Source organism: Ixodes scapularis, unplaced genomic scaffold (genome assembly GCF_016920785.2).
Source record: "Ixodes scapularis isolate PalLabHiFi unplaced genomic scaffold, ASM1692078v2 PGA_scaffold3__209_contigs__length_174095766, whole genome shotgun sequence".
Classification (NCBI taxonomy): Eukaryota; Metazoa; Arthropoda; class Arachnida; order Ixodida; family Ixodidae; genus Ixodes; species Ixodes scapularis.
The window spans coordinates 166,560,759-166,624,972 of NW_024609868.1; the positions used below are offsets into that span (position 1 = coordinate 166,560,759).

At 45.4% G+C, this 64,214-nt stretch overlaps 1 protein-coding gene across 1 annotated transcript; it reads right to left on the bottom strand.

Annotated features, from left to right (window-relative positions):
* Nucleotides 1-16,736: 16,736 nt before the first annotated feature.
* Nucleotides 16,737-60,470, bottom strand: LOC8037449 (peptidase M20 domain-containing protein 2-like). Its single transcript, XM_042292960.1, has 7 exons — nucleotides 60,462-60,470; nucleotides 59,990-60,204; nucleotides 33,741-33,885; nucleotides 29,105-29,254; nucleotides 26,994-27,135; nucleotides 25,047-25,292; nucleotides 16,737-16,879 (listed from the first exon to the last, which is right to left on the bottom strand). The coding sequence occupies exons 1-7, from the start codon at nucleotides 60,468-60,470 to the stop codon at nucleotides 16,737-16,739; spliced, it is 1,050 nt and encodes a 349-aa protein (XP_042148894.1).
* Between the last annotated feature and the right edge of the window lie 3,744 nt (nucleotides 60,471-64,214).

The window sequence follows — 64,214 nt, forward strand, 5'->3', positions numbered from 1 at the left end:
GCTCTAATGACCAATTTAGCTTTGATTAGCCAAGAACAATATTAGGGTAACTGGTTTGGGGTGTTAGGTTTAGAGAGTATGTACTGAACCTGTTTCAGCTAGTCTATCATCAGTTTCCTGCATCTGCTTATCATCAGTTACTTGTATCTTCTCTAAGGGAAGGCCTCTCTTTTTGTTAGAAATCCTTCGATCTTATGATTTGTTTTAATTCCCAACCTTTGTTTCAGACGTGCCCCGCAGTCTATTCCATTGCAGTGTGTCCCAGGACCTGATAGAGCGCTGCAGTGTGTTTTTTGTAAATCAGGCTTATAAGACAGAGGGCCCTCTGGAACCTGTGGCACTTTGTTTCTGCCGGGCATGGGTTTTGGACCTTCAGTACTTCGTTAAATATTGTCGCACATTTGTTTGTTTTGAGAGACTTGTAGGTCTCAAACATTCAAAGCTGGGCTGCATGGGCACAAGGCTGCTGACCAGCCTAAATTTTTAAAAAAAGTTTTTTTCCACGCATGTTGTTAAAAGAATGTTGTTCTGGGCTTGTGTAATGCATTGAAGGAATGTATTCGCATTTAAGTGAACATTATTTTTACTTTCTTGAGCACAGGTATTCCTGAAGGTCTAAACCCCATGCCAAATTTTTTATTCTGTTTTTCTTTTTAAATTTATAAATATAGGGTGACCCAAGTCACTGGCTCGAACAAAAATGGACCGTAAAAATCGTCGCCTTCACGTCGTAGACTGTGGCAAGTTTATTCGCCCTATTATTTACAGAAAAAGAGCTACGCTTTGTAATTAAAAGAACCGACCTGTGAAATAAACCTTTGACGAAAAATTTAGATCGCTACGTACAGGCGTCAATTTTTACGGTCCATTTTAAGTAGAGTCTGGTGACTTGAGTCATCTTATATACTAGTAATTTCTTGAGCAGATCCTGTAAAACCCTTAATGTTCGCGAGCCCTCAATTTTCGCGAATTTCACGAATTGAAGAATTCGCAAAATTTAAGGGCGAGCGAAAATTTTGGTTCTTAAGATTTTCAATGCAAACGTCTGGAATTCGCTAAATTTAGTGGTCGCGATTATGTCATCTGTGACCGATTCGCGAAATATAGGGGGCCGCGAAAATAAAGGGTTTTACAATATGTTCCTACAGGCCAAAAACCCTTCCCATGTTTTTTTCTTTTTTTTTTAAATTTATAAATATACTAGTAATTTTACTGCCTCACATCTTATGATTGGGAGCTCTTTTACGAAAGTGTTTGTTTTTTTATAGTCACTTTCATTAAAGAAGGGAACAAACGACATTGAAAAGAGCTGTCTCTTGGTAGCTTTTTTTTCTCTACAAGTTTCCTTATTCTTGAATTGATATTAGGGTGTCTACAATATGTTTAATGCTGTGAAACGAGCCAGAACAATTAGATCCTGCATGTAAAAAGCTCAATTAAGATTTAACGAAATGTGAACTTTTCCTGCAGAAATTTCAAAGCTTAGCTCCTTTCACATGAAAAATAAGACCAAAAACTGGCCAGTGTCAATAGCAGTCATGTCTGCAGATGATGGAATTAGCGATGGCGGTAACTCCCGGTAGGCACAACGAGCAGATCAGATCGCCTTCTGCTTCCTGTGCTTAGAACAAAATGACGTCGCAGGTTACAAGCATTGCGAACGCTGCAAGCATGTCCACAGTAGGCCCTGGCAAGTTGGTCTGATTTTTCACAGGAAGGATGCGAAGTTCCTTACAATTTCAACAGGTAACATGCACATTCAGTGAATGCTTTAACTTTTAATGTGCAGGCATCAATTTTCCGGGCTCGTTCCGCAGCACTAAGAACCGCTTTAGATTCCTATGTATTTGCTAGTCATGTGAAATTTCGGCAAGTTCTTCAGTACCAAGATGGCAGTATTTTCTTGTATACTTTCTTGTGATTTGCAATTGTTTTCATTTAGAGTGTTTTGTAGTTATATAATAAGTATATTTACACAATGAAAGTGTTAGTTTTTTTTTCTACAGATAACTGGTGCAACGTGTTTCGTAAAATGGTGCTGTTAGCTGTTAAAGCCTGTCTGAAAGTTCTACGAGTGTTGTCCGCATATCCAGTCTTCGTAGCTTCTTTAACGACAAAGGCTTGCTTTTTCCAAATAAAGGTGTGCGACTTTTCATATGTGCTGCAATATTTAACTGTGAAAGCTCTTCGGTATTGAATACCTCCCTGCTCTGAAAAGACACTTTGTGCAACTTTTCAGTTCAGAAGATATACCTTTTCGAACAAGTTGCACAATCTGCCTTTTCTGAATAGGAAGCTGTTCAATGCCGCAAACCTTTCACTCCTACTCACAACTGAAGGGTCTCATTACCAGTAATTCCGGCTCTAAAAGTGTCAAAATTCGTCCACAAAAGGACGAAAATTACTTTCATTACTATGAAATTAATCCCTAAAAGGTCAAAATTGATTTTTAAAGGGACGAAATTTACTGCCTGAGTACCTTAAAATTAATCCCTAAAAGGGTCAAAATTGATCCTCAAAGGGACGAAAGTTACTCCCCCGTCACTATAAATATCCATTTAAGTGGCAAAATTAATCCCCAAAGGGATGAAATTGTCCCCAATCAAAAAAAAGTTAGTTCCCCAATCACCACTGTTGATCCCCAAAGGGATCAAAGTTACTCCCTCAATTATAAACACGACGGCGCTCAAGGGACCATAATTAATCCTCTGAAGAGCTAAACGTAGTCCCTCATGCCCTGCTGTAGGGATCAAAAGCACTCCTTTTAACGGTTCAAAACTTTGACCTCAAGGAATCAATGGAAAGGAACTAAAAGAAAAGGGAGGGACTCAACCGGGGCTTTACCGTTTTTAGGGGATCGCTCTCAGTGACATCGATTTAGTCCCCAAAAAGGACGAAGTACAACTCCTTTTTTTTAAGAGTGCAGGCGGCTTGCGCACTCCGACGAAGTCGCCTTGCTTGAACTTGGCAGCTTTTGCACCACGGTTTTCGTCAGTGTAGGCCTTGCTCTTGCACTGCAGGTCCTCGACTCCCTTCCGAAGAGATTTCATCTCTACCTCTGGTCGTTGAAAGAAGTCCTTGGATGGCAAACCTATTATATCTAACCTTGTCCATGGTTGCCGACCATGGAGTAAAAACGGCAGGAGAGATTCCGGTCGCGCCGTGTGGGGTGCATCTGTAAACGCGCAGACAGTCGGTAGCAGCGGACTGCAGAGCGCGACTCTCGAGAATAGCAAGCTAGATGAAATCCTTTAATACCCGATTGAACCTCTCAATCGATACATTTGCTGGAGGTTAGTATACTGAAGACAGGCAGTGCCGGTTTCCCTTTTCTTGAAGAAAATCTTCGAACTCCTTGGATTTAGATTGCGTCTTATTATCTGTTACAATTTCCTCGGGGTACCCTTCCCTACTGAACACCGAGCGCAGAAACTCGATGACCGTTTTGGAGGTAACATGGCTTGTAAAAGAGAGCTCAGGCCATTTCGAGTGATAGTCTATCAGTGTTGTTACAAACTTTTTTTCTGGTGGTGCTCGAGCCAGTGGTCCGACAATACCATGGCCAACTCCGGCCATGGCCGATCCGGTAAAGCCAACGGCTGCAGCGGAGCGGGTACGGGCTTTGCAGACTTGTTTGCTTCCTTGCAAATGTGGCAGCTTCTGAGTTCTAACTCCACCTGACGGTCCATGCGAGGCCACCAGAACCGGTCCCTGAGCCTTTGCTATGTCCGCACATTACCAGGGTGGGCCTCATGTGCATAGCGTACCATCAACGGCGTCAGACTGCCAGAGCTTCAAGTATGATCACCTCTTCCTCTTGCAGCACAAGCAATTGTCAACCACCAACAGTTCTTCCTGAACGTGATAAAATGGAATCAGTTTAGTGTCTAGCGACTTCTTTGAGGGCCATCCCTCGTGGACGAAACGCACAACGTTCCGCAGAGTAGAATCTGCAGCGGTTTCTTCTTGCAGCTGTTCCTTGGTTACACGTGATGTAATAATAGAAAATATCTTCTCTTCTTTTTCTTGACTTGTAAGACTTTCCGCTGGTAACCCTGACAAGGCATCAGCCACGCAATTGTCTTTAGCGAGTCCGAGCTTTTTAGAAAAAAGCTGTCCAAACTCCTCCCGTAGACTCGGTGGTAGCAACGTACACGCCGGTGAAGTACCAGCCTGACAGCAACTGAGCGTTTCTCCTTCAATGTTGATACAAAGGTTACGAATCGCGTCAAGTCCCAATTACGAAATTCCTCTCTTGGTCAGGTAGAACATGACGCAGACGTCCTTGTTTCTGTAGGTTACCTCGGCCAGAAAACATCCAACGCTTGGGATTTTGTCACGAAGGGGGGAGGAATAAAAGAATAATAATAATCCACTCCGAGGTTAACAAAAATTACTTTAAAAGAACAGACGATTTAGGTTGGACCGGTGACACGCGATAGGTCCACGCTTAGTGTAGAGGCCGGTGGAGGGGGGACGGCATGTAGGGTTATAAAACGAAACAAACAAATTGAATATTATAAAACACGCATCATTTGGCCGGACACGGCCATGAAGAAAAAAATGTAAAAGTAACAAACCATTATTTAGCAGTCTAGCAAAAATCTCGGGGCACAGGCACTAACATTCCGGCTAGCAATACCACAGGTTTTTTCAAAGACTAAACAAAAGATAAGGAACTCGAATCCGTTGGAAACAGGCAAACACAATATAAAAGTCTTGTCTGCGCGGAATCCAAATCCGGATGCTGCCGAAGGTTCACCTGGGTTTCCGGAGGATGAAGGCGAAGTACCATGAGCGTTTTGTGAACCATAAGTTGGCGAATCAGTGTGGAGCTTCTTAGAGACAATCAGCGCTCTCAGTTTTGGCCAAGCAAAGAAAAACAACACCTAAGCACATCCCCAGAGACATCGACCGTGGAACGACCCCCTACGTCTGCGTGGGAGCCACCGCTCGCCGAGGCGTTGGAAACAAAACATCAAGGTATAACAACAACATTCTTTCAGGTCGCTTCGCTTTTCCGCGGATGTCGGAGCCTTCCTGGGGTCCCCACGCTTCCCTCTCCACCCGACCGACAGTCACCGCTAACAATCCGACAAAGCAATAATTGTTCCCAGAGTGCTCGACAAACGCGCCGGCCAAGCGACCTTGAGCTCCCGGTTCCACAGGCGATTCCCCCGAATACGGCGGCTTTCGGACGCCGCCACGAAGACGATAAACAGACCTATTGTCGGAGAGCAAAAAAAACAAAAAAAAAAACAAATAATAATAAAAACAGGGAAAGCTAGAATTCGTGACAGGTCCTTCGCGTAGTTTTTCAACACGACTGACGTCGCACTCAGAGGATACCTTCAGATGAGAAATATATACAGCGCCTTGTCTTGTATGTATTCCTCATCTTTGTGTTCTTGTGTTTCGCGCCGTTCTTCATCATGTGTAGGCAAGTTGGTTCATAGAAATCGGAAATAAAGAGCACACAAAAATACAAAGAAGAACAAGAGGGAAGATGCGAACGACAGAAGCGCTGAACTCACAACTAAACATTTATTAAAAAACACCAACGAAGTAAACCGCACTATCACTTCAGCACGTGTCAAGAAAAGCAATCTCTTCTTTGTGAAAAAAACTCGATCTTTGGCTGACGCATGCATCCGCCCCTTTTTTTATTGCATAGGCTTCCAGTAAATCTCTGGTGGTCTTATCTGTGCCCCTACCGATGATGGTGATGTTGTTGAATTTGGGCTGACATTTACAGGCAGCACAATGCAGACGCAAGTGAACCCCAGTGGTCGACTGGAGTGACCGGCCTTGTTCACGTACCCTGTCATTAATACATCGGCCAGTTTGGCCGATGTACACTCTTTCGCAGCTTATTGTGATCTTGTATACCACACCAACCACAAAATCAGCATATTTGTTCCCGTGCTTTACGGCACATTGGCTCTTGCCCCCAGCCTTTTCCTCAATTCTAGGGCAGAGTTGAGTCAACATTCGAGGTGCTCAGAAAACAAAGACGTCAAACAGCGTAGCTACCCCTTTAAAATTGAGCGAATTTTTATGCATGTAAGGGAGCACCTGGGGTCTCGTTGTGGGTCTCTTTTTTTTTTTTCTTACTGAACCCTCCCTTATTATATTCTAACAACGTCTGCGCCACTGCCAGAATAACTGGCGTTGAGAGCCAGCATCTGTCAGCCGCTGTACCTGCATCCAAAAACTTACTCACAGTGAATGCGTGCAGCACTTTTCTAGGGCGGTCTGGAGGCAAGAGGACACGATGCTCCTTTTCAGGAGTTAAGAGTGGGCAAAATCACAAGGGAGTAGTCCCTTCTTAGTGCATGGTTGGTAAAGCAAACACACGTAACGTTTTCCAGCTTCTAGTCTAAGGTATAAAAATTGGAAGTGCGCCCCATCCTGTAGCCTATCGGTAAACCTTAGTCCCTCAGAATGCCGAGTGAACGAAATTCGCATGCGCTAGTGGAATATCTTAGGTCAAGCGAGGGGCAGGTTCACCAGGTCCGCAATGAACCGGACAGCTGCTGGCGTCGTTTTGGATTTCTCCGGAGGTAGGACAGCTTTAGCAGCGTTAACCTGTTCGCTGCAAGGTCAGTGACAGCGCCGTATTCGCATAAAAAAAGTCCATCCTTAGGTAACGTCCGTCGCGCAGTCCTGCAGAACGACGAATTTCTCAGGGCAGGTCTCGCCGTGAATTTCGACGCGAGCGGTGCACCTTATTACACCGACGGAGCGGTGTAATAAGGTGACCTCTGACTGTTCGTATTCGAGGTCCGTCCTATGGCTTCATCCCCTTCCGGAGGCGTCAAGAGCCGTCTCCAACTAAAAACGGAGTAGTCTGCTCCGTTTTCTGTGCTCTCGGACCAGGAGTGCCCACGCTTCATGACTTCCGATGACAACGTTGAGGTTATTGGGCACTCTTGCGGAAACGTCGTTTCGATTCGTGGCGTCGCAAGAATGGGAGCTCTCCGGCGTTCATGGAAGATGGTTCTGACAGTCGTCTTCGGCAATTCCATCTCCAGGGGTGGCCGCACTTAGTTTCCCCGACGAGGGGCGACAGGCTTCCACGGCGGGGCCTATGCATTGGCGAAGCTGGACGTCATGGTGAGGGCGACCGGGACCAACGTCGAGATGCAGGCATCGGAGATGACGGACGTCGTAGGCAGTCGTCAATCTCCCGAGGTCGCTCACCGTAGCGTGGCCTCGAGTCGTCGGGGTGGAAGCCGCGTAGCTCTAGCTGCCGGTACGGACAACGGCGGTGTACGCGGGCGGCTTCCCTGCAGTGGTAGCACAGCGGGCGTCGGTCAACCGTGCGCCACACATTCGTCTTCCTTGGAGCCGGGGGTTCGGCTCGGACGTACAGAGCTTGTTCCTCAGTGCGCCAAGCGGAATGCGGCGTTGAGACATCCCGTCGAGGGGGCGCCGGGTGCTGGTGCCGGCGGGTTGCTGGCGGCGGTCGTAGGCCATTGCGGCGTAGGACAGCGTCGGTTTCTCGTGGGCTGGTACGTCGACGAGAGTTTCAGGCCACAAGGCCCGCTGTACCTCATCGCGTACTATCTCGGTGACTGACAGCGGCGCCGGGCGCTCAGCAGCGGGGAACAGCTTTCAGAGCTCCTCTCGGACGATGTCCCGGATGATCTCGCGTAAGTCCGATGTAGTGGAGCCCGGGGCAGCAGCTTGCGACGATGATGCAATGACGCTAGGCAGTTGCCGGTAGCGGGAGGCTCGTGCCGGGAGAGCACGTTCGATATTAGTGGCCTGTGTCACAAATTGTTCGATGGTCGATGGTGGGTTGCGTACAAGGCCTCCTAAAATCGTTCTTTGAAGCCACGCATAAGAACCTTCAGTTTCTTTTCTTCACTGGCCTGGGGATTCGCGCGGTTAAATAGCCGAAGAGCGTCCTCTACAAAGCTTGAACGCTTTCGCTTGGTCCTTGAGCTCTCAACTGTAGTTGCTCTTCGGCACATTCCCGTCGTTGCCGGTTAGCGAAGCTTCGACGCAGCTCTTCTTTGAGGAGCCTCCAGTTGGTAAGCGACGCTTCGAAATTTTCAAAGCAGTGCCGCGCGGTTCCCTCGAGAGAAAAATAGACGTTCCGAAAACGCTGTTCGGGAGTCTATTGGTTATGAAGCACCACCCGTTCGTATTGCTGCAACCAGTCGTCTTCGTCGTCGTAAATTTAGCCCTGGAAGATCGTCGGAGTTCGAGGGGCGACGGGCAGATAAACGACGGGGGAGGCGGCAGGTGTCTGCGACGATTGGTTCATCGTCGGCTTCGTCGATTGGTGGGTCTTCTCCGGCAGTAGAACGAATTCCGGGGGCAAACATGGAACACGGTGGCTTACTCGGGCCTCGGTCGTATCCACGGGCGGTCTCCTTGAGCCGGGGACTAGGCTTGCGCTGCGAGGCCTCGGAGGGGTGCGTTTCATGGCTGCGGTACCCCTCGCCTCCACCAGAAATGTCAAGAACGGCAGACGATGAGGCAAAAAAAAAAACAAAAAAAAAAACAACTGAATAAACTAAAGATTTAATGAGAGGAAAGGGGGGGGGGGCGAACTTGTGCCAGAAGCAGAAAAGAAAAGAACACACCTGTTGTGCTCTAGTTTGTGTAGCCGGGACAGCCTGCAATTCCGTGGGAGCAGCGCAAGCGGGTGTTCCTGAATTTTCTGGAAGCTGCCCGTGGCGACGAATGGCAGCCGAATCGTCGCAAAGCAATTCCGTTCAATGCCCTGGGCGTTGAAGAACTACGCGTGCTCTACAGCATCGCTGGGGCACGGACCGGTCAGTCACCTTCTACCTAGAAGCCTCTCGGGGGTAGCGACAAAGCATTTGAAAGGATGGCAAGACGGAGGGAACGCCATCAGCTGAAGATGCGTTCCAATGTGCAATAATGGTACTGGATGCTCATTTAGTCACGACTACAAATGTGCTCGCGGACCGTCACCAGTTCTGACAAGGACGTCAGGCGCCTAATGAGGCGTTCGAGGCCTACGCAGCCAGTCTGTGGGAACTTGTTTTTTCTTCTGACTACGGTGACGGCGTCGACAACGCCATACGAGTCCACCTCCTTGAATGCACTACTTCTTGTCAAATCCAAGCACGCCTGCTCCGCGAAGGCTCTACCCTCACACTCCAGCACGCACTCCAGAGAGCGATTGATATTGGTATTAATATTGGATATTGAACAAATTCAACGGGAGATCCACGTGTTTGGTCGTGACGCTTCTCTGCAGCGCGTGGCACCGAAGAAAAATGAGAGATCTAGTTCGGCAAAATCATGCAGCTACTGCTGTGGGTCGAAAGCTTACAAGGCAAACTACGACAAACGCCCGGCGAAGAACAAGCGTTGTCGCCGCTGCAACAAAATTGGCCACTTTAAAGCAGTGCGCAAGTCGAGCGAGAAGTCCAATGTTCAAGCCGTCAAGGATCCGAAGTCGGCGGAAGCTAACGTTGTCACCGTTTTGCACATCGGCGACGACTACAGACGTGCACGGGAAGTATCTACGGAGGTGCTCATCGGCAACGTGCCCCTTCGCTTTCTTGTGGATACAGGGGCCACGGTTTTCCTGTTGAGCGAAGAAGACTACCGCAAGAAATTCGCTTGTGTGCTTGTGTTTGGCGCTGTTTTTCATCATGAATGCTTACCAACTAGCCCAACTGTCCATTCTTGTTCGCATACATCACGACTCTAATCCATTATATACATTCGAATAGCTATTTTAGAAGTGAAAAGTGCGCGTACACAGCTTTGGTGAGCGCTCAAGATGAGAAAGCGCACGTGCGCCAAAGCTTAGTCTGCACCGCAACAGAAAGTTGTACAAGAGTATGATATGACATTGCGATGACATTGCGATGGCTTAATGACATTGCGAATCTTGATAACATCTTATCTTGATAACATTCTCGTGGGTTGTATACTTGAATGATGACACTAACTATTAGTAAGTGTAAGGTAATCAGCAAAAGGTTGACTCACCAGCCCCACCCAGGTATTTATTTCCCTGTTTCCTTTTTTCTTTCGCGTCTGTCGTGTCGTAGTTTCGGTTTCTGTATCACGTTTTAAGCGTCCTTTCCGTCACTGGTTCTGCTCGTACTGGCATTTTTATCGACGTTATTTTTGAGGACAAGACGTTGACGTTCCTTCTCGACCCTGGTTCGTCGGTCTCGATTTTGACGGACAGCAATTTCAAAAAGCCCCTCGCTGCGGAATCGCTGCTTTCTGCTCCACGAGTCAAGCTGTTTGACTACTCCAAGCAGCCTATCCCAGGACGCAATTGCTTTTCCGCTCACGTCATGTTCAAGGTACGTGCTGCGCGCCTCCAGTTCTGTTGTGTTGCAAGGCACATTTGCAGTGCAACACAAAGCTTTATGCTTTAGACCTTCACATCGAAGGCTCTACCCTTTGTTGCTTAGAGACAACGTCGGTGCCAGCTTCCGAAGGCTCTCGCCAGCGAGTTAGGACCCCTCTTTGCTCTAGCACTTGGACTTTCCAAGGGTTATAACCATAAGGTCAAAGTCCGAGCAACGGTAGCACCTGTCGCATCGAAGCTTCGGTGTCTTCCGATGTCCATCCGGCCTCAGGTGTCTGCAGAGCTTCGTCGCCTGGAAGGCTTGAATGTGATAGAGCGCGTCAGGGACTCCGAGTGGGTGTCTCCCATTGTTATCGTAAAAAAGAAGGACGGCGGTATTCAACTTTGTGTTGACCTTCGTAAGCCCAACAAAGCCGTCTACACAGACAGTTTTCCTCTTCCACATGCAGAAGAGTTGTTGAACAGTTTAGCCGGCGCCACCCACTTCTCGGAACTGGATCTCGAGTCGGCCTACCACGTGCAGGTGCTACTTCATCCAGACAGCCGCGACCTCACTGCTTTCGTCACGCACGATGGACTTTTTCGTTTTAAGCGCGTATGCTTTAGCCTGGCATCGGCTTCAGTCGCTTTCCAACAGATGATGTCACGAATAATTCAGGGATGCCCCGGCGTTATTTTCCACGTCGACGACATCATAGTGTTCGCCAAATGTGAGCAAGAGCACCCGGCCAACCTGACCACTCTTCTTCGCCGTACCAAAGCTGCGGGTCTCAAGCGCAACGCTAAGTGTGTGTCCTGCGTCAAAGAACTCTTCTTTTTAGGACATAAAGTGACTGCAGAAAGCATCTCGCCATTGCCAGAAAAAATTAATTCCATTCTGAACACACCTGCCCTAGACGAAGCTACTGAGTTCTGCTCGTTCCGCGGTCTGGTCGAGAACTATACCAAGTTCGACCCCTGCCTTGCTGACGTGTTAGGGCCAATGCGAGTCCTGCTTCGAAAGAACCAGCCCTTCATCTGGAGCGACGCTGTGGACGCCAGTCTTCGCAAGATCAAGTTTGTGTTGTCCTCCAGCAAGGTGCTTCAAATGTTCGACGCCAGTCTTCCCGTGATCGTCTCCACGGATGCTTCCGAAGTCGGACTTGGCACTGTTCTTCAGCAGCTGGATGGTCACAGGCTGCGCACAATCGCTTTTGCGTTCCGCACGCTTTCGCCAGCGGAGAGGAGCAGTCAAGGGATGTGAAGCACCCGCATGCGTCTGGGCCTGCGAGCATTGGCACACCTACTTCTGGGGTCGTCCTTTTACACTGCGTACGGACCGCTAACCCCTGGTTTGCCTTCTGTCGTTCGAAGGCTCTGGAAGACGCGCCTTTCGCATCGCAAGGTGGTCTAAGTGACTTCTTCGCTACAACTACACAGTAGAGTATCGCAAGGGCTCGGAGAAGCAGGTGGCGGACGTCCTCTCCCGCCTTCCAGTGTCTGCTCTTCAGGAAGACGTCTCGTTCGACGAAGGAGTCGTGGCCCTCGTTGAACCGCTCTGCTTGACCAAGGAGCAATTTGAGCAGTCTGTGTGCGAAGACCTTACCTTGGAGCAAGTAAAGGGTCACTTTACGTCATCCTGGCCTTCCCAGAAGTCGACTATTTGCTTCTGCGGGGGGAACGACTCGTTGTTTCTCGGTCCCTCACTCCGCGGGTCATTGCCACAGCACACGAGGCCCACCCTGGATAGCTCGGACCAAGGCGTGTCTCATGGAACGCTTTTGGTGGCCAGGGATAAACAAGCAAGTAGAAGTAGCCATCCACAACTGCAGCATCTGCCAGTCTGCAGACAAGACCGCCAAGACTGCTGCTACTCCGTTGCTACCAGTTCCTCTACGAGAACGGCCATGACAGAAAATTGCCATCAACATCGTTGGGTCTATGGAAAAGGCCCCACAAGACTACAACTATGCCATCACCTTAGTCGACTATTTCTCCAGTGGCCTGAAGTGGAGTTCTGCGGAGAAACTTCCAGAAGCACGGTTACCAGTTTCCTGCATTCTGTCTTCGCTCACGAGGGTTACCCGGACGAAGTCGTTCGCGACAACGGGGCCCCACTTTTCGTCTCAAGAATTCATACAGCTTTTAAAGGACCGCGCCATTCGCCTTGCCCATTCTGCGGTCTCCTACTCTCAAGCGAATAGGCTCGTAGAACGGATCTACCGCGTCTTCAAAATAATTTTGTTCAAGTTGCTATGCTGGAGCATCGACCGCTTCGGCAAGCGGTGCTCGACTACCTAAGCGTCTACCGCTGCACGCCGCACGCTGCGACGGGAGTTGCCCCGGCTCTGGCGCTTCATGGAAGGTTGCCCAGAACGCGCCTGGACGTCGCAGGAGACCCGTCACAATCCTTCTTCAAGGATCTGGCTGGGGAACTCCGCCGCCTCCGCCAGCGCGTGAGCGCAAGCAAGACAGTAGCCGAAGCTACACAGACAGTCGCCGTGCTGCCCGCAAGACCAAGGTCTCAGTCGGCGACTTTGTTGGAGTAAAGAAACCTTCCATTGCCTGGACGGGGATCTCTCGTTCAGCCGTCCCCGGAGAGTGGTGGGGCAGTGAGGACAATCATCCTTCAGCCTAGATGACGGAAGAACATGGAACGCTTTGAAGCTGTCTAAGGTTCCTGCGCATTCAAGCTCTGAACCGCCAGGTGGAACCTGGGACCCGTCAGCAAGGAGTTATGGGCCCTCAGTTGCTCATTGGGCACTTGAACTGCTTCCAGCTTCGACTGCTTCTCCGCCTGCTCCCCTAGATCACCGTACCGTCGAGCACCCGGTTTCTGACACTGAGACTCCCCCTCCTAAGGACCCAGCTACCGTCCACCCGGCGCCTGACGCCGAGCCTCCTTCTCGGGAGGATGAAGGCGTACAGACTCCGATTCCGAGCCTGCCCCATTGGTGGTTTCGACTTCCCGGCAGCCGAGCAGCAAGAGGTTCCTGTTCGACGTGTTCAGCCACCAAGAGAGAGGCGGGCTCCAGACCGCTACGGCGAACACGTTTATGATCTTTCGAAAATTTACGTTCCCACATACGGAACTGTATAAACTATTGACTTGAAATGTGTTTCCAAATATGTGAAATATTGTTCCTTTTTCGCTTCAGTTCTTTTGATGTTGTACATAGTCAAATTACAGCACTAATATACTAACCATTTACTAACCTACTTAATTAATGTTGTTCTTAAAGGGGTACTCCGCCGATTTCTTCATGGTCCCAGATTTGCTTGAAATTTTGCTAAACTCGCCAAACGACATCGCCAATATAGTATCCAAAATATTAGGTCAAAATAATTTTTTTTTTCACGGAGTTATTGGATATACAATTTTGGTCCTCACCGCGTTTTTCAAACTGAAAGTCTCTACTGGCAGCAACGAAAAAGTGACGTCAGTGGAAGTGCAGGGGTTCACTCTTTGGACTGTAGAATTTGTTCCCAACTGATTCGAAGCAGTTTCATGGTGTCAAATGAATGCTTTGGAAGCTCGCTCCAGTCCCCGCGCTCCAGCAAGGAACAAATGATTGGCATATTCTATTTTTTAGACTGCTCACCCGACTGGCAAGCTTACCTTCCACTGACGTCACGGCACTGAAAAGTGCGCGTATATTTGAATGTTGGTTTTTGCATAATTTTCATTTGCCGATTTCGCAATGACTATTATGAATTTCACGATTCTGAATAGCATACCAAAAAGGGTAAAAGGCAGGGGCGTCAGAATATATAGTTAGTTGAGGTAGCTGAAAAATCGCCGGAGTACCCCTTTAAGGAGGGGAATATGTTGTGTCGTAGTTTCGGTTTCTGCATTACGTCAGTCAACCTTGTATTGTGTGTGTCGCTAGTGTTGTCATCTATATAAATATGTCTTGGTATATTAAAAAGGTTGTTCGACTTCTCGTCACTTCGGCCTGTTCACTTCGGCCTCGGTCGCTACACCAAGGTGTCATACACGCATCTTGAATTTAACATCACGCATAACCTTTCCTGGAAAACACACATTGAATATATTGCTAATAATGGAAACCGCATCCTTGACTTCCTTCGCCGTAACTTTGCACTTGTTTCGACAGAATAACAACTGCTATTGTATAATAGCAATTTTAAGGCTAAGCGTGCCTCAGCCGTATGGGATCCTCATGCTAACTCGCTCATCCTTTGTCTTGAATGGATTCAAGACCACTCTGCTCGTTTTATCTTGACTAACTATTCTCGCTTAGCCAGTGTATCGCAGATGAATGAAACGTTTCACCTACCCGACCGAAAACTACGGCGTCATATCTTTAGATTTTTCATTTTTCATAAAATATATTACACTAGCGACAATCTAAACCTGTTGATATTTACAACTCCCACATGTGTACATGTCATCCAGTACCGACACGAAATTGAAAGACGTTGTGCCAAATTCTAGAACCAACTCGCACTTTCATTCCTTTGTCCTTAAAACAAGCCCATGGACTAAAACCACGTTCCCACCACAGTCGCCCTCATAACGAATCCCTTTGCCTTCAAACGTGGAGTGTCCCATCATCTGCCTTTAACGGGTTTGCGCACATGTTGCTTAAACTTTGTTTCACCCACTTTTTTTTTGAGCGCCTAACGGCACTGAGAGTGAAATAAAAAAAAATAAAAAGCATGATTAGAGTATCAAGAATTTGCTTTATTACACATTCTCTTATGCGTAATTGTCTTCTTCAGAGGCTGTTCACATAAACAAAAAGAAGTATTAGCAAAGACTAAATATTAAACAAAAGAAATATTTAAGTTCAACTTTACCAGCCAAAATTCATCCTACGAGTTGCCTGGGTGTGGCACACAGCAAATACTGTTCTTATTTGGTACGAGAAGTGATGCACGAGGTGCTAACGTATTCATCTGCCTGTTCTTCGATGATCAGTGCCTGGAGCATCTTACGTTCTAAAGGATTCTTGCTCGTTGGAATAACTCACCTTTTCCAAAAAAGCTGCTGCGCATACGCGAAAAAAGCTAGCGCACCCATCCAGGCTGAAAGAAAATAACCGTGCGGCCTTTCTGGCATCTAAAAAACAAGGCGACTCAGGACCTGCGTCGTGAGTCGCCTTGTTTCTCATAATTCCAGCAGACTGCATCGCCAGAGGCCACATGAATTCTTCTTACGGGGAAGAGAGCGCCTAGAATTTTAGATTCCAACGGGGAATGCTCTTTCCCATGTAGAGAGAAGCTTGGATAGCCGGCGTGAAGAGAAGGAAGCCAGACTGCACACCATAACAGCCGAAAGGGCGCTACCAGATAAGCAGTGCATCCTATAATGGCTTCGTCGACTTTCTAAGCATCGGATGAGTCTTTTCATGCACCATTAATTCTCATTTTGCAACCTTTGTGTAGTTTCGAACCCAAAATTTTGAAGTTTTTTGCGGTGTACAACAGGTTGCGGGCTGAAGTTCGCAAATCTTAAGCACCTTATGCTTTGTTTGGCACTGAGCAAAGAACTTGAATGTTTCGTCTTCCAGCGATCATTTTACGTTGTGAATAATTCAGTGGATGTATGGAAGAACGGAGATATTTTTCTAGTATCTTCCTTTTTTTTTTTTAGTCTCCCCTTGTTTGTTTCGAATGCTTGCAAATGTCCTCACAAACGTCTCCGAGGAGAGTTGTCGGATGTTCTGCATCGCGTAGTCTGGAAATCTGTTTTTCAAAACTTGGACCACGTTGGTGTTTACAAGATTTGCTGAGGGCAGAGACTATAGAACAGTGCTGGAAACGCTTTTTTATTTATTATTTCAAAGTTTCTGTAACTTTCAATGCGAAGGCAACAGACCGCAAAATATGAAACGCAGAAAAAATTATGTTGAGTGTTTACTCGGCGGGACAGCAAAGAACATGTCAGCAACATCATAAGAACTTGTTTTTGGGCGAGTTGGTTCATAGTGGACTAAAAGGCTAAAAGCGCGAACAAAATGGATAGCTGCTTGTAATTGTGGTGATTGGTTATGATGCAAGTCGGGCAAATAAGTGTGGGTATATAAGTGGTGATGGTTTCTAATAAAATAAGTTGAGAGTCTCTCCTGTAGTTTATTTGTCTTCATTGTCCTCCTTTTGTTCGCGCTTTCACTCTTCGAATTCAGACACCCCAGTTTCAGGTTTTTGAGCAGTGCCTGCATTCCAAAGTTCTTGAAAAAGAGAAGCTGAACGTTTTACATATGTGGTGCGAAAATATTTTATTTATCGTGCAGCTGCATTCACAAGCGAATTGAGCTCATGAATACATTATGATTCTTCCAGCAAATAGTTAAAAATGTGCAGTTAGGTTATCATGATAGTTCTCGCTCACTATGGATTATTAGGAAGTCCTGACAGGTGGGGTTTTTTCGAAAATTATTGCTCACGAAAGTAGCAGTGCATCTTGCCGCCTTCATTTCTGAGTTTGATTTTCCTGAAATTCGTCTTTCACCTTTTTCAAAAGTTTGGGGTCTCTGATTACTTCCAAAGCTGTCAGCGAGAGCGCTTGGGCCGCCGTCAGTGTCAGTTCGTACGAGGTTTGAACTCTGGCAGCGTCTGCGAATTCAGCCGTGTGATTGATTGCTTTCGTGTTCAATCTGAAGGTAGGATGAATCAAGGGAAGGATGTGTGACACGTTTCCAGCGTCCGTAGAGGCTCCTATCATTGCCGGAAACCTGCTTGTGTCGGGAAACCGCATGCCTGAAATAAAATTGCCAATAACGCCATTCGTATTTGCGGTGGATTGTTTCATTAATTAATCTTATAATTTGAAAGTTTCGCGTGCAACATCATACATATTAATAACACTTACTTCACTTAAATAATGTTTCTCTATCTCGTAACATACGTATAGTCTAATCTATCGTGAGAACTCGCGGTCTATCAGTTTTGTTAAGTCAATTTCATTTGAGACGGAAGAGACGGCACTATGACTCCTTCAGGGCTTCATAGACGCTTTGCAGTAGCTGTGCATGGGCGCCGCAATAGCAGACCTTCAGATGTTTTTGTTTTCTATTATTTTGTTTACATCATTTCATCACTACCATAGCAGTTCAGGTTATTGCCATATTAGATTGTATTGTGTCCTCCCCAGCACTGATCTTCGTGGATGGTCTTCAACGCCCGTTCCAGTGGGGCGATATCTCGCTAAGAAGAGAGAAGGTCAGCAATGGCGGCTGTCATCTGCCGCGCGCGTAAAGCGTCTATATTGTAAGCCCAAAGGAGAAAGGTTAGGGCAGTGTTTTCCGAACCCTGTGTTTTCACCCGGCGGGGTATCGCGAAGCGGCTTGGAAACTTAAAATGAAGCAGCAAACAAAACGGATTTGAATTCTCTAGGGTAACGTCGATGAAAATGAAGTACAGGTCGCAGCTCGACATCTAGCTGGAACTGAGAGTTGTGGAGCTCAATATCTGCCCTTTTCTTGAGAAATCACTCTAGCAAAGGAGCTCGATTTAGTTATTAGATGCAGTCATTGGATTTCGTCCGCTTGCTTCTTTATATGCTCTTGTTTATTTTCCGGCTAAGTCAAAGTTACTACATTAATGAGAAATAGCTTTGAGCGTCAATCTTTGCATTACAGTTCAGGCACACAAATAACCAAAACAAAAATATCTGTGGCATAGCGAAAGGCCGTGGGGCGGGGGGCGGGAAGGTGTAAGTTGTAAGTTGCAAGGGTGTGAGAAGCACAGAATTACAAGGTTTTTAAAGCAGAAAAAATACAATAAAAAATACGCAAAAGAAATGAGGTCAACAATGTGGTGGCCTACTTGTCTGCCAGTCATTTTCTTGCCCTCGTTTTTTTGCCGTATATTCCCATTATAAATAAAAATGAGAGGCACAACTCGTCGTCTTAATAAAGAAGAAAAAAGGCCCGCGCGACAAGTTTCCCACTGGACCTTCGTTAGACCGAGGACTGCAATATTTGAAGATAACTTTGCAAATTACGAATACAAAAACGTTTCTGCTAAAAAATAAACGAAAAGCTCTCCATCCTGAAACTGAAAATATTATCCGTTTTCGAACATCAACTCAGTGTCCTGTCGCCAGTACATTTTTTTTTCGAATGATTTTTGTTCGTCTTATAATGTTTTTGCGCATTTCGTCATTGCAGGAACTGACATTTCAGGGCCTCTGCGGAACCTGGCATGGACATTTCTTAGAGTGTCATTCGTTGTCCAGCACTCCTAAACAGTTGGACATTTTTTGTAAGACATTTGGAATAATGGAAACGCTTTGTTTCATTGAGTCACTATGGTCATGGCTGTGGCGAAATACTTTTTCCGTAATTTCGTGTCATTAACCAGTGAGGTTATTTTTTCTAATTTTTTCTAAAAGCCAGAACTCGCTGAAAATTTTAAACATTTCTACGTAAAAAACAAAACAAAAAGAAAGTTAAGTTTTTTTTATTGTTTAAAGTATTTTAATTAATATTAATTTCAGGTGCAATAAACGAAAAACGTACCAAAAGGCGCGGAGTAGGTATACCTAGAAAGTGTTTCACGGAGCCCAGGACAACATTCGTTGTGAAAACTACGCACCGCATTTTCAGGATGAAAGAGACGTACAACCTGCCGACAGGTGCTGGTCTGGAGAGCGTTATTTTAACACAATGTATTTAGACATATCCGAGTCAAGGTTCTTGTTTCTCACCAAGTTATGCAGAGAAAGTCAGTGTCTGCTGAGATCAGTAAGTAGTGGGTGTTGGCAGTGCGAGAAAGTGGAGCATGTAAGACATAGCGTGGAGAAATTGTTGTTCTCCGAAGTGGAACAGAAATGTTTGTATTGTTTCGAATGAACATCCCAGAGACAGCCTGTCACTTGTTTCTATCAAAACAAGTGTAAATAATGCTGAAGAGGGGGTAAAAAGTTGGAGATTGTGAATGTGGTGCTGATATAGGTGGGTAAGTCTTATGAAAGACAGTATACAGAACGAAGCAGGAAATAACAAATTCATGCAAACAACCAACACTAAAGGACAGGAAATCCGACCGAAATTACCCAAGAAGAGGAACAACAATAAAAAAAAAAAGAGCTGAGTGTGATTTAAGGGTAGCTGAGGGCCATCTTGCCTAACCAATGCCCTTGATTCTGCGAATCATTCTGAAATTCCGAAGAAACGAAACTAATGAGAGACTTCAAAAATCTAATTGAGTCTGTACCGATTTTATTTGGAGATATAAGTACTCCTCATTTTCAAACAAGTTATGCATCAGGCACATTCCTCGCGGCTCGACACGAACGCAGAATGAGATGCGATATTCATTCTAGTTGTGCTCCATTACTCAATCATCCCCTTTGCTCATTTTATCGTTTTGCGTTACAGAGAAGAACATAAAAAAGAGAAAGAGACAAAGAGGATGATTTGGAAAGAGAACATGCTAAAGATGGGACAGATGGCTAGAGGCAAGACAACTTTTAGGCATTGTATAACGGATTCTTTGTTATCTTTCATAATAAAGGCAATAGTGAAACTACAGTCTAATGAACAGTCAGCATGCAAAGTTTTTTTTCTTCAATTGGCTTTATTGCAGTGGAGCCGAAACAACTGATATATATATATATATAATGGGCATGGTGACGGGAGGCCGAAAAGGCGGGGGTATAAAACTGAGAAGACAAAAAACCCTTAGTGAAAACAGCAACAACGGACGATTTAATCTTCGACGTTTCGGCCGGAGTCCGGCCGAAACGTCGAAGATTAAATCGTCCGTTGTTACTGTTTTCACTAAGGTTTTTTTTCTTCTCAGTTTTATACACACACACACACACATATATATATATATATATATACACTCTAAAAAAAAAGGGTATCACCTTACACCCTTTTGTCCCATATAATACACCCCAAAACTTCATTTCGACGTACAGCGCCCTATAGTCGAACAGACGGCACAAAATTTTACGAGGGGCTTGATAACGGTGCGATATAACTTATTAAATTACTAAAGTGCGTATCAAACACCAAAGAAAGAAAACACGGAGCTTTTGCAGTACGGCCAAGAAAACTCCGATAATCTTTTTTGTAGTCAATAATGCGTACATCAGCTATCTTAATAAGTTGTACCACACGGCTATCAAGCCCCTCGTCAACTTTGGGGCCGTCTGTTCGATTATGGGGCGCTGTACGCCGAATTGAAGTTTTGGGGTGTATTATATGGGACAAGGGGTGTAGTAGTACACCTTTTTTTCTGAGAGTGTATATATATATAATGCTTGTAGCGCCTGCATATTACCTGCCGGGACGTTTGGGTCTAAAGACTGTTTTACTGAGTATCACATGATATTTTTCATTGTTTCAAAGAGTTACTTCTTGAAACGATGGTGCTAAAGGAACCAAGCAATGCTATGCTTGGCTGCTACAGGAACTCACAGTCGCATCTCGGCTGAAATTCGGTATACCCCAGTTAAACGCCGCTGCCTGTGCGCATTGATGTTTAATTTATCAGGCACGAATGAATGCGAGACATGCAAACATGCGAAGGGCAACGTGGCCCCCCTCCCCTCCCCCCCCCCCCCCTCCCCCGCCCCGCCCCGTTGGTAACCACAAAAAAACATATTTTTCAACAATATTTTTACTAAAAAAATAAGCTATACTTATCGCGGAATGCTCATTCCTTGCCGAAATGTAGGGCTAGTGGTCCGAGCCAGATGCCAATGTTTCAGAACTAACCCTTATCTTAATCAAAAGTTATACGACTTTCTGAAAATAGAAATGAGAAAATGGGGCTCGTGAACAAAAGGTAAGGGCGCAAACGAGCTGGTGGTGGTTAAACATTTCGACAAAAACCCCGAGACTGGGACAAAAAGGGACGGACAAACACAAAGTCTCAAACACAGCTGAATTTTATTTGACAAGGAAGGGTGCTTATATAGGCGTCAAATCCTACACAAATCAAGAGACGAAGGAAAGAGAGGGAGAAACCTTCACAAACAAAAGAGACGAAAAAAAGAAGAAAAAAGAAAAAAGAAAACCCGTGCCACAAGCAGTACAACAAAAAACAAGCATTACAATAGAACTGAAAAGTTTATACAAAAACAAAAGCTAAGTAGAAGGACTAAAGTGCATTAGTCCCCAAGAGACCCCAACACTACGACCTGTTGTAGTGTTGGGGTCTCTTGGGGACTAATGCACTTTAGTCCTTCTACTTAGCTTTTGTTTTTGTATAAACTTTTCAGTTCTATTGTAATGCTTGTTTTTTGTTGTACTGCTTGTGGCACGGGTTTTCTTTTTTCTTTTTTCTTCTTTTTTTCGTCTCTTTTGTTTGTGAAGGTTTCTCCCTCTCTTTCCTTCGTCTCTTGATTTGTGTAGGATTTGACGCCTATATAAGCACCCTTCCTTGTCAAATAAAATTCAGCTGTGTTTGAGACTTTGTGTTTGTCCGTCCCTTTTTGTCCCAGTCTCGGGGTTTTTGTCGAAATGGGGCTCGTTTTCGGCAGCTGACGCCATTCAGCTCCATGTCAAGAGCTTTGTCGTCCGCCGTCTTCTTAATGCTACTTTCAGAGAATCGCTTAAAACGTTTGCATAAGATAACGGTTACTTCTGAAACTTTGGCATCTGGTTCAGACGGCTAGCGCTAGATCTGGGCATAGAATGAGTGTTCGGCATGTGTACTTTAGTTTGGCGGTGAAAGAACCTCTGTGATATGTTTTTGGTAGATTGTGTATTGCAACTACTGCTGTCGATGCCTTCAAGGCATCAAGAAAGAGAGGGCTCCAGACCAGAAAATTACATCGGGCATGGAAAAAGTATTTTAGTGTTGAAAGTAATAAATTACTTGCAATATGTTTTAACGACAACTCCAGCGAAACCTTTCGCCGCTCTCTTTACAAGGGCTGATTCCTTGAACAGAGTGGTGCCGTAAAGAGTTTATAGGATAGCGATTCAACAGCATCAACTACATTCACAGCATCAACTACATTCACAGCTCCAACTATCAAATACTGTTGCCATAGTTGTGTTACATGTCACAAAAAGCTGAAGCAATGTACAGCTAGATGTGCGTGATTTAGATTAACATTCGCGGTATCTTCTTGCAAAACTGTGAAGCTCTTGGAAGGGGGGGGGGGGGGGAGGGATCAGATAAAAAATGCCACTCCAATAAGCAGCCAGCATGGGTGCTTGTGTGTAGGGGTGCTTGCACTTAGATATTTTCCTCTCAGTAGTTGTCTGACCAGCGGATAGAGGGAACTGAAGCCTTCACCGCCATTAGGTGGCTTCAAGTTGGTTGATTTATGTTTCAGCGTGCTCCCGGATGTGCTGTTGTTTCATGTGGATTTTGCTTACTTTTGCGGTACAAATGTGTCCGCAGTAGCACACAAGCAAATAATGAGTGGTATTGAGCCGCTGTCAAGGCCACAAAGTAGTTCCGAGTATAAATTTTGAAGCTTTTTACAAACACCCTATAATTCCTCTGGTAAGTTTTGTCGTTAACTTCGACCAGGTTCGACGGCGAAATGACTAAACAGATGGACAGAGAGGATTACCATCGTCTACGGCCTTACCCATTGTCCCTGGATTTCAATATATAAACAAATCAGGGGAATAATGCGGAAATGGACAGTGAAATCAGGCCGATAACATAGTTAACAATGTGTTGAACCGCGAAGAATAGATGAACTCTCACATTTACTGCTCGACGTTTGGTTTTCGCGGACATGAACTTTTTGTGGACTTCAGAAACTGGAGAGGTCTTGTATTAAAATGCAAAAAATAAAAAAAAGTAATTTAATTTCGGGCTGTTTTATTTAATGAAATTGAGTATTGGAGAAATAATTTGACAGTACATCTTATGCCAGGTAAAAAACTTACTTAACTATCAGTCGTGTTAAAGTTCTCATTAAGAGGATTTCACAATGCTTGCCTTACGAAAATACTACTTGTTATAAAGACTTTTGAGTCCGACGCATAAAGAACATAAGATAAGTGACAGGTCGGCCAATTGAAATCTGGCATTCGTGTTCTGTAAAGTTTGACATGAATTAAATCATGAGGCGCCAGAAAACGTTCGATTAAAATCGAATGGAAAGCACCGCCTCATGAACCTGTGTAGAAAGGCCTTTATTCGACGGAACAAATTCGCTGTCTATATTTTGTCATAGCAAGCCACTTAAAGTAAATTATTTACCCAGCATTGACAACGCTGCACTCGGGGAAATTTTATGCAGACGGCTGCCTTTGGGCTTCACATATTGCGGGCCTCAGGCACTCTCAAGCTCACTGGGATACATTATTTTTTTTTATCCGGGGAGTCAAACCCTTTGTAGTTGAACAACTAAGATACATTCATTGAATTTTATATCTGAAGATCTTTAAATCACTTGAATGGCTCCAGACATGGGACCGAGCACGGTGTAAAGTCTTTAAATTTATAAATAAATCGAGCAAGCGAATGTTTTAATCGCAGATATGAATAAAGATGCCTGACACATTTAGGTGCATCACGAACAAACAAATAACAAACAAATTGCTTGGTGTTCTCAATACCATCATTCTTAGGATTATATAAAATACAAACTCAGCGTTCGTTACCCATCTGCACGAGTAACCCCTAATTAAGAGAAACTATTTTGTATTTCTTACAAAGGCGGAGCACGATGCCTTGAGGAAACACACATGGTGCCTCGTTAAGTTAACTATTTTTCACCTTTCTTAGATCCTAGATGCGCGAACATAAATATGTCTTGCGCGAATTGTTTAAAATATCTCGCTACTATTGCGAAGAATACCTGAGCTGTCGTACGCAATCGGCCCCTCAACGCCAGCATAAATAATGTGCGTCACGATAACGCTGATTTTTGTGTCTCTTCTAGCTTTCTCACGCGTATGTGTTAGGTCAAGGATAAAAATAGTGAAATCGCGTTGCAGAGTAAAATGCAGAAGTTGGGAACACTATCATGGCGTGAAATTGGAGAGTAAATATGAGCACCGCACAATATCTTAAGATGGAGGCTTGGCCGACTTGGCCTACCCCTTAAAGGTAACAACTCTTTAAGTCATCGTACAACACTTTACAGAGTAAGGAAAAAACGCTGTGAAACGAGATGAAAGGCACGAATAGAATGTGTCCACCAAGGTGCTTAAGAAAGAGAGGAGCGACGAGTTGGAAGTCACCTTATGGCGGCCGTGTCACGTGATTCCATGATGGAAGTGGCCATGCGACGGAGAAGGAAAAGGTCTATATGCACCAGAGAGATATTGGCTAGGAAGAAATAATGTCTTACTTGCTACAGGGTGATTACTTTACTGATATACTCAACTATATTACGTACGAAGACTGTGATAACGCCACTAGAACAAAACATGACAGATAGTCTCATCGTTTTAACACGGACTGTTTTAACTCTTATATGTGTTAAGTGCATCCAAAAATGGAACAGTGCGTGTCCATTGACTAATGCTGGCCGTGTTCCAAAATTTACTCGAACTTACTCCAGGGTAAGGGTTTTGTACCTTGGCGTTCCAAAACCTACCCTCGACCAGCGTTTTTCTATCTGTGTTCTCACGTGACACTACCCGCCGGAGTAACTCGGATTCATTTAGTAAGATTTGGAACACAGCCGCTGTAAATAGTAGAAATCTGTTTACTTTTTTAAATAATATTTTCAAAATTTGAGATTACCCTTACTTTCAACGTACCACCTGCTCTGGCCTAATGGCCAAAAGTATGATAAAAAATTGAATTATTATCAGAACCCACGAAAATAATGAAGATTCGTGCTCACCAAGCTTTTCTGCGTTTTTTTGGTATACTTTAACCAGAGCAGTGTTTGTGACGACATCTTGTGCGATTGGGTCTTTCAATGTGACATCCACTCCACAACCCGTTGCTGTAGCCGCGCTGTTCAGACACGCCTCCACTTTACTTTTAAGTTCAGCCAGTTCGTGAGATTTCGGTGCTCTTATGGTTACCTCCATAGAGTACACTGACGGCGTCACGTTGGCCCTCGAGTCCTTGTCGCTGATAGTAGCTGAAAGGAAACTGGGCTTCAATCAATGTGACGCTATTAATATCACACTCTCAAACGACTTAAGTAGAACTATGTGTTTATAGATATGTTTCTCAATCATGTAGGCTTGTTCGAAGTAATGTTTCTGCACAAGAACTCAGCCTCGATTTAGGGTACCAGCGAGATGGTATTTACTGCAGAGTGAGAAAAGACGAGATGCAGGTTTAGTTTAATGCAGTCGTATGCTCAATCCCGTAAGTATAGATTAAGTTTGCAGTGAAAGTATAACACAACGGGGAATTCACCAGAAAAAAGAAACCGCCGTTTTGAATTCACACATACATACAAAAAAAAAAGCGGATTGCCGGTACCCTATAATTTGACGACATGCCGCAGTGTTTGGGATAAATGTCATTTTGAATGCTTAGCGTTATGCTATTAAACATTTTGAAACTAAGTTTCGAAACTTGCAATGAGAAAAAAATGGTCCAGTGGAACTCACGAATACACGAAAGCAAATTGAGACTGTTGTGAGAAAAGCAGATTTTTCAATGGAATACAAAAACGCTAACTTCATGCACTTCGGCATCCCATGCTGATGCCAGCATCGCATCAGGCGAGCTGTAGCATTTTAGCAACGACTGGTAGTTGTTATGCTGTGCCAATATATTGTTCGATTTCTCGACCGATGTCTTAGATAGTCCTAAATAATTTATACCGAGTACCTGTAGGATATTCGATGCAAATTGAGCGGTTTTTTCTTTTTTGCAACCTGTTGAGGAAGTCTAATAATTGAATGTTATCTTAATGACTTTAAATTGGTCTTACACTGCCCTTTAAAAATTTTGTACAATGTCTAGATGGAAATCATTTGCTTTATGGAAGGGTTATTTTGAATCAAAAGAAAACAAAACGAAAATACTCAAGTGCGGTTTTGCCACCATCCTTATTCTCCTTCGATATAATATGATGTTAGTTAAATCAGCCATCATGCACATCAGCAGTCGGAGCAAATACCGACAAAAAGCTTATGAAGAATGGGCCGACAAAAAAACAACCGCGAAACACTCGATAGACTGCCAGCGTATTGTCAGGATCACAAGTATTTTGCTTTTCATTCTGAAGAGTAGTTTTCTTTCAATTGTTTTGGATTTCACTTCCGAGGTTCTGTATGCCTGTGTACGGTCTGCTTACGGTCGGTACAGGCCATGTGTGTTAGCCGCGTGTGTTAGCGCAACGCAGCTCGGAGCACGTGAAGCGAAAGCTCCCGCTGCAGAACCCAGGAATCCTGGATTCAATCCCCACCCCTTCACGTTTCGATCTGGATGAGCATCGTACCGGCGTACAGTCGTGTATCACTACTGCATGATGCGCGTTAGCAAGGTCGGCTCTATCGTGATACAAATGCATTTTATATTTGTATCACAAATTTATTTTATCGTGGTACAGTATTTTAAATATACATATGTATATATGTTTCTGTATCGGGATAAAAAATTTTTAATTGTATTTCGTATTCCTCGAGAAAGCCGACTTCTTATATTTATTTAGATATCTTTTGATTTCCTACTTAACCTTTTTGCATATCGTCGCTGTCTCTTATGAGTGATATTTTTCTCCCACTTATTAAAAAAAAATCTGCCGGGTGTTTTACTAATAAACCCATCCTGCTGCAACAAACTTTGGCTTAAAAAATCCCGGGCCATCTTGCGTCACTCTTACCTCCGAGTTTCCAAGAAGGCTTCATTTGCTGTCTGAGCATCGAGAGATTAACGTAGGCTCCAACGGCGGCGTCCAGGGCGTTGATTCCTTCCCAGGGAGTTGCACCGGAGTGAGATTCTTTGCCTCTGTATTCCACTCTCAACTGAAAATTAACGAGCAGCAGATGGACGCATCCTTGGACAGCACACGACACACAGCAAAAACGGCAGGTTCGGATTGCAGAAATGTGCGTCTGGAAAACTCCGACTGGTTCCGAGCTACTTGTCGTACAATGTTGCCAAGCGTCTCTCGCGAAAAAAAAACCATATATTTTATTGAATGCAAGAATAAAAAAAAAAAGAAAAAAAGAAAGACGTTTACAAATCTTTGTAACGCGAAATTAGAGCGCAGCTTTTGAGCAGGAGGAGGGGGTGGTGCGGAGGGGAGGGTATGGCCCTCTTCCTCCTCACTTCCTCCTCCTCCTCCTTTCATCCTCCTCTCCTCCTGCCGCTGAATTTGTTCATGGGTGATGAAACTCGAAGTCGTGATGTCTTTTTCCCCACTAAATTTAGCGGGGAAACGTAATTGGTGTTGAGGTCACGTGACATCTATTTCCCCACCAAATTTCGCAAGGAAATTTTCCTGCTAAAGTTAGCGTGGAAATTTTCCCGCTAACTTTAGCGGGCAAACGACCCTTAATGCAACGCGCGCGGTTGCATTATGGGACGTTTCCATAGTGCAACCGGTGACGGCGACGCCGACGCCGCTCAACCTGGACTTTTCTTCTCTTGGGGAAACGTTTTAGCACGTGCTACGCGACAATTTTTATCCCAGTTAAAGCCAAAATGAAAATATAAACGTTTCCAAAAGAATGCAAACGTGAAGGAAAGTCAGAAGCCGCGTGGCCATTGCATCAACAATAGCTGCGGCCTGGTTGCGCTCGCGGCAGCGCTGGCTTCCACAACGTGCTGAAACGGAGGCTGCGATCGTTGTAAAGTCAGCCCCTCAACCGTTAAACATGTCCCCTCCTACAATACTTGATGCCGCGATTGTGTGCGGATAACTCCTCCTGATTTCCGAACAGTAAGTGCGTCGCTAACGCATGGCCATCGGCGATGCAGCAGACGCCGCTATATTGTATGCACCTTTGGGGTAGTAAATGGCTAATAAAAAGGTAGTAACAGTCAGAAAAGATAGTAACGGCTGCAGTTACTAGCTTTTTACTATCTAAGTGTGTAGGTCACGTGACACGAAGTCTTGTGACGTCACTTTTCTCGCCAAATTTAGCGGAGAATCTATATTAGTGTATAGGTCACGTGACGTCAATTTGAAGCTGAATCTAGCGGGGAAACTGAAATCATGACGTCACTGGCCACGGCCCCCTTCACGAAATCCCGCCTCACTTAATCCGGCTTCGCGAAAGCCGGTGCAACTAGCCAAAGAACGTTTCACGTAAAAAACTGGTGATCATTCGTACGCGCTAATATTGTCCCGCTATGCAGATTTTACGAAGGCTAAACGTGCAGTTACATGAAGCGCATCTATATAATGTTTCATTGGCGTGGAAGTTAGTACGCCCATAGGAGCGTAAGGGAACTCTGGCACTTGTTGATTTCTAGAGCAACTCATGCCATTTTTTGCGTGTGAGCTGGCGGTGCACCGTCTCTTGGACCACTCTAATTTACACCTCATACAACTTCGACGTAATAAACGAGGTGTCGTACCTGTCATCCTAATTAATTTGTTTATGTTTTTTTAACGCTCGTCCGTAACGTACCGATCATTTTTTTATTAACGTAATAAATACTCTGGATGAAACAAGTGCAAAATCTAAAGTTGTTTTTTACAATTTGAAAAATACCAGTAAAAAAAAAAAGCTGTTTTATTCGTTTCACCAGGTAATTAAGAAAAACCTAAAACAAGCGGCCACCGAAACAATAAAGTTTATCCGCCGAGGTGAAAAAACAAACAAACACGGCACGTGCACACTGGTAGGATGACAAATTTGTCAATAAAACAGAACGGATCTTATGATTTCTTAGAAACGTCACACGCTCCTGATTTTCCGTACTGAACCTTAGTGCGTCCTGTTTGCGCGTAGTCGCAATCGTAGCAAAAAAGTGAGCAGTTACCGTGGCGAGAGCGAGGCTTGGGAAGACAGCGATGTTCACGGGAGCCGGATGAATCATCATGGCCACGTCGGCACCCTCGAAGGCGCCCCCGTCGATGAGGTACGCCTTCCCGTGTCCGGCTTCTTCGGCAGGTGTTCCCAGAACCACGACCTTCGGACACGCAGAACTGGTGACTTTGGCTCGCAAACTAGAATTATTTGTCAAATAAATAGCGCGGAAAACTCCAGCATCTAGAGTAGATCTGTTGCAAAGCGGACTATGCGGCGGGTTCCCGAAATCCTGGGAACTGGCTGTAGAGAACCGGCTGTAGCGGGCGACGGACACTACTTTGGAGGCGACGGAGGCAACGCTAGCGACCAGGCAAGGACAGGCGTGGAACTGCGACAGATACTTTACTATGGTCCCTGAGAGTTGAAACGCAGGAAGTGGTGGGTTCAGAACGTATTAAAGCCGATAAGAAGGCGGATGAACGAAGCGAGGAAGAGGGACGGTCGCGCGGAGATACCGCCAAGACAGACGGCTGCCTCCTCTGTCTCCAAAAGTGCCCACTGCGACAGATGGCGCCAGCTAACAACCCCTTACAGTTCAAAGAAGAAGACCCAGGGGATGCGCGCGTCCAGCCGTTTGAACTATGCAAAAGCTGTCGGAGCTAATGCCATCGGGTTTTCACGGAGTAAGACGTATTCCCCAGTAAAGTATTTCCTGCCAGTTTTTGTATCCCCCACTGTCGTCAGCAGAGTTTTATGGCGAATTCAGGTGGTCAATCACCGGCGATCCCCTGCCGCCGGCACTGCACCCAAAAACGCTCTAGCGGCGCACTACGTGACGCTCTCCACTCGAACACAAAGCGCCGGTCATGCATTTTTGTTTGCGTGAGTGCCGCGTAAACTATTACTATCTCTTCCCTCGATTATTATATGGTACAATGGGCACGTTTTATGCGTCAACGACCAAACTTCAGATTTTCTAGTATGGGCGTTAGCGTAAGTAGCTCATCGATAGTTCTTTTAAATAGTGGCATTTATTGGCCCAACTTACAAATTTTTAAATAAAAAAAATATTGAGAGATTAGATGAATGAACCTATGTTGCACTGCCCGCGAACGCGTCAAATTTCAATATATTTTGATGTATTTTTGAAGAACTATCGCCATTTAACGAGACTCCAAAGAGGGCTTACCAGTGGCGGTTTTCACATTCTATTTTCTTGTGATTATTTTCTTTGGAATCGAGCTGCGCCGCCATTCATTCATATATTTATTTTTTTCACAGCAGTGTAACAACGCGCCATGTCAAAGAGGGAACTGACCTTGCGCAAGCTTCTTCCAAAACACGTGGCTCCCTTTAAATCATCAGTTATCTTCAAATTCGTTCTTTTCGTTATTTTTCTCGGAGCACAAATTTGTGTCTGTTTCGACAGATTTGTTTGTGATCAAAACCCGATATCTGCGAGCATTGTTTCGTTTGGTTTCCTTTCCTAATTTGGGTAGGACGATACCAAATGCAGTCGGGCAGGCAAGCGGCGCGATCTTTTGTAGCTAGGGTAAAAATTATGCCGGCGAACCGCCGGCACAGGCCTGAAAAGCGTCACCTGAACAACGAGCACCCGCCAGCCTTTAATCACGCGAACGCCTTTACCGAAAATGTGGTAAAATATTCTGCCGGGAAATGGCCACCCGAAATAGGAATTAGTTGAACGATCCGATATGACTCCGATGAAAATACACGATAACGATACAATCAAGGCGCGAAGGCACCAATGGAGTATTATTCGGTATCCTTATCAGAGTTATCTGATGATCTACTAAAACTCATTATTAGAAAGTTTTAGCAGATCGTTCTTGTACCACCGATAACGATACCTAAAACGATATGAGGCGCCCTCAAAGGCGTCGGATGACTATTGGGTTGTTATTGAAATCACCGGGACGATCAACTGAAACTTACCGTGAATAGGTAGATGCTGCGAGACGAGGACAAGCATTCGCAACTTTCAGCGATGGTGGTACCGCGGTGTGAGAATCGCGCTCCCTAGCTCCTGGATCACCGGCTTCACAAAAAAGGTGCTTGCAAATACCTTCCTGACGTGCAAAAAATGAACTTAGGCTATAACACAGCTCATTTACAGCAAAACTGGAATTTCTCACGCGTCGCAAGCCCAGCCTCGTACTGCTGTTCTACGACGATCATCCAGATAAAAGCCATTTTGATAGGCTCCAGTACGCCCCCTATAGGTCGTGAAAGTTGCAAATACGAAGGGGGACCCAAAAATAACCGGAAATAGTTTCTGGAGGGTGGACACCTTGTAGTAAAGTTTCAACCGCTAGATGCGTTTTCCAGTGACCTGTCTTCATCAGTATACGAGTTGGCGTTCTGAGACACTCTGTTGGGTTTCAGTGGATTGCTTTTGGAGACACTTTCAACGCGTTTGACTATTTCGTGATAATTGACAAACAACGCCCGCCGCAAAAATATTGTTTTTTGTTGAAGAAAACTGCGGCGGGGACGGTTGTTATGCTACAAACGTCTAACAAAAGGCTGTTCAGAGTAAAACAGAATTTTACGAATGGTTTTCATGTTTTAAATAAGGCAAAATGTCGATTGACAATGAACCTCGTTCCGAGAGTCTTTCGATCAGACGGATTGAAGATTGTGTGGCAAGAAATCTTAGACAACTATATCGTCAAATGATTGATAAACTTGAGGTTGACTGGAGTGTTGTCGAGCTTTTGTCAACAGATTTATGGGAGAATGTACACAAAAAATATTTTGCAGCGAAATTTGTGTTTCGCTTCACTAGATTTTCAGTCCATCATGGCAACTCGCTTTTCCACACCACGCGAGTATTCCGCAGTTTTTTGTCTTAAAATGGGACGATCCCCGTGTCCGATCCTCTCTATTTACCCGACCTCGCCCAGTATGACTTTTGTGTTTTCTCCGATGCAAGAAGTGTTTAAAGAGAACCGGTTTGCCGACGTAAAAGAGGTGAAACAAACAATGGCAGGATCGCTGGAAGGCATCGGCATCGACAAGATTAAAGGTTGTTTTGATTATCTGAATAAACGTCTCGACAAGTGTACTGAATCAGGCAGAGAGTACCTTGAAGTTTACTAAAATTGAAATGCGTCAAATTTGACCAAAAGTTCTATAAAAAAAAAAAAAAAAAAACTTTTATTTTTTTTGGGCCTCTTTTTGTGCAGGGAGTTCACAAAGTTCGGTTCTGAACCTGTCAGTAACTGTAGCCAATGAAAGCTTAAGAAGCACAGGGCGTCGTTTACTACGTGCCTTGCACAGACATTCGTTCTTCGACGTTCTTATTAGCTAATAGAGAAACATAATTGTGTTCGAGGCGATAGCAAGAAGCTCGGGATTTGCACGCCCTGCCTTTCTTAAGGTGCCCGGCAACGACTTTTTGACTGGTTTTTAATTTGCACCGAACCAGAGCTCACTGAACGTAGTAGCCTAGTGAAACTGTTATTTTCTCGAATTTCGCTTTATTTTAGAAGTTACAGGCAAATTAAAATGACAAAAACAAGCAACAAATAACCTCCTTCATAAAGTTTCTGGTCCTGGCTTTGGTGGCCCTGAACTAGGAAGGTTATTGAGCTCAGCGAACGCTCACGGCTGCCGCACTCTGTATCGACGGCTCTAGAGGGCGCCACTAAAGCATGGGCTGGATAGGCTGGATGAAGCGGGCGGCCAGGGCGGCTCGCGTTGCATTTTCTGCGCGACTAAACACTCTTTGTTAAAGCTTTTTGGCTCGAAATGTTTGCCGCTTTAGGTCCGAATCTCCGAACACCACAAAAGAAATACGCGACACACGAGTGACACAAATGCACAAATGCGCGACGCGGAAGCTGACTGCCGCCAGACCAATTTCCAGGGCGGCGTCTCGATGCCCGAGTGTTTTTGCACTCAGCGCGAGTATTTTAAGGCAGGTGGGCCTACCAGGAGTATGTCACTAGAAACAGCGTGAAGTTGTCGCAGATAATGAAGCGTCCTCCTTCCGCCATGCAGCCACAGAGATGCACAGTGTATACAACACCAGACGTGCTGTCTCGCGAAAACATCCCCCTGAGGCTCGGAACTCGGTGACAGCTCCAGTGCTCGGAGGAAACACACAGCGTGGAGTATTCTTCGGGCAGAGAGGCCTGTGTCTTCTGGTCATAACTTACCTACACGGCTTAATAACATTTGCATGAACCGCTTTATTACTTATTTTATAACAAAACACAAAAAAAATGGACACTTGTTGTCTTATTTAGGTCAATGTAATTGATTTGGCGGGAATTTTATGAGAATGTTTCGAATTTTTTTCATGTAAATTTGCATTAAATATGTTGAGTTGTTTTCTATTATTTTTTAGAAATGTTCAAATAGGATTGTTTTTAAATCATGCCTTTCCTGTACGTGCGAGGGCACCGGATTTACCCAAGTTAGCTCTTAGTAGCTTTTTGTCCACCGTCCTCGGCATAATGTTGCTGAACTAAGGTTCAATTCAATTCAATCCAAATGACGTACATTCGTGAAACATCATGCTCTATGTCTGAGTGAGAAGAAACACTTTATAGCTTACGAGTTTTGATACCGTAATTAAGCCGGTTGAACTGAAGCGAGGCCAAATGTGTCGGCCGTACCTTTCCTGGGAGCGAAGAGTCCCGCTGGAGCACCTCCTTGACGCCAATGCCGGCGGCCACCGCACTCTCGGCGATCAGATGGTGTCCGCAAGCGTGGCCGATGTTCGGGAGCGCATCGTATTCGCACAAGAGGACGACCACCGGGCTTCCACCTTGAAGATGGGCTTTGACTTGTAAAGTGTTTTGTAGTTCTCCCATCATCCGGGAGAAGCAAAGGCCGTCAAAAATATTTCGTACACAGGGACGGAATTAAGCTATGAGCCAAATCGTTCCTCCGAAAAATACTCATCGCGCAGAAATAAGAATAATGTCGTATATTGTTCTTTGCAAAAGGGCCTGTTCGGAAAAATTTAGAACGTTCTTTTTTAAAACTATACCCTTAGCGAAAAGTCGTTCAAAATCAGTACACTCGAAGTGTACTGAAGTATACTAAAAGTATACTTTCAGTGCGGTCTTTGTACTGACTGTATACTTTAAGTGTACTTAAAGTATACTTCCAGTAAAAATGGCGGTGGACTGAAAGTATACTCGTCCGTACGAAACTAGTACATGTAGTAGAATCGTAGTGCCCGCAGTACAAAGTAGTTCAAAATCAGTATACAGAAAGTGCACTTAAGTATACTAAAGGTCTACTTTCAGTGCTTGCAGTCAGTGTACTCAAATTATAATAACGGGTATATATATATATATATATATATATAGCGCGACTTTTAACATCAACACACTAAAAACGCGATAAATACGCCGATGCCGTTTTCACAGAATATTTGTGGGGCTCGGTGGACATTAGATGAGTAAATGAACGTCACAGTACGTTGTCTAATTAGCTTTTTTAGTTGACACTGTATTTGACCATGTTGAATTTTCAATTTTAAAGGGGCTATGAATAAACTCTAGCCCAACTGAAACAATTTTCGAAAAGGTGACGAAATTTGGGTTATTCATAGCTAAAACTCTGCCTTTCGTCGCCTGATTAAAAACACCGCGCTGGACAGAGCGCAGGATGCTATTCTTACGTATTCCCTTCAGTCGAACCGTTGGATGTATGATGCTGGAGCATCCACCAAAGGCACGCTGTCAAAAGTGTGCAACTTCGTCCATGCTGAACGCGACAGCACTTTATGAGGGTTTTAACTTCACTAGAAAATTAAGTAATGCATAGAACTCCAGTATGAGAGGTTCTCGCTAACACAAACAAACATGCCATCACCGATATGCCATGTCAAAACCGCTAAGTCACTGTCCACTTTGCCCGCCCCTGCCGCGCGTGGTTCTTGAATCAAGGCAAAAAAGTGCGAAATTTGATAAATAAATATCTGAAAGCCTCTTGCTGTTTCGTGAATAGTTTTGATTGTGTTAGGCTCTAATAACGACTGCCTCTTAAACAGCAATAATAAAAAAAGTAAATTTACGGATTTTAATTACTTTAAAAAAATGTTGCCACGGTTATTCACCCACGTAATGTCCGCCGAGTCGCACGACACACATGAAGAGTGCATCAACATGACAGTGAGCCCCAAATTTTCCTGAAAGCAGTTGATTAAAAAATATCATCGGGTATAGCTGACTTAATGTGACAAAGGGATGCTTCATTTCTCATTTCACTGCAGACCACGTGGTCCAAAAGTTCCCCGGGGAAACGACCGGCACTGTCATAGCATACTTACGTCGCAAATGCAACATGAACTTACGCCTAAAAAAAAGCACAAATAGAATAATTAGCTACATGGTACGCTACAGAAAGTAGCGTTATCTAACTTGTCAATAATTATTTTAGCTAGTCATTTCTATAAATTTAGCAATTGAAAAGTCTACTTTTATTGCAAAGATAGCTTTTACTTTCCCTGAGCTGTATCTGTTACCTTTATTGAAGAATAAAAGTTTACTGTAAAAAAAACTGTTAGCACCATTCGGAAGCTAGGCTATCGAGGGCAATCGCACCAAGTGTTTAATGCTGCTGATGAAAAAGCATGCACATGACTTTGTTTTCAAAGTGCACCGCCACTTCCGTGCTGCCTCATAGGCTAGTAGACAAATTACGTTTGCAGGATAATCCGGTGTTTTTGTAATGCAAGTCTCAACGCACTATACGCTGTTTCAGATATATGCATTCACAGCAATCAAAAGGACAGGAGGCAAAATAAACCACGGCTAATAATGGGGACATAAGATGCTCCACCTTGCATAGTCGCATGCTGCGCAAATCAACTTCTGAACCGCGTTAGCAAAGTGGTGTTATCAATGGAAGCTCGCTCTGAAATTGGCTGGAGAAATCGGCGTCTTCATGTAACAACCTCAAGATTTCACCGAAAGTGTTTCATGGTGTAGATTTATCTAGCAAAACTCTAAGACATCTCAATTCACGTGAAAAGAGATTGACAATTGCAACAACGAACAACACCGTCGATCGAGAGTTCCACACTGTAAAAAATTGACGTAAATTTAACGTATCTTTCCCTCGTCAAAAAAGACGGGCACGCTCATTGTTTGAAAACACGAGGTTGCCCTCATTATTTATGTGTCGCGAGAGCCGATCCTTCCAGAAAAGCCGAAATCCCAGCGGTGCAAGCATGCGCTGATGAATCAAAATAGCCTTGGCGACAAGGGTGAAATTGCTTCAGATAGCTTCGGATTTACACTGAAAAAGAAACCCGAAAGTTCAGATAAAACATAAGATAACTAAACGTTTTGTTAATTTTTTACGAATATAATAAAGTGAGATTAATATTATTAATATGTTGACTTGCTTATTTGTGTCTTAAAAAAAAGAGAAAGAACAAAAAGAAGAGACTTTTGAAAACTGCGCAAGACCATCGCTATTGCAATCAGCTTCCGTTCGGCCGCCGTTGGAGTTCCGGAGGGTTCGAGTATCGCTTCCTTTTACGTTTTAGCCGTTTTAGCGGATATTTTAGATAGCTTACTTACAAATACCGTGTTCAATAATAGCAAGTGATTACTGAGAGCTGTGAGGCGCAGCGTCGCAAGTGGCGGCCAGTCATGGCCGACTGGTGCAAGCGAAGGTGAGGAAGTTTCTTTTCTTTCTGCGAAGTGCGCCGCTTTTTCAAACTTTGTCTTGTACCGTGTGCTTGCTAAGCTATGCTTGACTCTCACTATGCTCTACCCGGTTTTATTTCGTTATTTGAGAAGAGCGTATTTTCAAAATTTATGGCTCTCTCCGCAGAGTGAGAAAGATTCGCGTGCGGCGGAACCGAGGGCCAGCCGTGGGCCTGTCCTGTACGCCGTCCCTACGACGGTCACCCGACGACGCTTTTGCGGAGCGTTCAAGTACAGTCGGACGGCAGTTTAAGCAATCACAGGTCATGCTAGTTCTGACGTGTGGTCCCAACAATCTCTCGCCGACGATGTGCTTCATAAAGCGGGAGCGAGAAAAACGTTACAAGTGCGAGCAGCATGATTTCTTGCCCGTGCTGATGCCTGTGCCGTAGAGACGGACGATCTCTTTGCCTATGCCGAAGCGGCACGCTTTCCAAGTTTGCCATTGTGTGTTGTGAATAAAGTGAGTTTGGATGTCACGTTTTTTAGTGGCGGCGAAAGCCGCTACAAAAGGCAGAGCAGTTAGAAAAAGCAAAAGCATGAAGAAATGTTAAAAGGATCTGAATATTCGACGGAGTTGAAAGACTACCAACGTACCAACTCGCCCAGTTATTCTTTGTCAAAGAATAATAGCCAATACTAATAAAATAAATAAATGTCAACTTTTAATTGGTTAGAAATTTATAATTGATGCAGTACAGCCCTACCCTGCTCTAGTGCTTTTATGATATCAGATAGTGTGTAAATATATAGGATAGTTCATCGCAACCATTTATGTGCTACCCCATTATATTGAATCTCTTCTCTATAAAAAAGATTCAATCGAGCTTTTTTTCGAAATTCGAGCTTCGAGCTTTTTTTTTTTTTTTCATAAACGCTCGAAGTTATATACAAAAAATGCTTATGTGTAATTGCGTATGACTTGTATGTGTGTTCTAAGCAAAAGCAAAGGAGGCATTAAAAAAAGGCCAATCATTCTGTTTGCTCTGTGTTAGAGCTTCTTTCAGGTACACGCAAAATGTGGGTGTCTACATCTAAAAAAGTGTAATTGACATTCCCCGCAGGGCTGCAGGCATGACTAAGTTGGGCTAGCAGGTTGCAACCTATGGAAACCTGCACGGAACTGCATCACAGGAGTAAAAGTGACGTCCGCCCACTGATCTCTATTATGGGTGGCTGGATGGTGCCTTGAGCAGAGAGGTATGAAGCCACCGTAAGTAAGCGGCCTGTCCCGATAGCGAGCGCTTGACAGGCTTTTCAACTCTCCGGAGTGCTGGTTCGAACAGCGTTCAGGGCGCTGGGTTTTTTCTTGTCATCCCAAGAAAGCCTGCTTGTTGCGGAGTTACAGTGCATTCGGACCCGAGAAGTCTCCTGGAAAGCCATTCGGCGTGAACATTCTTAGATTCTATTTTATCAAAAAGTGTGTATGCCCCCTATTTTTGGGATTTCATCCAGAACTAATTTCTGCAGCGCACTGGCACATGCGGAGAAGCGCACTGAACAAAGCAAATTTATCGCAATGGTGACTCTGCGAGCGCTTTGAAAGGTTTGAATGGCATAAACGACTTTGTTTGCACGAGCTCAATAGTTCATTCATTTTATGAAGTGTTAGTGTTGAGAATACTTTCCAGGTACAAAATTTTGCAATCAGGATTAATTTTCAATGCATTCGTATCCATGGGGTTACTTTTTTGCATGACCAATTTTGAGCAATTTCGATAAACTCGCAAAAACTAAGCCTTTGCGAAAATTAGGTCGTTTACAGTAGTGCAATTAATCTTGAAACCAATATCGAATACCGTATTATACTAAACTTCTAAAATACAATATTATTATTTGCACACACAGCCCTGAAATTGGCCATTCTCAGATGTTTTCGTTGTGGCCTTCATCAATCCATGTACTTAAAATGTAGAAGCTGCAACTTTGAATCTTTTTTTTTTCTTTATGGTGCCTAAGGTTTGAGGTAATAAATATTGTGCCCTGCAATGAACACTATTACCTGTAGCATAGCCCTGGGCATCCAAAAAGGGCACACCACCCATGTCTGACATATCAGGCTTTCAGAAACGATATTGTCCGATTTTCCTCACCCTTTTGTCAGGATGAAGTTGGTACTATCTTGCCTTCCTCACATAGTGGTCCTTTGAGCGAATTCTGTGATCTTATAGAGTGGCATAGGGTGATTTTCTCTTCTCTTTTTACGCAGGATGTAATGGCATACCATCATCACAAGGGAGAGTGTACAGTGAGGCAGGCTCGGAAACTTGAATAAAGTGATAAGTAGGATTTCAATTTCTGTCTTATCAATTACGCTAAGAACACTGATCATAATGTTTGTATGCTACACATACATATTTTCAGTTGAAAAAAGCAGTCACCTCTTCTTTATGGCTTTTCTCACACAGTTTCAGAAGACGCCGGTACGTCATTCTCACGAGGAATAGTGCTGCCAAAAATTTCCTCGTTAATTTCCTGACTCATTTTTAAGAGTGCATCTCCCGATGGTGGCGCCTCTGCATTATCATCATCAATTGAGTTGTCAACGGCGTTTCTTAATATTTCACGAGAATGGAGCTATATGACATGAAATTTCACAGGCTGGAATACAGCCTTTCCAAGAAACACCTTTGAAAAGTCAGCTTTTATAAATGCAGGCGCCGACTTGTCTGGCCAATTTGAGACCGTTCTTTCCATTCAGAACGTCCGACATACACGGCGTCCCAGATAACTTGAACCATACTTAAAAAAAACACCGGAGGGCTCTGCAGGAGTGAAATCAACTGTCGTTAACAAGCGTCTTGAGAAAGTGCACAGATTTGTTTAATGCGCCTGGTGATGTAAATAACTAAGATTAATGAGCTAACCTTTCAAATATTCTTTTAAGGGCCAAGATGGCAATTGTAAAGTTGCAGGGCGCAGTGAGAAACACCCAATTAAAGTGTTTGAAACATAATACGTTTTCGTGCTTTTTTCCGGCCTTCAAAGAACGTACTTTCGCGGCGCGCCCGCACGCCGTGATTGGGGAAGCGAGTTGTCACGCGGTATTTTTTGGATTTCGCGGGCGTTTTTTTGAAGGCTAGGAAAAAGGAGCATGCGAAGTGCGCCTTGTTGAATATGGTTTAATTGGGTGTTTCTTAACGGGCTCTACAGCTTTCAATTTCACACCTCGGCTTTTAAACGAAGATTTCAAAAGTTAGCTTGTTACTCTTGATTAAATGAATAGGCGCACTAAAACAATTTCGTGCACTTTCGCAAGAGACTTTCTAACAGCGTACAGTTGGTTTCACTCCCGCAAAACGCTCCGTTTTTTTTTTTCAGTTTGGTGCAAGTCATCTGGGACACTCCGCATATATGTACTGGTAGTGTACATTTAGTACGCTAAAATTATACATGTAGTGTACCAAACACGCATTTATAGTATGCTAAAAGTACACTCGAGGTGCACTTATGGTATACTACATATGTACTTGGGGTGTACTAAAGATACACTATTTTGTTTCATAAAAGTGTGAAACTAGTACGATTTCAGTACATACCCTAAGTTCACTATTAGTATACTTTCAGTATACTGATTTTAAAAGATTTTTAACTAAGGGTAGTTTAGTAATTAGTTTAGAGTAATCGACTTTTTAATTGGTGGATATATAGGTAAAATTTAAATCGGAAGCATGGTGAGAACCATCGAAAACTACTCAATCTGCTTATGTTACAGATATAAAAGGCATGCTCAGCACTTGACGGCGTTTAAAAAGAAAACAACAAAAAAAAGCTTAATGTGAACGCATTTCTAGGTTTCGGTTTCCTTTCGGGGCGCGTCTTTGTACCAGCAGTCTTGCACTTCGCTGTTCAAGCGCGCAGCTAGTACGTTACCTACCTCGGCCAAGAAGAGCGGGACCGCCGGTGCAAAGGCTCGCTCTGAAAAAAAGCCAAATCCTAAAAAACGTGAAAATAAAAAAAATTAATAGAAATCATAATTTTTTTTATTCTGTGAAGAGGGACGACCAGCGAAGCTGTTTAGCACATACGTGACACATAACTCTGAGTAGAAAAGAAAGTAATATATTTGTTTTTTTAACCACGTAGGGATCAGGTTTCTTATTTTATACAAACATCCAACTGTCTGCGAAAGCTCAGAAGTCAACTTATTTACATGTGTATTCCAGCTAAGCTCCTGGTTGAACCAAACGCCTAAAAGCTTTTGTTCGGAAACTTGCTCTATAATTGCGTTTTCGAAATATCTAGTTATTGGAGTATTACCCTGTTCATTTATTGTAGCAAAAATTATATACTTGGTCTTAGAATTTAGTTGCAGTTTGTGTATATGAAGCCACACTGCTAAGGTCAGCGAGACAGCTCTTTGCCATTGACTTTAGGGATGCGTTGCAGTCAAAGGCGAAAATTACGTTGGTATCACCTCCGTATAAAATCAGCCCTGGGGATATAGGAATAGCAGTAATGTCATTTATATAAAGGAGAAAAAACAAGGGGCATAGGATAGAACCTGGGGGACACTATATTTTACTTCCAACGTGGTTGAGATGGTGTTGTTAGCTTTGACAAATTGAAGGCGATTCCTTAGATAATGTATTATTAAAGCCAAAGCTACTCCTCGTATTTCGTACAGTTGAAGTTTATTTAGCAAATTTTGGTTTTGAATTGTATCTTTAAATCTAAAAATACCTCACTGTGTATAATATTGTCACGAAGGACAAGTGATGAGGCGGCGAATAACGGAGTAAACTGAGCGTTTAATCGGGCGAACTTGTGCCCAAGAAGTAAAAGCAGAAAGAAAGATAACAACAGAGCGTCACGAGCGTCGAAGGCGGCGAAGCGGCACGATCGAACGCTGAGGCGAAAACTGACTCGACAATGTCGCGAGCGGCGTCTTATCTAGAGTGAGTCACTATCTCGAAGATTCGGCGGAAAAGGTTCGAGCGTAGCGCGCTCGGGGCGAGAATGAACACGCACTTTCTAGAACAACATAAGCCGCGATAAACGATAGAAGTCATGTCCGGAGCAAGAATAAACAAGAAAGTTCTAGAAGTCCGTGACCCTGCGCGCGGCATTATCCCCCCCTTTAAAAGCGCATCGTCCCGATGCAGCACAAAACAACAACAACAAAAAAAATCCAAAACAAAACGACAGCAGAATTGCGAGCCACAGTTCACGGTTCACAGTTCACTCATAGAGTAATATACACAAGGTAAAGAGCGGACACTGCCATAGGCCCCAGCGGCCCAGATAGACCAGTGACAGGTAGCGCTCCTAGCGGGCGGTATTAAGCATAATCTAATTCCGTTTCCGGTCAAGTAAGTTTCGGTTTCGGTTTTGGCGTTTCTGCTCCGGTTCTCCGGTACCCTTTTCTCTCTCTTTCCTCCCCGCCTCGCTCGGCTCTCGGGAGCTCTTTGACTTCATAAACCGCCGTTTTTTTTTTTTTGTTTTTTTTTTTTAATACTGACGCACTTTTGCTTTATTTTTTATGATAGAGTCTGTGCAAAATGTGTCAAACAATATTTCAACTTACTTTACAAAGCAGAAGTATATATATTTCTTGTTCTTTTTCTATTGTAAAGCATTGAAGTTACACAATCGCCGCATTGACTCCTGGCTGGTGCAGCATTTTGGGGTCAACAACAGTAAGTGGTTCGAGTGCATTTTATTGGACCACATTCATGTACACATGATTTACTTCAGAAGCTCTGTATGTTTTATACGAAAGAGATCGATACTCACAAAAATAAATGAATATGAAGGACTTCGGCATTCGTACACTTCGTAATAGATTCTTAGCGGAACCAAGTTAACAAAACCCTTCCACGGAGAACATGCTGTATGATACATTCACTTTCACGCCGACTCGGGTACGGGAAGTAAGTGCAAAAATAAATAAGACGTCGCTATCACTACCAGTCATAAGAGTATAATAACAGTGCGAAGCACACGCCGGATAGTACAAATTCCCGATTTCCGGCAAATATAAAAAAACACCAATTTGCATAGCCTCAAACTCACTGCGGGCGAGCCATTACCAAACAATGAGAACTCTATTTGAAATCTGACAAGATTCAACGTCCCTAAATATTCCCCGAAATTGTCCAGAAAAGAAATATGGCTTCAGAAAAAAGCGGCTAAAAAACTATGGACAGTGGATACAAAAGTGGATACATTTTCTTTCAGATATTGTTAGCCTCTATACACTATTTTCTATCGAATTTTTTAGAAAGTGGACAAATATTTTTGTTAGGGAGCCGTGATACACATTCGCTGGAAAAAGGGGGAAACAAATATTTGGAGAGCAAGCTGCACCGCCCACTTTATCACTTTTTGTTTTTGGTTTGGCAACCGCCTCTGTTAATACGCTATTAACAGTTAAACCTGTCTCGTTCTTACTAGCCACTGAAGAGTGCAACCGAACTTTGTCCGAATTCCGGTTAAGAAATCAAACATCTCAACACAAGCGTATTCTGCAAAACAATTTTAAAAACCCTTTGTGGTACTCCTCTGGGCAAAGGCGAAAACCACCCAGACCTTAAAGTGTGCTATACAAGGCGGCACACACTCCTCGAACATCTGTCACACTCTCTATTATGGGAAGAAAGTGATTTTCTAGTTGCTGAATGAAATGAAAGGTAGCCTGTGATGGTACTACTAAGTTCCCGAAGAATTTTCCAGGCACGTGGTATGCTTTAGCAACAAGACAGTACTGGTGAGGCCTGGTCAAGTTATTAGACTCATCCGATAGCAGCTGAGAACAGCCACAGCTGTAAGTTGTCTGTTCAAGCAAAAGCTTGATCAAATAGCCCCAAACCTAATAAAAACGTGGAGGAGTCATCAATCAAGTTAGACCTGATGTCTGATGCCAGCTCAGAAATATCCTCTAGTGGCGGGAAGTTATCAGTTGGAAGACATTCCGCAATGTCTGAAATTAAACTTTCATGGTGCGAAGATATTTGCAACTCCTTTAGGAGGTCAGCCTTGTCATCTTCTACGTTTTCATTGTCCGACAGTTTGAGCAGTTTCTTTATTTAGAGGTGTTTTAGTCCTGAGGTGAACTGATGCACATTTGGGTTTGCGTTGCTGCCCAGCATTTGTCGTATCTAGCTCCAAAAACGTTCTCAAGTGTGTCTTGCTGCAGGCGTCGTGTAAGTAAGAACTTAAAGTCATGGCTGCTTGAAAGCTCATCCCAGAGCATGAGGACACTCTTTATAGTAACTTGCCACCCAATGATGGCTTATGGCTGCCTCCTACTTTGGAACTGCCATGCTGAAATCCATCCGAGTTACTGGTGGAGAAAATCAAGTATTTGAGATTCTCCCTTCAGAATGGCATGACGCAACTTCTGCCCTGTCTTCTTGAATTTTTTAACTATTTTGACAATCAAAAAGTATGTCCATCCTATCACAGAAATAGGCTGTAGCCATGGCTGCCTCAGGAAGTTTCGTTGCATAAACAAGAGATATGATTACATGAAAGTTTGAGGCGCTCAGTTCCTGTGGGGCACAATTTTCTTCCATGTTACAGAAAGTTTTTTGAATAAATGTGTCTCTCAGTAAGTTTCGGAGTCAATTGCAAGCTAATCTCATGGATAGAACAATGAAGTTCAACAATAGAAGACCGCTCAATGACCTCATTTCCAATGCAAAGTTTGTGGCCTTGGAGATTGCTCTTGGTTGTTTTGGGAAGATGCGGAACATCAAAGACAAAGTAAACGTGTTCGTTGTCAACTTCAAAAAATGGCTTATCACCAGACACACCAAGCTTACGTTTGAAGCCCCCTAACCACAGACCACAGCCTTTACTGTGAAGCGAACAGTCTTAAAGGGGCGATGCACTGATATTTGTATTTTGCGCAAATACCGCTTAAAACGAATCCCTGACGTTAATGATCCGTAAAATATACCCGTTCGTTTTCACCACACGCAATCGTAGTCGCAGAAAAAAATAAAGAAAAACGAGCAGAGTTCACCCCCTCAACTCGCAGCCAGAAGAAGCGGCCCCGTGATCTGGAGCCGATTACATGCCGCCAATGTTGGTCATAGTCATGCGCTGGGGTTGGCAAGGCACAGGACACGCGCTGAGTTCCAGACATTGTTATGGTTAGGCTGTTGTCGTCATTGCAGCGATTGGACACAGGACACTACCCGAATGTTTTTCGAGCTATCGATTATCACGAGCCCAAATCGAGTGCATGCTCGGGTCCAATCTATGAGCCGTATTCAAATATCGTCACTGGGCGGTACTGCTACCGTCCAGCTATGTCATCAGGTTTTTCGAAGGAGAGATTGAATAAAAACACTGGGTTTTGTCCTCGAAATTACAGCGCAACAGAGGAGTTTCTTGGTCAGTGGCGTTGCGTGCAAGTATCCTTGAGTCCCACTAGCGCCAGTAAGCTCGTGTAAAGTGAAAAACATTCCAATTGAATATCATTGCACCGCCCCTTTAAGCTCCCGAATGAGAGAAATGAGGAGACTGCGTTAAACAGAAGACGTTGTTGGAGTGTGAACAACAGTGTGTGCAAACGCACCTCCTGGAAATTTCAGACAGCATAACAACCAAGGCTCTATCAGCAATGTTAGAGGTTCGTTCAACACCGTCATATGTAAACCCATGGACAATGTCGTGTGCAAGGTCGTAAGTTAAATTCTTTTTTTAAAACAATCTCATCGAAAATCAACATGCACACACGTTCAAGGGCAGCCAGACAGCCCGGCAGAAACAAAAGCGCGAGAAGCTCGAACCGATCGGCTCCACGAATTCACGCCGAGCATGCGAGCACGCGGGCGGTCATGCGTCACCTTGATTGATGCAAAGTCGACCGAACATGATGCAGCAGAAAGCGCAGATGGACGGCACGCACGGCACACACGAACGACGCAGGGACGAGCAGAGGCCATGCAGAATGATGCAGAGGCGACGGCGTGCAGGCAGGCAGGCCATAGCAGGCGCCATTCATCACGTGGTTTTTGTGACGTATTTGATTTAATCTATTTAGTCGTTTTAAGTACTTTAAACAATTTTAAAGCATTGCCATTTAAAAAATAATTACTTTTCAAAGAAAGAGTTTTAATTAATTTTAACCAAATTGTAGAAAAGCGCCACGTAGCGGAGGGTATGAAACGCATTATCTGGGCCGCGAATCGGCTCCTGTGTCCTCTCTTTACGTTTACTATATTACTCTATGGTTCACTCGTCGACAAGACTAAAAAGTTCTATCGTTCGTAATACGGCTTCAGCCGGACGACGTGTACCACCTCGGGTCGCGGCTGACGTCTTGCAGATGGGCGCGTTCCGTCGGGAAGGACTTCGTAGTTCAGATCGCCGAGCCGTCGGATGATCTTGTAGGGTCCGAAATAGCGTTTCAGAAGCTTCTCGCTGAGACCGCGGCGCCGTATTGGTGTCCAGACCCACACCCGGTCTCCGGGTTGAAAGTGGGCGTCACGCCGGCGAAGATTGTAGCGGCCGGCGTCGACACGTTGCTGGTCTTGAATTCGTAGTCTGGCTAGCTGGCGGACCTCTTCTGCCCGTTGAGCAACCACCTACCTGGGCGTCATCGCTCCCGTCGTCGACTGACTCGTGCGGCAACATAGAGTCCAGCATAGTCGTCACCGCCCGGCCGTACACCAGCTGGAAGGGTGTCACTCCTGTGGTCTCTTGCACTGCTGTGTTGTAGGCGAACGTGACGTAGGGCAGCACTTCGTCCCAGGTCTTGTGCTCCACGTCGACGTACATAAAGACCATGTCGGCGATTGTTTTGTTGAGCCGCTCCGTCAAACCATTGGTCTGCGGATGGTATGCCGTTGTTCGACGGTGTTCCGTGTGGCTTAGACGAAGGATCTCTTGGGTCAACTGTGCCATGAACGATGACCCTCGGTCTGTGATCAGTACTTCGGGGGCGCCATGCCGGAGGACGATGGACTCGATGAAGAACTTGGCGACTTCGACCGCAGTCCCCGACGGAAGGGCTTTCGTGTCGGCGTAACGAGTAAGATAATCGGTGGCGACGATTATCCAGCGGTTCCCCATCGTTGACGGTGGAAAAGGACCCAGCAAATCCATTCCAATTTGTTGGAAGGGCTTGGTTGGCGGGGTAATCGGCTGGAGGAGACCTGCTGGCTTTGACGGCGGTTTCTTGCGTCGCTGGCACTCATGGCACGATCGTGTGTAGAGATGGACGGTCTTCGGAAGCTTTGGCCAGTAGTACTTGTCACGAATCCGGGCAAGGGTCCTGCTGTAGCCGAGATGTCCGGCCGTTGGGTCGTCGTGGCACGCTTGAAAAATTTCTTCTCGGAGGTTGGCGGGGACAACCAGCAGCCAAGGAGTTTCGCTGGCTCCGAAATTCTTTCTGAAGAGCACGCCTCCCCGCAGGACAAAGCTCGGTAGGTCCCGAGAAAAGACCCGTGGGACAGAGCTTCCTCGACCTTCGAGGTGGTCGATCACGGAGCTAAGTTCTGCGTCGTCCCGTTGCAGTGCCCTCATGTCGGTAGCGTTAACTGCGCCTAGAAAAAGGGAGTCGTCATCGTCGTCGGCGCCGGAGATTGGAGGTTCGACTGGAGCCCTAGACAAACAGTCAGCGTCATTATGCTTGCGGCCGGACTTATGCACAACGGTTACGTCGAATTCCTGCAGTCGAAGGCTCCAGCGGGCGGGGCGTCCGGACGGATCCTTGAGGTTTGCGAGCCAGCAGAGGGCGTGGTGGTCTGTGACCACGCGAAACGGGATCCCATACAAGTACGGGCGGAACTTGGTTATCGCCCAGACGACAGCAAGACATTCTTTGTCGGTCGTTGAATAATTTTGTTCTGCCTTAGACAGCGCCAGGCTTGCGTAAGCGATTACTCTCTCTGCCCCTTGTGTCGCTGAACGAGTACCGCACCGAGACCGGTATTGCTGGCGTCCGTGTGGATTTCAGTCTCCGCCGACTGGTCAAAATGTCCGAGGATAGGGGGCGACTGGAGCCTTCGCTTGAGTTCGCCGAACGCTTGCTCTTGCTCCTCTCCCCACTGGAACTGCACGTCGTCTTTCGTCAGATGCGTCAGCGGTGCAGAAATTTGTGCAAAGTCACGAACTGTAATAGGCGCACAGCCCTATTACAGTCTGTAATAGGCGCACAGCCCAAGAAATCTTCGAACGGTCTTCTTGTCTGATGGCTTCGGGAACTCGGCGACAGCGGACGTCTTTGCGGGATCAGGGCTTACACCCTGCGCACTCACGACGTGGCCCAAGAATTTCAGCTCACCATAGGCGAACCGACACTTGGAAGGCTTGAGGGTCAGCCCAGCAGCCTTGAAGGCCTGTAGCACGGCTCGCAGTCGTCTCAGGTGCTCGTCGAATTCGCTTGCGAACACCACTACATCGTCGAGGTAGACGAGACAGCTTTGCCATTTCAAGCCGGCAAGGACGGTGTCCATAACGCGCTGGAAGGTTGCCGGCGCTGTGCACAGCCCGGACGGCATTACTTTAAACTCATACAGCCCATCCGGCGTGACGAAGGCTGTCTTCTCACGATCTCGTTCGTCGACCTCAATCTGCCAGTACCCGCTCTTTAAGTCCATCGACGAAAAGTATCGGGCGTGGCGCAGCCGGTCCAGGGTGTCGTCGATCCGTGGCAGCGGGTAGACGTCCTTTTTTTGTTACGGCGTTCAGTCGGCGATAGTCCACGCAGAACCGAAGAGTCCCGTCTTTCTTTTTCACCAGGACTACCGGTGAAGCCCACGGACTGCTTGAGGGCTGGACAATGTCGTCGCTGAGCATTTCTTGTACCTGCTGCTGGATGGCTTCCCTTTCTTTCACGGAGACCCTGTACGGCGACCGATGCACAGGGAGTGCGTCGTCATCAGTAATTATCCGATGTTTCGCAACCGTCGTTTGGCGCAACTTCGACAACGCGGAGAAGCACTCACTGAACTCGGCGAGAAGGTCACGAAGTTGTCGTCGTTGTGGGGCTGGGAGGGACGGGTCGATGTCGAGCTCTGAGGACGTGATTGTCTTGTTCTGCGTCGGAGAGGCGTCTTCTGAGATCACGGCGATCGCGGCTGAGTCTTGAATTTCCTCGACGTAGCCCACAGCTGTACCCTTTGTAAGGTGCTGCGACTCTTGCCGGAAGTTGGTGACAAGGGCTACGGTACGCCCGTCCTGGAGCTCGGTTACGCCTCTTGCAATGCCAATCCCTCGTCCGAGGAGAAGTTGGACGCTTCCTTCCAGCAGTGCTACACCGCAAGTGGCTCCTTCGGTCCCGACGGGCACAAAGACACTCGACAGCGGCGGCAGGTTTACGTGGCTGACGAGGGCTCGCACTGCAGCTAACGTAGGTTTGGGATTTTCCACCGATGGCACAGGCTTCCGAAGCGTCAGCTTGTTCTCCGCAAGGTCGATGATGGCGCCGTATTCACACAGGAAGTCCATTCCGAGAATGACGTCCCTCGAGCAGTCTTGCAGAACGACGAACTTCACAGGGCATGTTTCGCCGTGAATCTCGACGCGAGTGGTGCATCTCCCGACTGGTGTAATCAGGTGTCCTCCGGCGGTTCTTATTTGTGGTCCATCCCACGGCGTCATGACTTTTCGAAGGCGGCGGGAGAGCCTCCCACTCAAGACTGAGTAGTCTGTTCCGGTGTCCACGAGTGCCGACGCGTCGAGGCCGTCGATCACAACGTTCAGGTTGTTGGACACTGATGCAGGAGCGTCGTTGTGATGCGTGGCGTCGGGAGAGTGGGAGCGCTCCGTCGTTCTTGGAGGCTCTTTACGTCGGTCGTCTTCGGCAACTCCACCTCCAGGGGTTGCCGCGCCTAGTTTCCCCGGCGAGGAGCGAGGGGTGACAGGCTTTCTCGTCGGGGTCGGTGCATCGGCGAAGCCGGACGTCGTGGCGATGGCGACCGGAACTCTCGGCGGGAGGCAGGCTCGGGGGACTGAGGTCGTCGAAGGTACTCGTCGATCTCCCGAGGGCGTTCACCGTAACGGGGGCGTGGGTCATTCGGGTGGAACCCCCGCAGCCCGAGTCGCCGGTATGGGCATTGGCGGTATGTGTGGTTCGCTTCCCCGCAGTGGAAACACAAAGGACGTCGGTCGGGTGTTCGCCACACGTCGGTCTTCCGAGGTGCGCGGGGCTCTTGGGCGGCGTACTGAACCTGGTCGTCGCGGCGGCGGTCGTGCTGCAGCGCAGGAGAACGACGTCGGGGCGGCGCAACATAGGCTGGAGGAGGAGGCGGTGGCCGTCGGGCCACTGCTGCGTAGGTCAGGGCGGGCTCTTCGGGTGGTGCTACGCTGGCAGGAGCCTCCGGTTGAATTGCCCGCTGGACGTCTTCGCGCACCACTTCGGCTATCGACAGCTCAGCCGGCTGGTTGGCAGCAGGCCGCAGTTTCCGGAGCTCCTCCCGGACGATGTCGCGGACAATTGCACGAATATTGTCAGCACGGGCGCCGCCCTCGTCGAATCGGGAAGGTGTCAGCGTCGACGCAACAGGCGTGCCGGCGAGTCGGTTGTAGTGGCTGGCTCGGATTGACAGGGCACGCTCGATGTTGGTTGCCTCGGTAACGAATTCCCCGACAGTTGTTGGTGAGTTGCGAACAAGGCCGCCGAAGATGTCACTCCTCACTCCTCTCATCAGCACGCGCAGCTTCTTCTCCTCGGTGGACTGAGGGTCGGCGCGGTTGCTCAGGCGGAGGACGTCTTCAACGAAGCTGGTGACCGTTTCGTTGGACCCTTGGGTTCGTACTTGCAGAAGGTCTTCCACTCGCTGTCGTCGTGTCTGGTTCGTAAATGTGTCTTTCAGGCCGGCGATACAGGTGTCCCACGACGTAAGCGACGCCTCGTGGTTCTCGAACCACTGCCTCGCGGTACCCTCCAAAGAGAAGTAGAGGTTTTGGAGGCGCTGCTCAGTGGTCCATCCATTATGGCGTGCTACACGTTCGTAGTGCTGCAGCCAGTCTTCTACATCCTCATAAATTTCACCGTGGAACGGCGTCGGCACACGGGGAACCACAGGCAGGAAGACGTAGGACGGTGCTGCTTGGGGGATTTCCGTCGGCTGCGCCGTGGAGTCCATCATCGGCTTGGGTGGCTTCTTGGCGTTGTCCGGCAGTGGACCAAGCTCTGGTGGTTGTCCTCGGAGACGCTGGCTTGCTCGGGGCCCTGTCTCTTCTTCAAAAGGTCGTCTTGGAGTGGGGCTTGCCGAACGGGTCCTCGGAGGGGTACGGCGAAGAGGCATAAGGTGTTACCCCGCACCTCCACCAAAATGTCACGAAGGACAAGTGATGAGGCGGCGAATAACGGAGTAAACTGAGCGTTTAATCGGGCGAACTTGTGCCCAAGAAGTAAAAGCAGAAAGAAAGATAACAACAGAGCGTCGCGAGCGTCGAAGGCGGTGAAGCGGCACGATCGAACGCTGAGGCGAAAACTGACTCGACAATGTCGCGAGCGGCGTCTTATCTAGAGTGAGTCACTATCTCGAAGATTCGGCGGAGAAGGTTCGAGCGTAGCGCGCTCGGGGCGAGAATGAACACGCACTTTCTAGAACAACATAAGCAGGGATAAACGACAGAAGTTATGTACGGAGCAAGAATAAACAAGAAAGTTCTAGAAGTCCGTGACCCTGCGCGCGGCAATATATTGTCCATGTTGTATCTTAGTTTGTCTTTCGTCTCAACAAGTGCCTGCTCTGATGATTTGCCCTTTTTGAAGCCCCACTGAGATTTATTTATGACATCATGCTTTATCAGAAACTGATATAATCGGCTTTGTATAACTGCCTCAAATATTTTCAAAAATATTGGCAAGACTGATATAGGTCTATACTTTTGTAGATATGGTTTCCCTCCTTTAAAGACAGGGGTAACTTTAGCAATTTTGAGCGGGTTTGGAAATATGCCCGATTCTAGGGTAGAATTTATGATATGGGTTAAGATGTTACTTATGTCTTGATCTAAAGCGTTCATTACTTTTAATTTATTAAGAAACTAATCATACCGAACGTTCATATATTTTTTTTTTTTAAGTTGGGCCTTTTTGGGAGAGATTAATACGGCTAACCTTTTTTTTTTGCGTGTGAAGCGTACTTTTCGCAGGAACGATTTAGCTCACGTTTCGAGAAACACCATGTATAGCTTGTACGCGGCGGCTGAATTAGATGCATATTTCCTTGATGTCATGCAGATGTGCAGCAGTTAATTTGCCTCCAAATCTGTGTGGCACAAAGATAGCAATATAATATTTTTTTCCTTTAATTTTTATTTTAAATGACAAGGTATGAACCCTGATTAGACGCCATCAGTCAGGCAGTGCTATAAGGATCGGACCTGATGGTGGGAATAGCGGCAATCTGCGGTTAATGTAAGTATAAACGCAGTCGGCGCCGTTATCAGCTCGAGTACGAATACGAGGAGCCTTCAGGCTCTAAGTTCTCGTATTTCAAAAAGAAATAAAAAGTTACACGCATCAAAATACAACTACTGAACTTTTTACTGAATATTTTAGAAGTTTTCTATGATTTTCCTGTCTGAAAAAAATCCGTTTGGAATACGAATGGGTTTCAAACTGGTCAACCCGTTCGGGTCATATGGTATTATGAATACTGGCAGCCGTTTAATACGGGTACCCTTTGATACGGATACCTCTTTGATGCCGGCGCCCGTTTGATACGAGCACCCGTTTGATGTAGGCACCTTTTTGAACAGTCCCTCTGGGTATGGAGACAAATCTTTCGTTAGTCCCAAATGGGTACTGTTAGAGGCGGGGTTTGAGCCGCACGTCCGGAGGCTTCCTTGCCCTCGACGATGTCCATTCCCCGAAGTGAAGAACCCAAGGGTTAAGTGAGGGTGGGAGACTTGGTAACGTAACAAACGGTTTAATTAGATGGTTGTAATACAGTCGTCAAAATCAGAGAGAACCCTTGAGCAGCCTTATACTCCGCCTTATATAGGGTCCGTTTCTCCCTCACTCCCCGCCAGGGTAGCAAAACTGCCGCCAATGGTGATGCAGCAAAAGTTCGCGCCCAGTTAGGCCATGCCTCTCTGGCTTTCCCGCGCGCACACACAAACAAACACACACACACACACACACACGCGCGTCCCGCTGACGTCACGAACGCGTCGACACTCGTTTCCGCAAACGCACATGCCCCGACAGGCGGGTGAGCTTGTCATGACGGTCCATTTTGTTTGGGGGAAAACCTCTTATTTCCCCACCGGGGAGAAGCGTTGAGCTGTCCTCATTTCCGCTGCGTTGAAACTCGGAAACCATATCTCGTGGGCTGGGCCGCAAACTAGGGCACTCCTGATCCTCTTCTATAGTCGGTTGCAACTCCAGAAGGTAGGAGAAGCTCCTCCCACAAGCGTGATGCGCCCGTTTCAAATCTCTCCGCAGTCGAAAGAGTTCACTGGAAACGCTCCTTGTTCCGCTTCAATGGATTCCAACTTGCCTACGATCCCACTTTTTAAGAAAGCGACCTTCGTATTCATTAGAGGGGAACCGAGCCCCTGAAAGCAGCCTTTGTATCCATCGGAGGGGGAAGCTAATCCCCGAAAGTCGTATTTGTTTCCATCGGAGGGGGAAAACTCTAATCTCCCTCTCGTGGCTTCCACAGTGCTAAGTCAAAGTCGAAAGATAAAGCAAATATGTACACAAAGGCAAGACCCTCCTCGCGGGGTGGCGGCGACGTCACGGAAACGATGGGTGACGCTATTGGATGCGGAGGTGGCGGAGGGATGTATAATTCTCTTTGAGGGGCATTTGCCGCTACCTTCTTAACCTGTTACCGATTATAATGGAGTCGTCTTTGTCTCCGAGGACGACCTCCGAGCAGGTCAACAAGGCAGCAGCTCGTCCAAGATCCTTCGCCCGCGCCCAAGGGTGTGGCTGGAGGCGAGGATGCTTTGTCCCCTCCTGTGGATGACCGGGTCGTTTCCGCTCTCAAAACGCAGATTTGCGAGCTCTCCTTGAATCGCCGAACCCGGAAGAAGGACACCGAATGTTCCATTCTTAACAGTACCATCAGGAATGAGTCGGCCGAGCACACGCAAATAATGAGCTCTGACGCTTTCTTCACCAAAGAAATTGGTTATAGTGGCTCAATGAGAAGAATTCACTGGAGGTATCTAGCCTTCTGAACAACGGACAACGCAAACGCCACGACTGAATGGCCGCTGGGACGACGTTTTGGGGAGTCTGTCGAGACTACTGGGATATGTATTGCGCATGCAACAGCGGGTGCCTTGAAGACATCCAGAGGCGCGGAGAGCTAGTCAGAATTTTCTTTGTGCAAATAAAAGAGTGATTAATTTTTCGATGAAAAAAGCCAAGATCTGGACTATATTAAGTAGAGATTCATGATGAATCATTAAAAAAACACAAGTGAAAGAGCTGGTGACAACTATACTTAATATAACACCTGAGACGATTGTGCCTAAAAAAAATAACAAAAACTGCGCCGACTTTACGTAACAAGATTAACAATTGAATCAAACGTTTCGTCTCCCATTCGGGAAACATCATCAGTGAAAGCTTCGAGCAGGAATGAGCGAAAAAACTTCAACAGTCCTATTTAAGCAAGTCCACGTACTCATCGGGGAGGGGCCGCGGTTGAAGCTGCCAGCCGATGAGTCACTTCGGATGAACCATGATTCCACGAACCTGCGTGGACCCCACCTTTGTTCACGCGCCGTAGTGGACGCATTCTCAAAGTCGAAACTGTGACCCGTATTCCAACAATGGCCTACGCTCTTGTCGCATGCGTGGCCTTCGCCACGTCCCTTCTGTGTTCGTTTAGGCGAGTGTAGCGCCTCCGGCCTGTCTCCCAAATGTAGGATGCGTCACAGTCTAGACAATTCACTTTATACACAACACCGCACTGGGACTCTGGGACTCTGGGGGGGGGGGGGGGGGTGTAATCTTTAGGTATAGAAATGGGGTCACGTAGTTTACGATGGGGTTTGAAAGCTGTGCGGATATTCAAAGGGGCGAGGGCCCTGTGAATAGACTCAGAAATACCTTTCAAGTAGGGTATTGTTACTTGCCCTGTCCTAAATCTTTCATTAGCCTGACTTCTTCCTTGTCCTATCTGTTTGCGCGTGTTGTCAATAAAACGTTTCGGATAATTCCGCGTCATCAACAGGTCAACAATAACAGCATCCTCGGAAGCGCGCAAGTGAGGATTAGAAGAAATGCGTTCGAACCGACGTAGTAAAGTTTTTACGACAGCCCTTTTATGTTCGACAGAATGATGTGAGTTACAGCTTAAGAGGTTGCCTGTATCGCAAGCTTTGCGGTACACTGTTGTATCTAAGCGGCCGGTACTATTTCGGAACACATTAACATTCAGAAAAGGGAGCGCACAGTTCTGTTCAACTTCGTGTGTGAATTGGATTGATGATTCAACGCTGTTTAAAGCTAAATGAAAGTCAGCAACATGGTCCTAGTTTAAAATCACAAATTTGCCGTCCACGTAACGTTTGTAAAACCCTATCGGGTGCGCATTCTGTTCAAGGAGAGTCTCCTCCACATGCTCCATAACAAGATTCGCCATTGTAACAGAAATTGGACTGCCCATTGGACATCCTTCAATTTGGTGATAAATTTGTCCGCGAAACGTAAAATGCGACTGTTTAAGACAAAAACGCAGCAAAATTACAATGTCTTCCACCGTTAACGATGTGCGTGAGGGGAGGCCGTCATCCCTATGTAGGCGTGTTTCGACTATCTCAACAGCCCGAGAGGTGGGGACATTTGTGAAGAAGGACACAACAATAAAGGAAACCATAATGTCGTCTTCGTCTAGGACGTGATCCCGAACCAGGCCCACGAGTTCTTGGGAATTACGTACTGTTAAACCATTTTTTCCTGTGACCGGAGTGATGAGTTCGACCAGATATTTTGACAGATTGTACGTCGGAGGCCCAATAAATGAAACAATAGGACGCAACGGGCACTCGGGTTTGTGAATTTTGGGGAGACCATACAATTTAGGTGTAGATCCGTCAGAAGAAAAAAGACGACGGTACGTGGCACCGTCTAGGCGTTTCTTCTTTTTTAGATCGCGGAGGTGATCAACAAGGGATCTCTCAGATTTAGGAGTGGGGTCCCGTGGTAACGTCACAAAATGCGCTGTGTCGTCAAGAATTACCTGCAGTTTTTCATAGTAAATTTTTTTATTGAGTATTACAGTGCCTTTCCCCCTATCAGCTGTAAGAATAATAATTGATTGATCCGATTTAAGTTCCTGTAGTGCCGATTGCTCCACCTTGCTCAGATTTGATGGCGTTACTTTAGCACTGTTAAGCATAAACGATATGCGGCTACGGGCCAGATTAATCCCGGTCGTATCCCGTAGGTGACGAAGTGCCTCCTCAATTTCAATTATAAAGCCTCTTTTGGGAACTACACGTGGGGCTAGAGCGAAATCAAGGCCTTTCGAAAGAAGACTTACAGGACCAGCGGAGAGCTGCTTGAATGACAAGTTGTAGACCGGTGGTGTGGGGACCTTTCGAATTAGTTGGGACAGTTTTCTGTCATGGGTGTCCGTGCACTTGACCTTTTCCGTTTCTTCTGCTTGCTTCCGTGCACCGAACACGTGGTGCATGTTGTCAGGTTGGAGAGGCCGTCGTAGGAACCTCTCAGTTGTAACAAGCCGGTGCCGACAGTCGATGAGTTTCCGCTTGTTGTTTAGCATCCGTGCTTTGAGATAGTCGCGGCTGAAGTTTTGGGCCAGTTTCTTCCGTAGGGTGTGTCGACCCGGGGGCGACATCGCAGACCACCTGGAATCACGTTGTGGTTCAGGCACTCACGGTTGAAGCGTTGATGGCATTCCAGGCGGACGATCTCTGTGGACTGGTTGAAGTATTCTCTCAAGTTGCCCAAGGCAGCAGAGCCGTGCAAGGTGCGAATCAATGCAAAAATATTCCTACTTCCGGGAATCATAATGATAACAAAAACTGCGCCAACTTTACTTAACAAGATTAATAATTTAATCAAACGTTTCGTCTCCCATGCGGGAAACATCATCAGTGAAACCTTCAAGCAGGAATGAGCGAAAAAACTTCGACAGTCCTATTTAAGCAAGTCCGCGTACACATCGGTGAGGAGGACGCGGTTGGAGTTGCAAGCCGACGAGTCATTTCAGATGAACCATGATTCCACGAACCTGCGTGGACCCCGCCTTTGTTCACTCGCCAGAGTGGATGCATTCTCAAAGTCGAAACTGTGACCCGTATTCCAACAATGGTCTACGAGTTCCGTCTTCGCTTCGCTCTTGTCGCATGTGTTTCGACTTCGAGAATGCGTCCACTCTGGCGCGTGAACAAAGGTGGGGTCCTCACAGGTTCGTTGAATCATGGTTCACCCGAAGTCACTCATCGGCTTGCAACTCCAACCGCGGCCCCCTCCCCGATGTGTAGGCGGACTTGCTTAAATAGGACTGTTGAAGTTTTTGTGCTCGTTCCTGCTTGAAGGTTTCACTGATGATGTTTCCCGCATGGGAGACGAAACGTTTGATTAAATTGTTAATCTTCTAAGTAAAGTCAGTGCAGTTTTTGTTATCATTATGATTCCCGGCTTTTGGAATGTTTTCGCACTAAAAAAAAGAAAAAACCTTTCAAGTCGAAGGAAAATACAACTGTAGGAGAGCGGATCGAAGTCAGCTATTCCAATACTTTTTCTCGCTCCCTTTATAGCCCCGATGCTGTCGTCATTAACCTCTTTCCTAATGCATGATTTCTGATCAGGTTGGTGACGTCAGCATCGGGTGTATATGAGGAGCGAGAAAAATAAATAAAATAACCTAATTTTGGGGGTTGCTCTACTGTTGTCTTCCTTCAACTTGAAAGTTTCTTAGTTTTTCGCACCATAGTCTCAGGTATTAAATTTTGATTAATGAATGAGGAATCATTCTAAAGTTCTTTACGCGAAGAAAGGTTCGAAGAAGTTTTGTTTGATGAGTCGGAGCATTGTCGTGACAAAAGGTCACGAGTGCGTCTTTTCAGGTATTTTTTTTTCCAACGCAGGAGAAGTCGTTTTTCCACTGCGTCACTTTAGAATGCAGTCGTCACTATTGCGACCATTAAGAGACCCAGACTGCCACCAAACTACCACAGAACTACCAGCGTTTTTTCTGCATCGATTGAAGCGCAAAACTTCGGCGGCGTTTGGCTTCGTAATTCAAATACGGCGTCCAGCACTCGTCTATTGGTGCGAACGATAAAATAAAAATAAAATTTGTCTCGTTATCACGCGAAAAAGCTCCGCGATGCGACGCACTTTCAGAAATCAAATAATAACACGCTACTCTCCAAAGATGAACCTCATCATTTCTATTATTTGAAAAATTGGCGAGACCAGGTTCTACCATGATTGTTAGAATTCTTATTACTATTTTGATGTGTTTCGACTAATTTCTAACAAAGTTCTGCATATTTCAAGATGATATTTGAGCTACTCACCCCTCGAAATACGTAAAAAGTAAATAGGAGACCTTACTGCCTGAATGCCCCTCGCAGCCGACTACACCCACCACTGAATTTACGATACACGTTTATAGGCAGCCACAAAAGTGGAATAAGAATTAAATTGAGCCGAATCGAGGTTACATAAAAACCGGTGCATCAATGCGATTTTCACAATTGGACAGGATAATTTATATTTGCATGAAATTTCTTACAACTGAAAATTAGGTATAAGGGTCAGCTAGAATATAAACATGAACACACAAAGAATAGAAAGGGACAAACACTCCTCTGACTAACAACTTGGTTATAATTCCTCTTCTTCATCTTTAACCCTAAGTACTTCCTATTGTTTGTCTTTAACCACAAGTACTTCCTCTTCAGAGAGCATTCACAGGAGCCACATAATTGTAAATACGTTTAAAGTTTAAATTATATTTAACATGTACCATTATGTAAAAAGTAAACTACACCTAACATGTACCAACTAGCTCAACTTGAGACTAAAACTCGAAATTGTTTGCTTTTGAGGGATCCGCTGCTGATTCCAAAAGAGAGGACTGCACACTTGCCGTTTTGAGCGTACCATGTCGGAATCGGGTATATAACGTTTAATTTTTGCTAAGAGCATCCGTTGTTCACTCTTCGTATTAGAGAGTTGCAACGTTCCCAGCCGCTAGGCATTTTTGTGTAAGGTTGGTGAAAGCATTACCTAGATTTTAACTGCTTTTTTATGTGGTATTGAAATGGCTCTTCATGACTGGAAATAGTTATACGAGTATAGGAATAAACGGTGGTTTGTTGGATATCGCTATCTACTTTTTGAAAATGTTTCTTCTAGAGCCCCGGGAGAGACAACCACTGCCATGAACGAGTAAAGCTCGGGGAATGGTGAAATTGTGGAAGCGCTCTTACCTAAAAATATAGCCTGAAGTGTAACACCTAACATGCGCGAAGTAGTCTCATTCATGATGAAGTAGAAGAAAAAGAAAACTTCGTAGTCTTCAGTTATTACGCGGAAACACTTTCTCATGCTTGCTCAAATTTGCTATTTGCCGAGCTACTTTAGTTGCTAGAGCGATTGAGTTTAAGAAGTTTGTTTTTAAGAAAAAGTTACAACCGTCTTACATTAAAAAAATAAAATTGTCTTTTATCATTTCGTTACCAAAATGCATTGCTGAAAACTATTTATTGTTTCAAAATTTTATGGCAATCGCCAGTGTCAAAAACAAAGTTCTATGGCAATCACAATCCAATAATTAAGTTTACTTTATGTCCCTTTAGTTTTTTTAACCCACTTGGGCGTAATACTGACTCCATATATTTAGGCGAGACAGCTACACAATGTAAAAAAAAAGTTATTCAAAGTGGATGTAAGAATTTATCACAAGCTGTTCAAGAAATCTTGACAGAAGTTTATTGAATGTGGATAGGACGACGTAGCCCCAACACCCCTGTGATCGCGTACTGTACTTTGGCAATTTACGAGGTCTTTAAGGATTTATTTTTCAGAATCACATCTAAATTTGGTTTCCGGGCTTAATTCTCATTGTCGTTGCCACTCAGAGACGGAGTCATTTGTGATTTCACAAAGTTACTTATTTTGAATACAGATGACGCACCGTTAAGGCATACGGCACCCTTAAGGCATGAAGCACATCTAAGACAACCTCATGCCTTAAGTGCTTTGATATAACGACTTTCGTTATTTCCGGTCCACAATTGTGCCGATTAATTTCAAACCTTTTTAGTAAATAAAGAAAAACTGCTTACGTCCATATTCTGCGCGAAATGCGGTTTCGAGGATGTACTTCCTCTGTACCAGAAATCCTTCTTGTTCCAAATAATTCGCAATAAAATGATGAGCCTTGTGCTCCTCGAATTGTAGTTCAGGATTTTCAAACACAAACTTTCCAAGAGCGTTAAGACTGCAGGCCCTTTCTTGAATCGCAGACTTGACAGTTTCGGCGTAAACATCCATCTAAAAAAGAAAAAAAAAACATAATATAAATTGGGTTATTTAGGTTTTCATTTTTGCAGTTATGTCAAATATTATTTGCCAGAACTTGAAACGTGTGTCCGCAGTTCCGTATTTTGTATAACTGAATTTTACGCCCCAAACGTTTTCACTACAGTAAATGGAAAATAAACATTTTTTTATGGTGCCGCCAAATGAGGTGCAATGTGATGTAAATCCGTATTCTTCTTCTAATAGCTGACTTCCGTTAAAGCACATACTCCAACCATTATTCACATTACCTTTTAAAAGCGTCCAACATTTATAAAAGTAAACATCTGGGCCAAAGGTCAATTCACCTACTGAATCCTAAATGTGAAGGGGTCTCTACATTCCGGAACCAACTCTGTTCCTTCATCAGAGGCGAATGTGTCCGTTGAGCAGCTTCCTCTTCCTCTAAAAGCGGTTATGAACGTTAACTCGCAGCAGCTTCCTCTGGCGGGACAATCCCTCAGCGCAGTGGTTCTCAAGCGTTGATGTTTTGCGGACCCCTTGAGAATTGGTGGATATGATAGAGGACCCCGTTCCTAGTGAGGGCGAGGGAAAGGTGTAGGTTAACTATGATAATAATTTAATAAATTAATATTGCTAAAGGCTAGTGCAAAATAGACTTGTCTCAATGACATTCACACGAGAAAACTCAGCCTAAAATAGGAACGTATTTTCTAAATCTGAAAAAAATACAACTCTCATTGCCGGACTTGAGTGATGAGACAGGACTTTGAGGAAACCTAAAATGCCCTTAGGACCCTAAGGGTCCAGGGACTCTCATTTGAGAACCACAGTCTTATCGGATTGCCCCGACACCTACATCGGCGAAACAAAACACTTCGAAAGGATCGGCCAGCACAAAAACGACGTGCGCCAATTCAAGCACGACCGCAGTAGGGAGCCTTCATGTGCGCTTTGCTAGGGTGATCCCACCCTTTGTAATTCCACTCGCCGACAAACCAGCAGCCATTTTGGTTCTCGGCGATAATTCGTCGGGCTTATAATCCTCCCGGAAACAAGCACCTTATCTCACAAGTTTGGAGCAGCGTTGTGGAACCCACCGAGGGAGAATTAGCATTTTCCCTCTAGGATGGGAGGACCGATGAACACAAAGGCCACTTTCCGGCGCACGGGGAAACAATGAGAGAAACAAAATGGCGGTGGAAGAGGGTGTGGGAAAGGGAAACAGTCAGCTGGCATCACTCTATGCGAAGCGCACATGAAGGCATTCTAGACCGCAGCACTGTTGCTGGGCGCCGCGATATCAAAGATCCCTGTGTTGACTAGGAGAAAACGTCCATCTTCGGAATTTAAATAAACCATCGGCAGAGACTTCTAGTAGAACCATGGCATATTCAGATTACACCAGAAAATATCAACAGGTGCCTTGGCAGTTTACCTACGGTATACGCTTACAGACGACGTACGCCACGTGACGAAGGAAAAGAAGAACACAACCTCTTCGAAGAGGAACGAGCTGATGCGATTCAAGCTTCACACCCGCTTTTTAGAAGAAGCTACTCCTCAGCGGATACAGTGACCCCTGATGAAGAAACCGACTTGGCTCCGGAAACGTAGGGTTTCTTCACACTTAGGGATTGGTTGGTGATTTTCTATCTTTCTCATTCTACAGGTTTGGGTTATAATTTCTCCTCGATAAAAATCGCCTCCTTCATACTGCTCTCATTACGTTGGTTATGTGGCGAGTCTTGAATCGGTTCTAGTAGTACCAATGTAGTGACCCTTTCGCGTATCATCAATGCTGGCCTGTATAAGTTAGTTTTACAGCAACACGTACACATCGTACGAGACATTAAAACTGTGTGCTCAGAAACATTGAATATATTCAGGTTAATCTCAACAATGTACAGGGAGTTCCCGAGAAGAAAAAAACCTGTTTTTCGGCCCGGGTGAATAAACCATGCCTCTGAGAAAGCTCAGACTTCATGAGAACGTGACGCTAGATGTAGGAATAAAACGCGAAAGTCTGACAGTATGAAGTTACCTGGATTAAAAGACAATTGAGAAAAACGAAATTTCTTTACGGGCCGAGGTCCATCTGAGCGTAATATTTTCAAAACGAGAAATGACACTGTCGGCAACTGCAGCATCTATCTCCCTTTCTTTTCTGGACTATACAAACTCGTTTCTCGTGAACTCCCTGTATAGTCTAATCTGTCGGAGTAACATACGGCGTGCCTTGAGTCTTCCCAAAAGAAAGAGCAAACAGTAATGAAGTAAATGTTGTAATAATACTTCCATACATTTAAGGCTATCACGTAAACATCACATTCAGGCAACGCGTTTTAAACGTGCGCATATTAATTAAGAGTAAAACTATAGTTACTGACAGTTTGAGAAGCCCAGGGAGTGGCCGTTCAAGCGCGTTGCGTCACGATTGTTTCTTATTAAACAATTGCCGGTATTATTGGCTTTAGATCAATACTGAGGTGGGCTGCCCTGTGTTTCTGAAGTTGTTTACGACTAAAGAGGAGGCATTTGTCTAAGTTGGCCAAAGATTTACAAACGTAGAATTTTATACCTTGTTTTATCTGCGTTTACGTGGAGGGCTGTGCGAGCAAGTCGGTCCTGTTGAAGGACCAGGTCCAGGGGTCTTCAACTCTGCGCGCACGACGACTCCTATTGTGTTTCATAAATATGTGGCAAAAAATCTTTCAAAAGCATAATTGGATAGGCACGTGGAGAACGGAAGTTGTAGGGGATTTGAGGTCGCTGCATAAAACAAAGTGTTCTAGCAGGAAACAAGTGTTTCCTGCTGGAACGTTTGCTGCTACAATCACGAACAAGCGTTTTTGCTTTTTTCGTGTCTTATTTTTAAGTAAGTTTTTTTTGTCGAAAGCAGGATAATAGTGTCACGAATGACAAGTGATGACGTGACGAAAACTGAAGCAAACTGAACGTTTACTGGGGCGAACTTGTTTCCAAAACAAAATAGATATATGCTAGCGTCGCAGGCGTTGATGGCGACGAAACAGCAGAATCGAACGCTGGACCGAGACTCCACAGGTCCCGCACTCCCGGTCAGCGCTGGACCTGCTGCACTGCAGCATCACTGGGGTCAAGGCCCTACTTGCCAGAAGGCGGTGGGTGACGGCCTGCCGCTGCCTAGAGAGGCGGTTTTACGTCGAATACCTTTCGTCGGGATGCTTGGCTTTGGCTGCCCGGGCCCCTAGAAGCTTCGCGTGCTCATAGGGCTCCTCACTTTAAAGCTGGAATTCTGGGTCGTCGTGTTCGAGCTTGGCCAGTTGGTCGGTCTTTTCGTTCCCAGCGATGCCGCAGTGGCTGCAGGGCACCCATTAAAAAACGGGGTCCTGGCCGGTGTGCGCATGAAGTGTGAGGATTCCGTGCCAACTTCGAAGTTGAAGGAGGTTTATGCTGCCTTTATGAGCGCGACGTTGAGTGTTTAAATAGGTTCACTTGTGATTGCGCCATATACCAGCGATCTTGGATTACATGTTTGGAGCTTGTTGCTTTTATGGTGAGTACATTATACCTCTTATACAATCTTGTGCGCAACAAAGATGAGGACAAAAGCAGAGAAAAGGACACAACAAGGCGCAACTTTTAACTGAATTTTATTGAAAACGTGTTCCGGTATATATAGTCTCAACCGTCGTTACAATGACAACCAAAAGACAAAAGTAAAGGAAAAACACCATGACAGAGCATAACTAGGAAACAACACTATCTCGTTTTCAGGAAAAACAATTCCTTCTCCGATAATGCAATCGACGGCATAGCAACAAACGTGTCTCCTGAATAATCAATGTGCTCGGCTTCTATGATTTCGCGTGTTACCGCTGACTTGCATTTCCCAATTTTTACGCATTCATCCAACAGTGGGGTACAACCGCATGTCCTGCAATGCAAGTGAAGAAAGCCACCGTTCTTTTTTTCACGTCGTTATATTGCTCGCGAAGCCGATCATTTAGGCAGCGCCCCGTCTTCCAGACGTAGTGCCT

Bases quoted from the DNA above. Each gene is read 5' to 3' on its own strand.
- LOC8037449 (XM_042292960.1), bottom strand. The intron at 29,255-33,740 runs GTACGGCCGACA...GCGTGTCCGAAG, and splicing joins ACTCTTCGCTCCCAGGAAAG to GTCGTGGTTCTGGGAACACC. The intron at 27,136-29,104 runs GTAACTGCTCAC...GTTAATTTTCAG, and splicing joins CAAGCCTCGCTCTCGCCACG to TTGAGAGTGGAATACAGAGG.